The sequence below is a fragment of the Gymnoscopelus braueri genome, assembly GCF_963280865.1.
Source record: "Gymnoscopelus braueri genome assembly, chromosome: 24".
In the NCBI taxonomy this organism is placed as follows: Eukaryota; Metazoa; Chordata; class Actinopteri; order Myctophiformes; family Myctophidae; genus Gymnoscopelus; species Gymnoscopelus braueri.
The window spans coordinates 15526574-15597526 of NC_137626.1; the positions used below are offsets into that span (position 1 = coordinate 15526574).

At 43.9% G+C, this 70953-nt stretch overlaps 2 protein-coding genes across 2 annotated transcripts in view; both read right to left on the reverse strand.

The window, feature by feature from the left end:
• Positions 1 to 29936: 29936 nt before the first annotated feature.
• Positions 29937 to 60692, reverse strand: LOC308080488 (GTPase IMAP family member 8-like; the record flags this gene model as incomplete). Its single annotated transcript, XM_080422386.1, has 6 exons — positions 29937 to 30903; positions 34486 to 34561; positions 35826 to 35980; positions 37871 to 38491; positions 50928 to 51554; positions 60575 to 60692. 6 exons carry the CDS (start codon positions 60690 to 60692, stop codon positions 30332 to 30334), a joined length of 2169 nt encoding a protein of 722 aa, XP_080278512.1. The 3' UTR covers positions 29937 to 30331.
• Positions 60693 to 66558: 5866 nt separating this feature from the next.
• The window catches only part of LOC308080489 (protein NLRC3-like), a gene marked incomplete at its 5' end in the record, with an annotated part of 6916 nt that continues 2521 nt past the window's right edge, over positions 66559 to 70953 (reverse strand). Inside the window, 3 exons of the mRNA XM_080422387.1 lie at positions 66559 to 66823; positions 66918 to 68670; positions 70206 to 70241. Coding sequence (XP_080278513.1) covers positions 66622 to 66823; positions 66918 to 68670; positions 70206 to 70241 — 1991 coding nt within the window. The 3' untranslated portion in view covers positions 66559 to 66621. The remainder of the gene's footprint in view (positions 66824 to 66917; positions 68671 to 70205; positions 70242 to 70953) is intronic.

A 70953-nucleotide genomic window follows, 5' to 3' on the forward strand; every position in this document is an offset into this window, starting at 1 on the left:
TTATATAGGGCGTGAGTGTGTGTGTGTGTGTGTGACGTGTGTGTGTGTGTGTGTGTGTGTGTGTGTGTGTGTGTGTGTGTGCGTGTGTGTGTGTGTGTGTGTGTGTGTGTTGCTACTAACGTGGGGCTGGGCCAGCAGCACACATCATCCACCAGGGGGCAGTACATTGGTACCAGATGGGTTGGGTCCCAGAACACCGCAAGTGTCGTGGATTTGGACTCTTTGGTCTGACCTCTGTGACCCCTGACCTCCAGGGATCAAAGGTCACAGAGGCACGCAAGCCTCCACGCAAGCCCCCAGAACCCAGTGGTTGCATTGAAGCGAAATGGACATGCTGGCCATTCGTAGGTACTGCAGGTTAAACGGACGGGGCCACTGCACAATGTACGAGCGAAAACTGTTTCGACCAATGGGCTCGACTCACGAGCTTGCGCACAAGCTTGCGCACGGGGCCGCGCACCTCTGTGACGTAAAACGCGGAACGTGTCACAGTGGCCCCAAATAGGCTACGCCCATCACACTTTCCAACCCGGAAGAAGGGGTGAATTCGCTTCATGCGCTGGGTGAGCAACTCAATGCAAGTGGATGGGAGGGGATTTCGGGTGTCCTCTCTATTATTTTTAACTCTATGCCTCCACGCCACGACAAGGCAGAGTCCATGTGGAGGGAGGGTTTTTATTTAACCCGTTAAGGCCGGGTCAGTCATTTTAGATAATAATAATGAATTGCATTTATATGGCGCTTTTCTAAGTACTCAAACTTACTCAAAGCGCTTTACAATGGTTCATTCATTCATACAGGGGGGGGCATTGGGAGGTGGAGCGGCGAACAGTCGACGCCAGCGTCCCCACTTTTCCCACATTCACACACCAATGGTGGCAAGCTAGCGCCGACCGAATCATTGGAGGCAATGTAGGGTTCAGTGTCTTGCCCAAGGACACTTCGACATGTGGACAGGAGGAGTTGGGATTCGAACCGCCGACCCACGGATCAATGGACGACCTGCTCTACCTCCTGAGCCACAGCCGCCCCAAAAATAGCAGATCTACAAGGCACAGAGTGCCACGCTATGAGCTTGTAGATCTGCTATTTTTTGAAAAATCGTTTAAAAAAAAAAATGTTTTGCAAATCCTTGAATATATATATATTCTTTAAATGTTTTTAGCAATTACAAGTTAAATATCTCTAAAAGTATTAAGTATTTCAAAAATTCAAATGGTAGGCCAAACGTCAGTGGTGGAAAAAGTAACTAAGTCATGCACAAGGCCTAGCAGTTCCACCAAGCAGAGCTTGCTAGGGCTCGTCGTACTAAGGGCCGCGGGTTCAAATCCTGTCCCATGAAGCCAGGTACTGAAGATCATCTCATCCATGCGTGAGCGGGTGGGCACGGGGGTTTATTCCCCGTGGTTTCCAGACAATAAAGCGGAGGAAAAATGTAGTTGTGGCTAGAAAAAAGAAGAGGCGGAGCTGGAGAAAGAGTTGGGCTTAGATAAGGGGAGGGTATAAACTGTATCACATGCGCAATGTTTCGAGCTTGTAGATCTGCCACTTTTGATGCTTTGGTGTGACTGTAGTATGATCAAGTAGGGCGTTAATTTACAAAAAAAACACAACAAGTTAGAATATGGAGATAAGAGGTTTCTGCCCGACAGCAACGATATGTACAGTATCACTGCTGAATTGAGTACAATGGACCACAATGGAAACAAGCCCCCTGGGGCTTTTTGTGTTTTCCTTTTTACATAACCTTTGAATAAACATAACTTGTACTTTTACTGTTAGGCTACTGCTAATAAATTAATTCAATGAATCAATGAATCAATGAATCAATCAATCAATCAATCAATCAATCAATCAATCAATTGTGTGTGGTCCTTATTATTTCATTCACATATAAAGATAGAAACATTGTGTGTGGTTATTATTACATTAGAGAAGCATTTGCACTCAGTAAAACACGGTTACTTTCTAATGTTTTATTTGGAATCATGTCACAAATGGTGTACACGTTTTACTTTTTAACAGAGTAGATGTAATTTCCTGTGTTCTGGTGAATGTTGGGAGTTTGATACTTTTATCAGGCTTGCTTGATACACGACTACTGTGGCTCAGTTGCAGCCAGGAGCTTTTACCTTCAATGTTCCTGCATGGATCTCTACTGACATCTAGTGGCACTGGTGCTGATGTGAACGTTTCAGCATGAAATGCTTAAAACAATACCACTAATTACACATCTTTCTGTTCTAATTGCTATTTTGAGGTTAGCCTACCAATGTTTTTTAAAACAAAAAATAGAAATAAATAAAACACCACCAATTCTCACTATGTACATCTTCCTCCAACCATTAGGCTGCTGTTTTGAAAACCTACGCTCTCTTCTGTCATCTTGTCCCCTGTTTAGACCACTGTAGTCTACTGTTAACATCATATGATTATTGTATTGATTGTAATAATGTTTAGTCCACTGTTAGTCTCGCGTGGCCAGACTGTTGCCTCCCACAATTTTCAAATGTTTCCGGTCATACAGTCTGGGACTCAGAAGCTCTGATCATGATTAGAAAATAAACCGGATGTGAAGCTTCCTCCCCACTTCCGTTTCGTCTTTACAGTCGGGCAAATGTATCCGACTATAAATCAAAATCATTTAAGTAGCCTATATTTAGCTTGCTGCTTAGCAGAAATGGAAATTAAAAAAGAAAATGTAAAGATATTTTAAAATATATTTTCGTGAACGGAAGTGCCAGTTTCCTCAATCGGATTTCGGGAGTTGTAGTTCCAGACTCTATATAGCATTCGGAGATTGTGGAATAGTTGTCTGGCTACGCGAGACTAGTCCACTGTAGTCTGCTGTCATTATTAAACATGTCTTGGTTCTGTGTAGCCTATGTAGCTGACCGCCCAAGTTTCTCCCATTAAAGAGCTTTGTGACACCAAGAGGAAGTTTATGGGGTCATACCTATGTTCCCCGGGTTCTATGTTCCCCACTAAGGTTATGGTTAGGTTTAGGTTAGGTCCTATATTCCCATATATATATATTATATCCTATATTCCCATGGCAGACACCTGTCTGTCATTGGCAATGAGAGTGGAACTGTCCAGAGGCCTAGAGACAGCACAGGGGAAATAGGCTCTATGTGCAGCAGCCATATTGTAAAAACATTGGGCCTCTTCCTTACTTCCTTCACAGGTCTTACCAATGATACTAATGAAGGCTCCGTTCCATTCTGATCAAAACAGAGTTAGGGTGCTGATATTGTGCATGTTGGCTCACTGGAAACACTCTGCTACACCAATGGGTCTCAACGTGTGGTTCAGGGTGCCTTGAGTGGGTTCCAAATGGCCCTTTACGGGTGTGTAACTCTGAGAGTGTACAAATGGAACCCTTACGGTTCCATTTGGTTTCTTTTGTACACTCACAGAGTTATGGGGGTCCTTGAAATGTAAAAGCTTGAGAACCACACTATGCTACAGCTACACTAATATGTCTGCTGTGAATAGAGCCTATTCTCAACAGTCTCATCATAATATCCATCCATCCATCTTCAACCGCTTATCCGGAGTCGGGTCGCGGGGGCAACAGTTCCAGCAGAGAGCTCCAGACCTTCCTCTCCTGAGCAACATTAGCAACTTCCTCCTGGGGGATCCCGAGGCGTTCCCAGGCCAGTGTGGAGATGTAATCCGCCCATCTGGTCCTTGGTCTGCCCCGGGGTCTCCTCCCAGTGGGACGTGCAGCGAGGACCTCCCTAGGGAGACGCTCGGGAGGCATCCGTACTAGATGCCCGAACCACCTAAGCTGGCTCCTTTCCAAGCGAAGGAGCAGCGACTCTACTCCGAGTCTCTCCCGGGTGACCGAACTTCTCACCCTATCTCTAAGGGAGATGCCAGCCACCCGTCTGAGAAAACTCATTTCGGCCGCTTGTACCCGCGACCTTATTCTTTCGGTCATGACCCACACTTCATGACCATAGGTGAGAGTAGGAACGAAGATTGCTCGGAAGACCGAGAGCTTTGCCTTCTGGCTCAGCTCTCTTTTCGTCACCACAGTGCGGTACAGCGACTGCAATACCGCTCCTGCTGCTCCGATTCTCCGGCTGATCTCCTGCTCCGTCCTCCCCTCACTCGTGAACAAGACCCCGAGATACTTAAACTCCTTCACCTGGGGCAAAGCCTCATTCCCTACCCGGACTGCACAATCCACCGGTTTCCTGCTGAGAACCATGGCCTCAGATTTGGAGATGCTGATTTTCATCCCAGCCGACGCACACTCGACTGCGAACCGATCCAGTGAGAGCTGAAGGTCCCGGACCGATGGTGCCATCAGGACCACATCATCCGCAAAAAGCAGTGACGCAACCCTTAGCTCACCGAACCGTATACCCTCTCCGCCACGACTTCGCCTCGAGATCCTGTCCATGAAAATCACAAACAGGATAGGTGACAAGGCGCAGCCCTGTCTGAGACCAACCCCCACTGGAAAATAATCCGACTTACTGCCGAGCACACGGACACAGCTCTCGCTTTGGGCGTACAGAGATTGGATGGCCCTCAACAAGGTCCCCCTCACCCCATATTCCCGCAGCACCTCCCACAGAAACTCCCGGGGGACCCGGTCATATGCCTTCTCCAAATCCACAAAACACATGTAGACCGGATATGCATACTCCCAGGCCCTCTCCAGGATCCCTGCCAGAGTAAAGAGTTGGTCAGTTGTTCCACGACCAGGACGGAAACCACATTGCTCCTCTTGAATCTGAGGTTCGACTATCGGCCGGACCCTCCTTTCCAGTACCTTGGCATAAACTTTCCCAGGGAGGCTGAGTAATGTGATACCTCTGTAATTGGCACACAACCTCTGGTCCCCCTTTTTGAAAAGTGGGACCACCACCCCAGTCTGCCACTCCCTCGGTACTGTCCCAGACTTCCACGCGATGTTGCAAAGACGTATCAACCAAGACAGCCCCTCAACACCCAGAGCCTTCAGCATTTCTGGACGAATCTCATCAACCCCCGGAGCTTTGCCACTGTGGAGTTGTTTAACTACCTCAGTGACTTCCTTCCGGGAGATTGACGCCGATCCCCCATCATCCTCAGGCTCTGCTCCTGTCAGGGAGGGTGGGTCTGATGTCATTGGGTTTAGGAGTTCCTCAAAGTGTTCCTTCCACCTCCCTACGACTTCCTCACTTGAAGTCAGCAGAGCCCCATCCTTGCTGTATACAGCTTGGATGGTTCCCCGCTTTCCCCTCCTGAGGTGCCGTATGGTCGTCCAGAACAACTTTGGTGCCGCCCGAAAGTCCTTCTCCATGGATTCCCCGAACTCCTCCCACACCCGCTGCTTAGCCTCCGTCACAGCTGTGGCTGCCGCCCTTCGGGCCTGTCGGTACCTTGCAACTGCCTCTGGAGTCCCCTGGGATATCATACCCCGATAGGCCTCCTTCTTCAGTCGGACGGCTTCCCTGACCACCGCTGTCCACCAGGGTGTTCGAGGGTTACCGCCCCTTGAGGCACCTAAGACCTTCTGACCACAGCTCACAGCCGCAGCTTTAGCAATAGAGGCTTTGAACATTGCCCATTCCTGTTCAATGCCCCCAACCTCCACAGGGATGCCAGAGAAGTCCCGCCGGAGGTGGGAGTTAAATTCCTTCCGAACAGAGGTCTCCTCCAAACGTTCCCAGTTCACCCGCACTACACGCTTGGGTTTGCCAGGTCTGTCCAGAGGCTTCCCCCGCCATCTGAACCAACTCACCACCAGATGGTGATCAGTTGACAGTTCCGCCCCTCTCTTCACCCGAGTGTCCAGAACATGCGGCCTCAGATCAGCTGATACGATTACAAAATCGATCATTGATCTTTGGCCTAGGGTACTCTGGTACCAAGTACACTTATGAGCATCCTTATGTTTGAACATGGTGTTTGTTATTGTCAGTCCATGACTAGCACAGAAATCCAATAACAAGCCACCACTCAGGTTCAGATCAGGGAGACCGTTCCTCCCAATCACGCCAGTCCAAGTATCCCCGTCATTGCCCACGTGTGCGTTGAAGTCCCCCAGCAAGACTATGGAATCCCCCACCGGAGCCCCATGCAGGACCCCATGCAGGGTATCCAAAAAGGCCGAATACTCTGAACTCTTGTTTGGCGCGTACACACAGACAACAGTCAGAGTTTTCCCCCCATCAACCCTTAGGCGGAGGGAGGCGACTCTCTTGTCCACCGGGGTGAACCCCAACGTGATGGCACTCAACCGGGGGCTTGTGAGTATCCCCACACCCGCCTGAGACCTCACACCCTGAGCAACTCCAGAATAAAACAAGGTCCACCCCTTGTCCAGGAGTTTGGTTCCAGAGTCCTTGCTATGTGTGGAGGCAAGCCCCACCAGGTCTAACCGGTAGCGCTCTGCCTCCCGCACCAGCTCAGGCTCCTTCCCCACCAGCGTAGTTACGTTCCACGTCCCAAAAGTCAGCCTCTGCTGCCCCTGATTGGTCCGTCTGGAACCTCTGCTGTCACTGCCACCCATCTGACAGTGCACCCGACCCCACTGGTTCCGATCGCGGGTGGTGGGCCCACGTGGCGGCGAAGATCTGCCCACGTTCCTTCTTCGGGCTGTGCCCGGCCGGGCTCCGTGGTTAGCCCGGCCACCAGGCGCTCGCTGACGAGCCCTTCCTCCGGGCCTGGCTCCAGAGGAGGGCCCCGGGCTTCCTCCGGGCCGGGTCGCATCACTTCGTCTTGAATTGTCCATGAAGTGTTTGGTGAACCATTCTTAGTCTGGCCCCTCCCCCGAGACCACTTTGCCATGGGAGACCCTACCAGGAGCACTAGGCTCCCGACAACACAGCTCCCAGGTTCATTGGGGCACACAAACCTCTCCACCACGGTAAGGTGATGATTCATTGGAGAGGTCAATCATAATATGATCATTGTATTGATTGTAATAATGACATCTACACCTGTTGTGTGGTTGCAAATTGAACACCAGGGGGCGCCAGGACAACATCACTCAATGTAAAACTATTATGTGGTTTAGATTGGATGTTGGAAAAAAAAGATCCAAATACATTGCACTTAAGCTAAGTGCAGTACTTGAGTAAATGAACTACTACTACTACTAACTACTACTACTACTAAGTTACTTTTCCCCACTGTTATACCACACATGTACTTAGGTCAGGGGTCTTCAAGGTTTTCCAGACCATGGACCCCTTAGTTGAGAGAGATGAAGCAGGGACCCCCCAATACATATTGTATAAAATAGTGTTGCAGATTAAACTTTTTCATAGTTTTCATATATAGTTTCAGACTTGTTTGACAGCACTATCATCAGTGTTTGATTGTTTGTTTGTTACACATTATCTTTTCTGTTGAATATGTTAGATTCATGTTAATGTGTATTTTCAGACAGTTTACCACTTAAACTCTCAATACTTGGAAAACTTGTATTTAGTCTGCTGCTTTTTCCCCCTATACCCAGCTATTTGCCAAAAATAGCAGATCTACAACTCACAACGCCTAGCAGCGCAAGGCAGTGTGAGCTTGTAGATCTGCTATTTTCGGCTAATGTTCCCATCAGAATAGAGATGCTAGGGTTCAAGTGGTTAATGTTAAACAAAGTTTCAATCACACAAAGATTTGGATTATTATTATTATTATTATTATTATTATTATTATTATTATTATTATTATTATTATTATTATTATTATTATCAACAGCTACAACATTTCCAGCCTGTTGATGACTTTATAAACTGTATAAAAAAACAACTATTCTATTCTATATTCTATAGAGTACATTATTGAGACAAAGAATGAAAAGGTAGTGTATATATGTGTATATTAAGATATTGACTCTACGATAAGTATGTAATAACTATGTAGAGGATAGTTTTATAATCAGTGTTTATAGAATCATGATCAATTCAAACAAACAGCTGTGAGGACAGTTTGTTGACATGACAACAACAGTCCAATAAACTACTAACTGATGACAATAATAATAATAATAATAAATAGACTCTCATAGATTCATATAAGTATTCATTATGTCAATAATTTTATTTGTGTAATAATATAATAATTCTTACCAGGACAGATCATAATGTACATTTATTAATGTTGTATTCTACATGAACAACAACTTTGAAACAATCTGAAGATGAAAGAGAGGAAGCTGCTCCTTGTAGGCTGCAGTTGCTCCAAATAGCCAGCAGGTGTCATCAGAAAACCATTTCATAGACTGATAGACATTTTCAAATCAAGGATCCCAAAATTATTAGGGGTGTAACGATACGTTTTAACAACGATTCGATAGGTATCACGATACTTGGTTGTCGATACGATACATGAACGATACAGGACAGGTTCATTTAGAACGATACGATTCGATTCAATGATTGATATAGTAACTATTTATTTACCCAAAACTTCTGTGTAAAAAATAAATACCTGGATACTGGATATAAATCCCTCTCTCTTTTTTCTTATTAAAAGTACTTATTTCACGTTTTTGACAATATTATTTGATAAAATATCAGATCTACAAGGTCACAACGTGCTGTGAGCTTGTAGATCAGCTATTATTAGTCGCTTGTTTTGGGCTTGTTTTCATAGACCTGGCTGCTTATTTCTCTCGCAATCTGGCAATAGAGATAGACAAAAATAATAATGTTAAATGTATCAAAAATATGTTTGTCCATCTAAGTGTGGACCAGGGAACCAAATGGACCCGTAATGTGTACACTCTCAGAGTTACACATTGACATTAACCCCCCCCCACCCTCCTCTCCCACTGATAAGAGGCCATAAAACCCTCTATTGAAAACTGTTCAGTTACGTTGATGAAGGATACGACTCATGTTCCCCACTAAGGTTATGGTTAGGGTTAGGTTTAGGTTAGGTCCTATATTCCCCGCTCTCCCTAGGATACGGGGAACATAGGACCCGGGGAACATAGGTACGGTCCCCTCCCCCAGTATAGGGGGCAAGAAGGACATTCATCAGAGGCATTTGGGGACCACCTCCCTGAATTACCAGGAAGTAGCAACACCAACCCACGCCAAAGAAGGCCGATCCGCTCTGCCAGAACCAAATGGACCTGATACTGTACATCTGAATATTACCCCACACGACCGAAGATATGCTGGGGTTCCACCTAGAAGGATCCATGGTCCACAGAGAGGATCCAGGAGAAGATATGCTGGGGTTCCACCTAGAAGGGTTCATGGTCCACAGAGAGGCTCCAGGAGAAGATGAACAGTGCCAAACTTCCCATTTCATGCCACTATACAATATCTGATCAGTGATCGACTAAACTTTTCTTAAACTTGATTCGCCTGTTGATGAGACGGTAGAGGTTTTGGAAGCCTATATCCACGCGTTTTATCACAAAAACTTTATGGCGGCGGACACCAAACCTGACAACAAACGCACTCGACGTGAGCTGGGCTCGAGTGACACGGACGACTCAGCCATGGACATCCATGAGTCTTTAACAGATATTAAACATCAACTCCAGAAGCTTAATATACTCGAACAGCTGACAACAAATGTCAAAGAGTTGAAAGCTTCTGTTGAGTTCAACAACTCCCTAATCGAGGTGCTAAAGGCTGACAATGCCTCACTAAGGATTGACGTCAACAATTTTAGACGTTTGACAGGTGAACTCCAAAAATAAAAAGTCAACATGGCGAATGACATTCTGGACATAATAATACATGGTCTTCCCGATGTAAAAAATTAAATTTACCAAAAATCCGATGAACTCTTTAAGTCATTCCTGTCAGATAACCTAAAAATGAAGTCAGACGAAGCCGAAGCTATTTGTTTTTCCAGAGTCCATCGCTTGGGGAAAGCCAAAGTCGACCAGCAGAAGCCCCGTCCCATCGTGGCCAAAGTCATCCACTATAAGATGAAATTTGCTGTTATGTCCAAGGGTAGAGAGCTGAAAGGATCCAACTACTCCATCAGTGATCAGTTCCCAGCGGAGATAATGAGTAGACAGAGGCTGCTCTACCCGTTCATGGCGGAGGCGAGGAAAAACAAACGGAAAGCTCGTCTGTTCGTCGATAAACTTTATATCGATGTTCACTAGGCAAAGAAACACACCTTTATGGAAGTTTAAGGGTTTTTATTGAATAAATGGAATAGAATGGTATGGAATGAATGATAATGAAATGGAATGGAAATAATGTCATGTAATGGAAGGAGGGGTGGAGGGTTCCGGGGGAGGGTCGCCGACCCTGGAGTCTCTGGGGTGGAGGTAATTAGTGTGATCAGCACGGTGCTCGTGGTAGGTAAAAGGAGTCATCGGCACGGCACGTTTAGGCTGTTACCCCCCTGCAGGAACCTGTGAAGAGAAAGAGAAGGAGCGAAAGGGAGAGCGCGAGAGAGAAAGAAAAAAGAGAAGGTAGTAGGAGCTTTGGAGGAGAAGGGGTGGTGGAGGGATACAAAAAGCATAGAGGCTTCTGGGTAGAATGGGCACGGTATAAATAGTGCCAGTTAGATTGGTGAGTGGGTGGAGTAAAGTGTGTTTCTCCGCCTCCTGAACATCTGTTGTTCCAACGCCATTTCACTAGGCAAAGAAACACACCTTTATGGAAGTTTAAGGGTTTTTGGGCGGTGAAACCGCCCCTATAAGTGAGATTTGGAAAAATGTACAAATATCTTGGGCAGTGAAACCGCCCCTAAAAGTGAGGTTTGGAAATTTGTACAATTATCCTGCGCTGTGATTGGCCAATCACAATCTATTCAGGACTGTGATTGGCCAGTGTCACATGACACATGTGCATAGCCCTATATAAGCAACCATAACTTGAGAAAAAACATAAATTGGTTTTTCTCAAGTTATGGTTTTGTCCATCATAAAGAGTGTTTCAATAATTTTTTTTTATTTATCTTTTGTACATGATTGGTTGACTCCATTCAGTATTGTGATTAGCTAGCAAGACACCGCCCACTTCACACAGGGTGTGATTTTTATTGAATAAATGGAATAGAATGGTATGGAATGAATGAGATAATGAAATGGAATGGAAATAATGTCATGTAATGGAAGGAGGGGTGGAGGGTTCCGGGGGAGGGTCGCCGACCATGGAGTCTCTGGGGTGGAGGTCGTTAGCGTGATCAGCACGGTGCTCGTGGTAGGTAAAAGGAGTCATCGGCACGGCACGTTTAGGCTGTTACCCCCAAAAAGTTAGCAGAGATCGGTAACTAAATTAGTGAATTATGTGCGATTCTGAGGTCCTGGAGGTTAGTGCGGATGTACCTCTGGTAAGCCTGGGAGGACCATCTACCGAGCAATTGGACAGTGTGGTCCTGGAGGCCTCGGCTAGCGGCAGTTGAAGCGGCGCCGATGCGAAACGAATGGCCTGAGAAATTCCCTGCAGAGAATCCGGATCGGGTGAGGATTTGGCGGAGGTGGTGTAGGAACCAGCTGCGGGTGGCTACAGTTCCATATTCGTTAATGAAAAGTGGGTCTGAGGGTAGGGCGTTTTGGGAAAGTCTGGTGCGGACGTAGTTAGCCAGGGGTTCAAAAGGGCTGACTGGGGAATTGAGACGGAACAGATAGATGGGTGTTAGCCTGTACTGGGACGATTTGCTCTGTTTGATAGTGAAGACCAGCGTGTTGTTGTCGTGGACTGCTAGGTCGGAAAGGCAGGGGGAGATGGAAGAAACAAAATGGGTATTGGCTGTGGTGAATTCGGAGCATCTGAGGAAGCCAAAGAAGGCTATCAGAAACATGGATTCTAGAGTGGAGTTGGTGAAGGGGTTGGCGTAGCCGGATCTAATAGTGAGAATACAGGCGGTGAGTATATCTAAAGTGAGGGGTAAACGACTGGGAGGAAGGCGCGGTTCGTTGCGCTGCAGTCCTTTGAGTATGAGAGCAATTTGGGGGTGCTGAGTGAAAGGATGGGGTGAACCGGTGATGAGTTTAGTGAAAAAATTGATTCCACAGAGGTAAGCTCTGATTGTGGAAGAGCGTATGGAACGGGCGGAGTGACAGTGACTAATGTAAGCTGACAGTGTGATGAGGTCTAGTGAGGGAAAGTGGATGTCGTGAGTGTGGTGGAAATACTTGTGTGTTCTCCCACACAACTATCCTTCTCCGTTCTCTGCACTGGCTCCCTGTAGCGGCTCGCATTCAGTTTAAAACCCTCGTGCTAGCCTATAGGGCAGTGAAAGGAACAGCTCCTTCTTACCTCCGGGCTATGGTCGATGCCTACACCCCTGCCCGACCACTTCGGTCTGCCACCTCGGGGCGACTGATTGCCTCGTCACTCAAGGGTCCGTCTGGTCGATCGACACGGTCACGACTTTTTTCTGTTCTGGCCCCACAGTGGTGGAATGAACTTCCCACTGATGTCAGGACAGCAGAGTCACTGCCCATCTTTCGCCGCAGGCTGAAAACCCACCTCTTCAGGAAACACTACCCTTCCTCTTTGCCTGGCCTACTTGTTGTTAACTAGTTGTACGAACTCTTGTTTTATTTTTGTATTGTTTTATTGGATCTTGTTTAGTCGATACACTTATTTGTTTTAGCTCGTGCTCATTTGACTTTGCTATTTTGTCTCATCTGTTTAAGAAAGTAGGTAGCTGATATATTGCACTTTTACCTTAGCGCTAGGTATACTCTTGGTTGCTTGTTCTTGCAGGAAATGCACTTAAGACTTCTGGTGATTAGTAGTTTCATTCCCTACCTATGTTGAATGCACTTATTGTAAGTCGCTTTGGATAAAAGCGTCTGCTAAATGACTGTAATGTAATGTAATGTAATACTTATAACTTCTCCAGGCTGTCCAGTAGGAGGACAGGGTGGAGTCGGCTACGCCTTGGAGGGCAGACTGCTGGGACTGGAGGATGAGGTGGTGGAGAGGATGGGCTATGGAAAGATGATGTCCGAAAATGGAGGAACCGGGACAGGATGCGGGTTTGAGTGAGGAGCCAGTGTCTTGAACTTCTGAAACAGAAAGCGGGAAAGTGCATCAGCAATAGCATTGTGGTGACCTGGGATGTGGGCAGCTCTGATTATGAATTGGTGGGTAACGGAAAGCCATGTGAGGCGGCGCAGGAGTGACATGATGGGGAGTGATGAGGAACGGCCTTTATTAATGATGTGGACGACGGACAAGTTGTCGGAATGGATGAGGATGCTGTGGCTGGTCCATTCCGAACCCCACAGGGCTGCGGAGATAACAATGGGGTAGAGCTCGTACAGGGTGGAAGATTGTGTGTGGTCCGGGTCGAGCTGGTGGAAACCGTCTGGCCAGGGGGACGAAAACCATCGTCCTGCATAGTAGCCTCCGAATCCTGCGGAGGGGGCGGCATCGGTGTAGAGCTGTATGTCCTCTGGGGAGGAAATGAAATCGTTATAGAAAAAAGTGATACCGTTCCAGTGTGTGAGGAGGAGATGCCAAAGGCGGAGTTCCATCTGGCACTGAGGGTCAAAGGTGACCTGGTGGTGGAGGGAAGGGACAGAGGTAGAGAGGTGTAGGAGATTGGAGATAAATGAATGGCCTTGGGGAATGATACGCATGGCGTAGTTGAGGTGGCCGAGCAGGGAGAGGAGCTGCTGTTTGCTGCACTGAAGGATGTCCAGATAATTGGAGAGGAGCAGGGTGATCCGGTCGAGTTTTTCGGGGGGTAGGGAGGCTTGGAAAGCAATAGTGTCCAGGGTTATGCCGAGGAATTCTATAGCAGTGAATGGACCTTCCGTTTTTTCCAGGGCGAGGGGGACGCCTAGTGCATTGAAAACGGAGGTCAGTGTGGTGAGGCCGGAGGCAGGAGGGGCTGATGGAGGGGTGACTATACTAAGAAGTCATCCAGCAGGTGCGTGACGTAGGGGAGTTTGTAGTTGTTAACCAGTATCCAGCAGAGGGCTTCGGCAAGGGTGTCAAATAATTTGGGGCTACTCTTACACCCGAATGTTAGCCGGACAGCAAAGTAGAAGGCGTCCTGCCAGAAAACCCCAAAAAGAGGCCAGCTGTCTGGGTGGAGTGGGAGGACCTTAAAGGCTGCAGTGACGTCTGCTTTCGCGAACCACGCGCCTTTGCCGGCTAGCCGGATCAGATTAATGGCGCCGTCTACTGTGGAATATTGCATAGAATAATGTTGACTAGGGATGAGGCTGTTAATACTTGGTGTGGAAGTGCCGTGGGGGGAGGAAAGGTCGACTATGATCCTCTTTTTCCCTGAATATTTCCTTGTGGCGATTCCGATGGGACTGATGCGGAAGGTGGGAAAGGGTGGGGTGGGAAAAGGGCCGATCATGAAACCATTGGCCACTTCCTTGGCCAGCAGGGTGGTGACTGTGTCGGGGTCGGTGGTGGCGGACTGGAGGTTGCGGCAAAGGTGGGTGACAAGGCCAGGGGAAAAAACGAAATTGAGGCCTCCTAGGAGGAAGCAGGCGGTTGCTGGGTCTGGGTGGTTTGACAATTCGGAAGCCAAGGCAGGAATATTAATAGGAGTGGAGAGGTACTTGGAATGTCAGCTAGGGCCGGAGGGTTTGGTGGGGTGCTGGGGGCAGGAAGCCCTGGCGTGTGCGCCACCGCAGTGGTTGCAAACGTGCAATAATTTGCAGGAATTGGATGTGCAGCCTAAATCATTGAAATTATTGCACACCATAAATTTCCCGCAAAACAAAACTGGGCGCCCGCGCCGGTCAGTTGTTTTATTGTTTGCAGGGTAAATGGTGGAGGGTGTTGGAGGCGCAGTGGGTAGGCCAAGGAGGGAGGGGGGGAAGGGCCGGGGGCTGATCTGGCTGTGGTGGCATGGGAAGTTGATGGACGGGAAGCAGCTAGGGTGCACAGGCTGGCGGGGTGGGCGGGATTCCCGCAGAGGCTGCAGGAAACTGCCGCCCTGCCAGCGTAGAGGCGGCAGTACAACTCCAGGTCTAATTGGCCCCAGTAAGTGGCCAGGTTCCATTGCTGGATCCTGGCAGCAGCTGTAGCTGAGAATTGGCGGTGGTACTCCTGGTAGAGGGTTCCTCCGAAACTAACAGCTTGGTCTAGTACCACCGCCAGGTAGTCATCTAGCTCTTGGCGCCGGGCTGGAAAGACGGAGCAGATAACGTCACGGTAAATTCCGAATGCCAGGCAGAACTCCGCTATGGTGAGAACGGATGAGCGTGTTGGGGCGGCGCTGCGGAGCTGTATCGATATATCGCCGCAGTCCACGAAGCGGGGTTCGTTATTGCTGGAGGGGCGAAGGAGTGAGCTTAGGTCGATGGCGTTACCTAGGAGGATCTGATTGCGGAGAGATGCAGAGATGGTCTGGGGGTTCCTGGAAAGCGCGTTGGGTGGTGGGTCCACAGGTCGAGCTGTGGAGAGGGAAAAGGGAGGATGGGGGGAGGAGTTATTGAGAGGTGGACAGGAAAGCAAAGAGGGTGGTAGTGAGGCGATGCCACCGCAGTTAGTGGCAGCGATGTTTGGCTGGGTGGCATGCCCTGGAGTAGAGGAGAAATTGAAAACAGGCGGAGCTTGGGGTGTGCTGGTTCCAGGTGTGGCCACGGCAGCGCTTGGCTCTTGAGATAAAGAGACAAAGGAAAACTGAGGTGGATGTAGGGATGGGTGGGGGGGAGGGGGGGATGAAAGTGCAGCCTGCGGGACAAGGGATGATAAAACAGACAATAAAGACATTAGAGGGTGGGTGGCAGGCACAGGGTTAACATTACAAGGAATTGTATTCGAATTAGCAGTAGTAGTCATAGTAGTAGTGGTGGTAGAAATAGCAGTAGTAGTCATAGTAGTAGTGGTAGGTAGGGAGGATATAGCTGCAGGCTGGCTGGTGGAGACGGTGATCTGTGCAGGCGCTGCCTGGCCAGCCCTGAGTTTTCCGGAGTGGTGGGTGACGTCATCTGGGGGCGCCGCTCTGGCTGGAGCGGTGCGGCGCGTGACGTCATCGGGTGACGCCCGGCTTGAAGAAGGCCCCGTTGTTGTTTGTGCTGTAACGAGCAGCTGGAACAGCCCCGCTTTATTCATGGAACGGGGGAAAGCGATGCCACGGGTTCGGAGCTGCCGCTGTAGACCCACCGCGGTCCAATCCCCGATTTCCATCTGCGGGGTCCGGGTGCTTCGGTTGCTCCGGTCGGGGGAGCGAGGCGAGCGGTTTCGCGGACGCTGGCTCCTCGTTGTTGCGGGGATAGCCGGCGGGGATCTCCGAGCCGCTCTGTTTTGTTGGTCCGATCTCCTGGTGGTTCGGCCCCGTTCCTGTTCCTGAAGGTTCGGGTGGTGGTGTGTGGATGTGCGGGACCGACCTGAAGTTGCGGTGGAGGGCTGACCCGATGGTGGAATGACGGAGGAGCGGCTGGAGAAACTGGACTTTCTGGAGAAGGCGGAAGAGACGGAGTTGCTGGGTGAAATGGAGTGGCGGTCGCGGCGAGGCTGGGGCTGGCTGGCAGGTAAGCTGCTCCTGGTGTGGCGAGAAGTGGTGGTTTGCCCAGGCTGGTTGCTGGACTGGCTGGGTGGGATGACGGATGGCGAGCTACCCCTGTTGGTGGGCGTCGAGCTCCGTTGGACTATGGCGTCGTCTTCTGATGTGAATAGTTCGATAGAACTCATTTTAGCTTATGAGAGCAGTACTAGCTAGCGCAAGCGAGCTTGTACAATACGAAAAGCATAGAGGCTTCTGGGTAGAATGGGCATGGTATAAATAGTGCCAGTTAGATTGGTGAGTGGGTGGAGTAAAGTGTGTTTCTCCACCTCCTGAACATCTGTTGTTCCAACGCCATGAATTCTGTACAGGAATCCCCGTATTACCTACTGGCTGAGTGGAGGTGATGAAAAAAATGTCATGACGCTCAGGAGGAGCTACCGACTCCGAGTATCCAACGTGCTTCCTCAGCCGAGGTAAACAACAACGCGTGATGATGACGTCAGCACCAACACGTCCTCATTTCCATGACTACCAGGGGCCGTGACTGAACTAGCTGTAGTATACCACTGTCGTAGACGTATTATTTATGATTCTGACGTCTTCAATCTACGAGAGTTGTAGGGTTCACGCCCCATGGAGACAGGGACTTTCTGCACTATGCCCCGTAGACACTCCAAACATGTACAAATTGAAAATAAAGGTGCTTACCCCCAAGCCCCAAATGTTAACTGTCGCTACGGGGTAGTAGTTTAATGTAATAATCCATATTTTTCAATAAAGAAGTGTTTTAATGCCGTCTGTGGCCAATTCTGTCGGAAGTTCCCAATGGGCGGTAGTGACGCGCCCATCTGGTGAAACCCGGAATTACACTCAATGTAAACAGGAAGTAAACGAGGGTGAAAAAATGGCGTTCGGCCACAGACGGCATTAAAACACTTCTTTATTGAAGGATTATTACATTAAACTACTACCCCGTAGCGACAGTTAACATTTGGGGCTTGGGGGTAAGCACCTTTATTTTCAATTTGTACATGTTTGGAGAGTCTACGGGGCATAGTGCAGAAAGTCCCTGTCTCCATGGGGCGTGAACCCTACAACTCTCGTAGATTGAAGACGTCAGAATCATAAATACGTCTACGAGAGTTGTATACTATACAGCTATGACTGAACACTGTGATGTGGGACACTGCATGCATAACGCTGCAGATTCAAGTCTTACCTCGTACACTTCCTTTCCTTTCATTTATTTTTTTATGCTTTTCCTCTCAGTTTTGTATTAATTTCTCCTCATCATTTGTCTATCTATTCTATTTCTCTACGCCTCTCCACTCTCTTTATTAGGCAACATTTGATGAATCAATCCGATCTCTCTCTCTTTCTCTTGTCGGTGTGTATGCGTATGTATGTGTATGCGTGTGTATGTGTACATACATGTATGTATGTGTATGCAGCTATGCATGTGTGTGTATATATGTGTGTATATATTAATGCTGTCAAAATTATCGCGTTAACGGTGGTAATTAATTTTTGCAATTAACTGCGTTCAAATATTTGACACATTTAACGCATGTGTGACACCGCTAAAAACACCTTAAAGCTTAAAGCTTAAAATGACCGACTACGCCACCTTTTGAGAGGTCTGGTCCTCAGTTAAAACGTTAAAAAGGCAACACAGGTTTGTCTGACAACTTTGAGATTAAAAAGGCAAAAACTTAAAACTGCGGCAAAATTGCAAAGTGAAACAAATGACTTTTATTGTAAATTACCCTAGTTACAGTGGCATCTAAAACAGCCAAACACAACAATAAAATGCCTATCTAAAAACAAACTAAAAAGGGCCCACTAACTAAAATAGAATAAAATAAAAAGGATAAACCAGCCAGTTATAGAGGAGAAGTGGGGGGGGAACAGCAGCATCTACGGCACCACCTCACACGTCAACAGCTCCGGTTCCCTGTGAAGGACAAGGAGGGACGCCAGTCACAGATTCACGGTACTTTCACAGTTCTGTTAGCTTAGCTCTCTGGCGACCACGAGTATTGTTGTCTGATAGAAGACTTACCGGCGAGGCAGAGCTATGCTCTGCCACTGCGGTTGTTGCACGTCAATACTCGGGTCGCGTCCTCCTGCTCTCGGTCCTCCACAGGCACGATATGGTCCGTGTGTCATCTGAGGGTGGTCACCGTCTTATATTGCCTCGCTCTGGCTGACCGTGTCCTCGTCTGGCTGGTCTGTCTGGTCTCCGTGTGCGCGTCCGTACCCTGGCTCTCCTCTGCTCTCCTTCCCTGTGTCTCGCTACAAACATTTAAACTTGGTCCAGTCTCTCAGGGGAACCCTCCCCTCTGCCTACTCAGCGCTGGATTGGCTGAGAGAGCTCCACCTGATCCTATGTCGCACGGCTGCTGTCTATCAGTGTCTATTAGGGTGCCGTGGCAGAAACAAAATTTAACTTCAGGCAAAACAATTACAAACTCTATTCTCTACTCTAAATATAGAAAAACAAATGTAGAAAAACAAACCATGCACAAAAACAACAATGCAAAAAAATATCAAACACATTAAAACACCACAGCAAATAACATCACGGCAAATAATAGTCACAGCAAATGAGAACATAATGATTTTCTGCCAAAAGAAAATAATGTTTTTCTGCCTACTGAGTACTGACACATGCGCAGAACGGCCCGCCCCTAGCTCTGGTCCATCGAGTTAGAAGGAGTTCTCCTAACGCTATGTCACTTTCCAGCTGTTGCCCGCACACCCCCCGTAGCGCAGGCTGCGCAGCCTCTCGTCTTTAGTAAAAATAAAATATATACTTTCGCTATTCACCAAAACAAAGACGGTTTTCAGATGTTGAAAGCCTACTTTCCTTAGTGGGAATACTCTGAGCCCCCCACCTCACCTCTAAAATACACGTTTTGGCCAGAAAATAAAACATTTCACCGGAAGGAAAAGATTGTCATTGGAAAAGTTACATTGACCGGATCTGTAGGGGGCGCAGTGGAGTAGTGAATGTTTTCCTTCCGGTGAAATTGTTTATTTTCTGTCCAAAAAGTGTATTTTAGACGGGAGGTGGGGTTTTAGAGTGTTCCCACTATAAGTACAGCAGGCTTTCAAATCCGTAAAACCGTCTTTGTTTTGGTGAGTAGCGAAAGTGTTTTTTTTTTTACTACAGACGAGAGGCTGTGCAGCCTGCGCTACCGCGGGTGTCCGTGAAACAACCCGAAATGTTGTTTTTGTTTTATTTAGAGCAGTGGGTTTCAATGTACTTGAGTAAAAGTACAAATGTATTGGCATCAAGAGGCCTACTTAAAGTACCAAAAGTAAAAGTACTCATTGTGCAGAATGTCCCATTTCACAAAAGAAAATATTTTGAAAATAGCAGATCTACAAGCTCAAAGTGCTTTGGAAATTGGAAATACTCCAGTAAAGTAATAATTCCTCAAAAGTGTACTTAAGTACAGTACTAGCCTGATTATCAGACTGAAGCTGCGAGGAGCACACTCAGAGAGTGGGCGGGATCTATGGTCAGGAACCAGGCTAGTACAGTACTTGAGTAAATGTAGGCTACTTGGTTACTTTACACCACTTGGGCAGTGAAAGAATATTTTGTTATCTTTGGATAAGATTTTGTCCACAATTTCATGCTGTATTGATGTTGGTACCATAGGAGAGATAACAGGCAAACGTTGATCAAAATAACAATTCTTTAATTAAAGGGACACTTCGCCGATTTTGATTAAACATCCTATTTTTATGAAATCTAGGACCCATAAACATGATCCTGGTGTGTGTTTTGTGTTGTATCTGTGTTTTTAGATTTTTAAAAACACAGATCCGTGAGACACTACCCAAAGCACAATGACGTTTTCGGTAGGTTTCTCACCTTATTAGCCAGGGCTGTTAGTGACACGATCGTTCACTTTGTGATACAAGCGCCAAATTTTCCATAAAGTTTCTTCTGGACCTACTTTTTCACAAAAGCCTGTTAGCCGCCCAAAAAAAACCAATATGGCTGCCATTTTCCAAAATGGCTGCCGGCGAAAGACATGCTATGTGGTTTTTGACCTGGATTGTGATTGGATAATCCGATTTTGATTATTTTGGCATCAGAATATAGTTTTAACTCCCCCCCACCCCCTCCCCCGTTAGCCACCCAAAAAAAAACAATATGGCTGCCATTTTCCAAAATGGCTGCCAGTGAAAGACATTTTATGTGTTTTTTTGACCTGGTTTGAAATTATTTTGGCATCAGAATATAGTTTTGACTCCCCCCCGCCCCCTCCCCCCGTTAGCCACGTAAAAAAATATATATGACTGCCATTTTCCAAAATATGCTGTGCTCTACTGTGCTGTATTGCTATTGTACAGCACTGTACTGTACTGTACTGTATTTTTATTGAACAGCACTGTACTGTATTGTTATTGAACAGCACTGTACTGTACTGTACTGTATTGTTATTGAACAGCACTGTACTGTACTGTACTGTACTGTACTGTACTGTTGTTGGTTACCAGTTCACGATTTAGTGAAGAATCTAGGCCCTGAAAAATCCTTTGGCATCCTTTTCTTTCACGCTTTCACTGGATGTGATGTCGTGTCAGCCTTTCGTGGGAAAAGGCAAAAAGACAGCATGGCAAACCCGGCAAGTGTGGCCTGAAGTGTCTCATGTCTTCCAGAAGCTCAGTCAATACCCACCAGTAACAGTGCATGACAAGAACAGCACTGCTGATGGGGTTGATGATGCAAGATTTTACCTGTTTGCATGGAAGCAGAGGTCCTATGATGCCATTCCACGTACAAGGGCATCTCTTGCACATCATGTGAAGCATGCCACTTATCAAGTTGCCCGTGTCTGAAGCCAGGCAACTGTATGTCAAATGCATACAGAGAGCCCTGCCAGCTGGGGATGGCGAGCAGAAGATGATATTTGGCAAGTAGCGTGGATGACACTCTACCAATTGCCCAGATTTGTGAACAACTGAAAAAATGCCGGTGCAAGACTGAATGTCGTGGTAGATGCAGTGCTACCGCTTTGGCCTTCAGTGCACACAGCTGAGTGCCAGCAAATGTGACGATTAGAACCATTTGTGATCCAGGGGGGGGGGTAAAAACCTCATATGTTGATACCAAAATAATCAAAATCCAATCACAATCCAGGTCAAAATACACATAAAATGTCTTTCCCCAGCAGCCATTTTGGAAAGTTGCAGCCATATTGTTTTTTTTGCGTGGCTAACGGGGGAGGGGGCGGGGGGGAGTCAAAACTATATTCTGATGCCAAAATAATCAAAATTGGATAATCCAATCACAATCCAGGTCAAAATCCACATAAAATGCCTTTGCCTGAAGCCTTTTTGGAAAACGGCAGCCATATTGGTTTTTTTTTCCACGTGGCTAACGGGGGGAGGGGGCGGGGGAGTCAAAACTATATGTTGATACCAAAATAATCAAAATCCAATCACAATCCAGGTCAAAATACACATAAAATGTCTTTCGCCAGCAGCCATTTTGGAAAATGGCAGCCATATTGGATTTTTTGGCGTGGCTAACGGGCTTTTCTGCAAAAGTAGGTCCTAGGCATTGTTCATGCCAAATTTGGCGCTTGTATCACAAAGTGAACGATTGTAACATAAAAATGGACTTAACAGCCCTGACTATATGTCCGCACTACATGACTGCAGGTGACTACAGGTGTAGTTCAAATCCAAACCAACCCCCACAGCTCAAAGGACCGTCCCCGAAGGTGTCGCCCTAACATATTGTTCAACCTTCTTTCCCCACTCGGCCACTCCCATTAGCTACCTCACATGCACAATCATGCCGTCTGCAAACATTATGAAAGTCCGACCAATCCATGGAGGAAGATGACTATTTTTACGTTATCTCGGAGTCAGAAATACAGCAGGGTTACTTATTTGAACCCGAGTACACCGAAGAACAACCGCAGCGCAGCGACGAGGGCAGCAGCTGAGGCGGACGAGGAGCAGCAACAACGCGTCTGGGATGATTCTTGGTGGAACATACACAGTAGCCTGTCCTATCCTATACATGAGGGACACAACGTGAGTGCTGGCATCAATCTTTTATTATTGGATTTGTGGAGCCGTGGCGTGCATACGCAAGGGAAAGTATTTCCTTGCTTACGGCAATGAAAGTATTCCATAAGTATTGGGCTGGGCGGACAAGTTTGCCTCGGAAAACAAATGACAAAATAAATAAAAACTCGCCCCAAAACACACTCGCCGCCCGTTCTATATACTGCCGATTTGCCTGTAATACCGCCGGATTTGCCCCGGGGCGACTGTGTTTTGGGGCGAGCGTTTTGGTATTTCCCCCGCAGCCACGATAAACAAGGAAGTGCAGTGGATCAAATAGAATCACTTTTCGGTTATTGCATCTTCTATTTCTCAGAGCAACGTTTAGTTGTAAATGACATTGGTTGTTTGTTTACATGGCTGTCATGTTGGATAAAGCATAAAACCAAGCAGCGCAGGTTGATATGAGCAGGTGTTCTGAGTCTCTGATTACACAGTTTCCTCGTCGGTCTCACCGGTCATTATCATCGGTCATTATCCAGAAATAATGACCGATGACTGACCAATCAGAATCGAGCATTCAACCAAGCCGTGTAATAAGGAAAGTTAGTTATTGTTTACTTTGACTGTAGCCCTGAAACATGACGGTCATGGCGGAACTTCAACCTGGTTTTGGCACTTTTTCCATTTACAGCCCGTTCATCTACATATTAAACAGTCAGATTTCAAATATAAAGTTCTTACCCCGTTGCCACGGATGTTACAATTGCAATCGGGTGGGTCTAAATACCCGTATATCTTCCGTATTGTTCAATAAAAAAACATTTAAATCCGAACGGTGGCCATTTTCTCATAGATGTATAATGTATCAGAGTGCAATACACATCCCAACCGATAGGGTCGCGTAATCGAAAGCATGAGGAGAAAATGGCCACCGATTGGATTGAAATGCTTTTTATTAAACAATACGGAAGATACTGGTACTTAGACCCACCCGATTCAAATTGTAACATCCGTGGCATGGGGTATGCATTTTATATTTGAAATCCAAACGTTTATGTAGATGTACGGTCTGTACATGTAGAAAGTGCAAACACCAGGTTGAAGCTCCACCATGACTGACATGTTTCAGAGCTACTGAGTACATGACGTCGTCAGTTCCCGAAAATAGCAGATCTACAAGCTCACAACGCATCGCGGACTCGACACTTTGTGAGCTTGTAGGTCTGCTATTTTCGGTGCGCATGCAACTAAGAATAAATTAGGTAACACGTCGGATGATATCCATGTAAACTCTAGTCTAATCTAATGTTTTCTTTCCAATGACAGGACAGAAAGTGGTGTCATCAGCCTGCAAAAATGAAGGAACTGCTGATGAAGACCTTTGACTACAGCCATATATATTATTTTTCTAAATAAAACGGTTACATTTACACACTGCTTGCTCTACTCATTGGTATATTCTACATTGTGTAAGCATTTATAATAATAACATGTATGAACACCCAATTCTATAGAGCGTGCCAAAATTCCTGAAAGGGGTGTCAACAAGTGTCTTTTGGTAGCGGTGGACATCTTTGAGGGGTAAAAACCAGGTTGACTTAACATTGCCCAATGCCACGCCCAATGCCAACGCCCCCCGTGGTGACAACACGTTGGCACGCTCTATAAGGATTCTTTTGAACTGTTTCATGATATAGGAGATGGTCTTTCTTTTGGCAGAATGGTACATAATTACATGACTGTAAGCATTACAGATATAATAGTGAAAAACTCTTCTGTTCATTCTGTTAGTATTTACTTCTACATGTAATCATTATTTTTCTGGGGACCCCAGCACATTGGATTCAACTTTACTGGTCTTAGATACAATAGGCTATAGTAAAACGTAATATTATCCATATACACCAATTGAAAGCATGAAACGGTCTCAGTTGAAAAAAAACAAAAACGATTAGGCTGTGTATGACAAGAGTATTTGAACATTAGCATGCCATCTATTCTAAAGTAATGGCCAAGTTTAGTCCAAAGAATATAACTGTAAATGACAGTGAAACAGTATGTTCTCAGAAATAAGGAATCACACATGACATTTTATTATTATATTGTTGACTATGCCTCATCGCCATGGATGTCCCGACTATAGATGGACGTCACCAGCACCGGACTGTCTTCATGGTGGGAACTGGGAAGGAATGTTGAACACACACACACACACACACACACACACACACACACACACACACACACACACACACACACACACACACACACACACACACACACACACGTGTGTGCTACTCTGCTAATTTACACATGATATTTAGTTTGCTATAAGATGCAATCAATACAGAATACAATACAACAGCAGCAAAGATTGAATAGTTTCACGGAACGGAACATTCAAGTCTATTTAGTGTTGCCAGATCTTGTGAGAGAAAGCTCACAACGCGTAGCGATGTGACGCATTGTGACGCATTGTGAGGTTGTAGATTTTCTAAGAAATCTTGAGGAAAAAAAGCGCTAAATGTATGGAATATTTTTGAAACATTTTAACAACACAAATCTGGTACAGGGGTCCTTGGCAGAAATTATAATTTCAGATGAGGGTCCGTGGACAAGTACACAATTATTTTATTTATGTATTTAAAAACAAGCCCAAAAAAAGTAACCCGCAACTACCAATATTTACAAAGTCCCACAGTCGCTTATAATAAGCAGACATGGCAACACTGGTTGATGACAACATCAACATGTGTTGATGTTGTTGTAGTGAGAACTGGGAGGGGAAAGTTACAATGTAGACCACACCCCCACGCATCCTCCCCTCCCCACAAGGAAGAGCAGTGCCCCAAAGCATTATGGTCATTGTAGTAATGCAGCAGTCCAGTCAAACCCCAGTCAAAAACACATACTTCTATATTGTTCTGGCCATAGGGTGCAAATTTCTAAATTTGCTACTGTTATCTACTACAAATATTATTAACATTGAGTGACTGTAAGTTCTTCCACGGGTGAAATGCCCCTTTAAGTAATGCAGATGTTTAACAATAATTTACCTCTTGAGAGAGTAAAATGAAACGGGTCCATTTGGTTTCATTTTACACTCTCAAGAGTTAAAGATCTATAAAGGTCCATTGGTTACCAACTCTACATCATTTATAGCTGGGGACCACCTGTAACCCCCTCAAGGACCACTGGTGGTCCCCGGACCACTGGTTTAGAACCACTTGTTTAGAGGAATAGCAATGAGATTATGAAATGATGTCAGTGTATTATGGTGTATATTATTGATTTTGCAATATTAATAACACTGTGGATTTTAGGCTACTCTCCCAAATCCTTGGGCCTATGGGTTTAAGGTTAAATGGGGTGGCCTGTTTTTTTTTTGTTCTTTGTTTGTCTTACCTTGTCTTACCTTTTCTTTCTGTCTATGTGTTTGTTTATGTTCTTTGTCTGTTCGTCTTGTCTATCTCTGTTGTTGTCTCCTTGTGTGTGTGTGTATGTATATTTCGTTCTGTCTGTCTGTCTGTCTGTCTGTCCTGTTTGTCTTGTCTGGGTATGCTTTACAACCTTCCTCTTGGATCTGTTCTGCTTTATTATTGTTATTATGTTTGTCAGCACAATATCTACATAAACATTGTTAAGCAAAATGGATGGTGCTAAAGGTCTGAAGATAATTCATATGAATATCAGAAGCCTTCGACATAAAATCATCTTACTTCGAGCATGGGTTGAACAGCACAAGCCTAATATTATTACAGTGTCAGAGACTCTGCTCACCAGCAGAATCTCTGACAACAAGATTAAACTCACAAACTATATATTATTTAGAGCCAACATATCTAAGGGTGGTGGCTTAGCTACATATGTTTCAAATAATTTGGCTTCAGAACTGGTTACACCTGCTGTTGCAGCTTCCCACTTTGAGAGCATCTTTGTAAAGGTAACTCTACGTGAGAATAAATCTATTATAGTAGGAAATATTTACAGACCTCCTTCTGCACCTGTCGAATCGTTCAACTGTTTGCCTCTACTATAAATTCTCTCAATAACAAAAATGAATTAATTGTTTTAGGTGACTTTAATAAAAACTGGATGGACAGATCCTCCAATAGAGTCAAAAACATTATTGGTAACCTAAACCTTACCCAGTTAATCAATGAGCCTACTCGTATTACACCTACATGTCAATCTCTACTCGATTGGATACTGGTTTCACACCCAAATAGAGTTTTAAAATCAGGGGTTGTGTCTGACTGTCTCAGTGATCACTCAATTGTTTACTATATTTGGAAAATCAAATTACCCAAATTAACACCGAAATCAATTAAAATCAGGCAATACAAAAAAATGAATATTGATCAATTTATTAATGACCTGATCCTGATTAACTGGGATCCATAATGTCCATAATGCTTGGGACTTCCTATACTCGGAATTCACTAATATCATAGATAACCATGCTCCTTATAAAATGACAAGAGTCAAGGGAAGGCATCTTCCTTGGATTACATCCGAACTCATAAGTTTGTTTAGACAGAGAGATAATTTCTGGGCCTCTTTTCTCAGGTCCAAGGATCCGGCTGACGAGATGATATCGAAACCAAATTTCTCAAATTAGCACCCCACATTCTGCTGTACCCCTTTGTGATCTCTTTAATATGTCACTATCCACTTGTCAGGTACCTGCTGTTTGGAAATGTTCAAGTATCACTCCCTTGCACAAAGGGGGAGATGCACTTGAACCTAACAACTACAGAACAATCATTTGTTCAACTGTAAAAAAAAAATCAAAAAGATAATCTATAATCAATTGTCACATTATCTCAATAACTTTAATATCGTATCACCCTTTAAATCCGGTTTTTGATCAAATCATTCCACAACCACCGCTTTATTAAAAGTCACAAATGATATTTTCTCAGCATCTGCTGATAAAAAATTAACTGGAGCAATCTTCATTGACCTATCCAAGGCTTTTGATTTGGTTGACCACTACCTTCTTTTAGATAAATTGTATTATGTTGGTCTATCACACAATGCTTTGTTATGGTTTAACTCCTATTTGCATAATAGAAAGCAATGTGTCGTCATACAAGGATGTAAATCTGATCTGTTGAACGTGGTGTGCCTCAAGGCTCATCCCTTGGTCCACTTCTATTTTCCATCTTTATTAATGACCTCCCTTCAATCTGTTCGGAATGTAGTGTCCAACTCTATCCTGATGATACAGTACTATACATCTCCAAAACCACTATACCAGAAATTGAATCAGCTTTGCAATCCGACTTCACTACTCTACAATACTGGTTAGCAGCCAACAAATTTCAACTTAATAAAACTAAATCCTTCACTATGATCTTTGGCACACGTCAAAATATGAAATCTAAATCCATAAATCATTTCTGTTCTATTTCCAGCTTTGATGGTACTCCACTGCAAAGAGTTGAACATACCAAATACTTGGGCCTGTGGCTAGATACCGAACTGTTCAAATGTCATATTGATCATATTATAAGAAAAGTTAACCTCTGTATCGTTGTTCTCTATCGCTCTAGAAACTGTTTTACATTCTCTGTTAGGAAAATACTAATATTACAACTTATTCTACGGATATATGCCGATGTTGTGTATCAAGCCGCATCCAAAACCAACCTGACTATGCTTAATACTGTATATAACAAACTGTGCAGATTCGTCCTAGGTTGTCCTTTTACAATTCACCACTGTACTATGAAAATCTTCAATTGCCCTCTCCCACAATAAGAAGACAGTGTCACTGGTTACAGTTTATTTTTAAATGTATACATTTCAACTATCCTCAATATCTCAAACAGCTTCTAAGACCATCCCCTAACAACTACCAGTTGAGGCACTCCACGCAGCCTTACTTTTATGTACCTTCAGTTTCCACATCATTAGGTAAGAGAGCCTTCATGTTTAAAGCCCCCTCTGATTGGAACAATCTACCGGTACATTTTCGAACCATATCATCTTTCAATATGTTCAAAAGTGCACTGGCTTCTTATAACACGATCTCTTGTACATGCATGACCATTACATCACTACACTTTATTTCTGTATACTATCGCTGACGTTGAAAATGACAATGATATCTGACTCTGAACAAATGATCCATCTTTTTGTGCTTGTTAGAGTATAATAGCCTGATAGTGTTGTCCTATGTGTTTTTTCTTGTCCGGTTGATATTTTGTTTTCAGTTATATTATAGTTTTATTATATGTTACTGTATACTGTACTGCTGTCTCTAGGACCCCCTCGAAAACGAGATCCTGAATCTCAAGGGGTTACTCCTAATAAAGAATTTCAATATAACAGCGACAGCGGCAAGCAGTACCGGTCTGGGACCCAGTCTGACCTCGACCAGATCCAGACTTTGCCTTTTAGTTGAAAAAAAGTTTAGAAATGTTAAAAAAAAGTTCAAAATGTTCGAAATTTGTAAAAAATGTATTCAATTTTATTAAAACGGCAAGGTCACACAAATGTCTCCATAAAAAACACGTACAAATAATTTACAACATTGAGGCAATAATAAAATCAATATAAAACAATGCATTATAAAAATCACAAGGCACAAAGTCCACCAAAATTATTTGCTCATAATATATACACATAAAAACATCCCAATCGAGCTCATATTTGTATGTTAATTGTCTTTTCAAATTGTGCCCTTTCCACGTCACAATTATAAAAATATGTCTGAGTATGATATGTATGTGTATGATAGCACAGCTAATGGTAAAAATATTTTACAACATAGTATCAACTGGGGCAACTCCTGGCTAAATTGACTTTTAACTTTAAGAATAGAGAATTGGGTGAAAGGGCCTTTCTGTGTGGAGTTTGGATGTTCTCCCCATGTCCCCTAGGGTATGTACCCTCCCAAAAAACATGCAGTAATCCTGGTATCTACGTATACTGCCTCCCCCTGGTCAGCCAGGGCACCTGATGGAGGGGAAAGGAACTGGTTGGATTAATGTGTTCCTTCCACGCTATACGTGGAAGGAACACATTGGGGGGAAACTCCCCCCTGTCAGGTGATAAGAAGCGGTCTGCTCACTCCTCATGCATTGAAGGAAGCATGAGCTCAGTTCGGGGCTCTCCCCAGGCTGGCAGAGGGAGAGTAGCGCCCAGGATTACAAGATTAGGCAATTGGCACTGGGTGAAAAAAAAAGAAAAAAAGAATAGATAATTGTAAATCCATGCAACTTCAACCAACAAAAAAAAATTATTAAATTAAATATGTAAAGATGTAAATTACATCTTTACAACGTTGCTGCTTATAGTAGCTAAGATTTTAATTTAACTCTGCGTCTGAGAGTACACATGTAACCAAATGGACCCGCTGCCTTTGAGGGCCATGAGATGTGAAGTGAGCCTTTTGCCTTTCCATAGACCATATTCACACGGCGGCCATATTGGAATTTAACATTGAAAGTGCCGCCACCCGGGGTGGCTACTTTCATTGACTTCATAGAAACATGGCCGCGGTGTGAATATGGTCTATAGCAGACCTTCTCACAACACATTGCAACGTGCTGTTGTGAGAGTTCAGAAAGGCATTGTAAATCACAGATGAATACAATGTCGGCTTTGAAAAAACTGGCCGACTTTTTATGACTTCATGACTCTGAAGCCTCAGGCCCTCTCCCTCTGAGGGAGCGGAACATTGTTAGCGTTAGCATGTAGCTAACAAAGTATCACAAGCAGTTGAATGTGATGTTGCCTTCCAAAAGTAATAAAACAAATCACCAATAAACGTTAACAGACTATAATCGATTATATCACATCACTGCATCGATTCAGAACTGTGCACGGCCGCATCGCGATGCGTCTTAGAATCGATTATTTTCCATTCCTCTGATTTCTAGTCATCAGACAACATTAGGATGTTTTTATGAATGATAAATCAAGGTTTGTCTAAACCCAGTTGGTGATGAAGGGTGAGATCTAGTTGATGAAGTGCAGTGATCATCTTCAGAGATGCTTCATTCCCTTTCTTTCTCACCATGTCGATTAGTTGTCGGGCTTCGTTTTCTTTGATTCTCTCTGTTCTGACCATGGCCATCTCTTCATCGTTGAGAATCTTCTCTTGAAACAGTATGTCCAGCACACCTCTGAGCACGGCCTCTGACACTCGTTTGACGAACTCTGTGCGAACAGAAAACAGCTGCTCTGCTCCCTGTGTAGTCTTCACTGTCGACACAGAAGGCAGTGGCTCTGCTTCCAGTAGCGGAGTCTTCACTGTCGACACAGAAGGCAGTGGCTCTGCTTCCTGTGGCGGAGTCTTCACTGTCGACACAGAAGGCAGTGGCTCTGCTTCCAGTAGGTGAGTCTTCACTGTCGACACAGAAAGCAGCTGGTTTGCTTCCTGTAGCGGAGTCTTCATTGTCGACACAACAGAGCAAGGTGTTGTGTAGGTCCTGCCTCCGCAAAGTCGCGACAAAGAAAGGCAACACAACCATGTTGATGTTTCATCACCTAGAAAAAAAACACAAAGCACTGTATGAGGAGAGCCAAGCAATAAAAGAGACTGAGGGGCCAGGGACATCCTCCCGTGTCAAGCCCAAGCAAGGTCTGATTGACAATGCATTCAGTAGTATAATGCCATACGAGAAGACGTCCTACATGCACAAAGAGATTACATATGCCATAACGTACCATATTGCAAAATATATGCTTCCTGTGTATATAGTCACCAAAGAGGGCTTCCTCAAAATGGTTCGGACGCTTGACAAACGCTACAAAATACCGTCTCAAAACCATTTTGGTGATTCCATTCCCATTCCCCAACTTTACAATCAGAGCTCTGTGACATTGATTATTTTGCCACAACGACCGACTTGTGGTCCAGTCAAACGACTGAACCCTACATGAGTTTAACTGCCCGTTTCATCACAAAGAACTTCGAGCTGAAAACCCGATGCATGCAGACTTCCTTCTTCCCCGTGGAGCATACTGGAGTCAACATAGCGCTTGAGATGAAAACTGCATTAGCAGACTGGGGCTTGCTGGAGGAGCAGCAGGCGTGTGTGACCACTGACAACGCATAAAACATGAACAAAGCACTGGAAGAGAATGAGTGGATGCGACTACAGTGCTTCGGGCACAGGCTACACCTGGCAATAGGTACGTTTTGCTGTTTATTTTTAATGGCTTTGTTTAGAACACATTTGGAAATAGAAAAAAAATGTTTTTGTTATCTTACAGTTTGTTATACCCTGGCAAAGTTGATAGATTGTATTGTTGCAATGTGTTGTGTGAACTTGCAGAGTTAGTGTTTTAATAGACCACTTGCATGATTATGTGGGTGTTTATTGGATAATTTATGGAACAGAATAGCTGGGCTCACCTGAGGGAAGGAGAGAGACAGGGGATTGTGTGTGTGTGTGTGTGTGTGTGTGTGTGTGTGTGTGTGTGTGTGTGTGTGTGTGTGTGTGTGTGTGTGTGTGCGCGTGTGCGCGTGTGTGTGTGAGAGAGAGAGGGAGAGAGAAAGAGAGAGAGAGGGGGAGAGAGAGAAAGAGGGGGGGAGATCGAGAGAGAGGGGAGAGAGAGGGAGAGGAGAGAGAGGTAGAGGAGAGAGAGAGAGAGGGGAGAGAGAGGGAGAGGAGAGAGAGGGAGGAGAGAGAGGGAGGAGAGGGGGAGAGGGGGAGAGAGAGAGAGAGAGAGAGAGAGAGAGAGAGAGAGAGAGGGGGAGTGAGCGAGAGAGAGTGAGTGAGGGGGGAGAGAGATGGAACAATGTGTGTTAATGTGTGGTTAATTTATATATTTTGTTTGTACATATCTTCTCTAGAAAATGCAGTGAAAAGTCACAAGCGGATCAGCCATACAACAGCCGTCTGCAAAAAGTTGGTGTGCCACTTTTCACACAGCTGGAAAAAGAGGGTGGCACTTGAGCAGGCCCAGAAGCGCTTCGAACTTCCAGACCATGGACTCATCACTGAGTGCCAAACTGGATGGGGCTCCAGGACTCAAATACACCACACCTAGTTCTAGGGCATCAGGAGCTAGATGTACTGGAGTCGGTCAGCAAGGCACTTGAAACCACTGCTTGAGTTCACTGATGCTCTGTCAGGGGAAGATTATGTAAGTGTCTCACACCTCAAGCCAGTACTGAGCCTTTTCAACGCAACTCTCTTGACACCAAAGGGGGGGGACTCCTTAAAATATACAATATTAGAGTACTTGAATGGTAAGTATGAAGATAAAGTCACACAAGAGCTACTGGATGTGGCATATCCTTCTTAGACCCAAGATACAAGACCCAGTACATCACTGAAGACGACATTCCCATCATCAAAGCCAGGCTGGAACTCAAGGTAAATATAATGATTAGAATGGAATGTATGAAATAGAAAACTGTTAATTCTATTATATTATCTTACATTTAAGTACATGTTTAAGTGTACACTGAGCTGAACATTGTGGTCTTCATACAGTAATGATTATCATTATATTATGATGTTGTATTATCATATTTCAGCATGAAATAATGAAAATTGCTTTCTTCTTTTTTTGTCTATTTTATTTTAGAGTCCTGGGGGCATCAGAGTCAGAGTAGAAGAAGTTCCACTCCCACCCACCAAAAAGAAGAAGACGTTGGGAAGCTTCTTCAAAAGCTCCACTGCAAGTGCCGCTGCCACAGCACCAGTTGATCCCACTGCTGCCATAGAAGCTGAGCTGAACAGCTATCTACTGGTCACGCCACTTGACAACAATGAAGAGGACCCGCTTCTGTGGTGGAATAAATACAAGGTGAACTTTCCCCGGCTCAGCAACATGGCAAGAAAATGTTTGTGTGTGCCAGCCATCAGCTCTCCCTCAGAGAGAGTCTTCAGCACAGGGGGCAATATTGTTAGTAGAGATCCTGTCTGGCGCCAGAAATGGTTAATAAGCTGGTGTTCCTTGCAAAGAATCTCTAGAAGTCGTGCACAAAAATATTAATGCACAGGGTGGCCAGAGATGGTGAAACAGGGGGATGGGAATTGTACGAGGTGGTGGGAGCGTGTGCACTGACTGTGCACATGGGGTGATCACTGCCTGTGTACAGGCAAAAACGTTTTCGACCAATGGGCTCGACCAATGGGCTCGAGCTTGCGCACAAGCTTGCGCACAGGGCCGCGCACCTCTGTGACGTAAAACGCGTCACTTCTGTGACGCAGAACGTATCACAGTGGCCCCAAATAGGCTACGCCCATCACACTTTCCAACCTGGAAGAAGGGGTGAATTCGCTTCATGCGCTGGGTGAGCAACTCAATGCAAGTGGATGGGAGGGGATTTCGGGTGCCCTCTCTATTATTTTTAACTCTATGAAGCACACACATACACACACGCAAGTGTGCACTATGCCTACCCTGTCAACTGAGCGGCACCCCCAGGGTCCTAGCGCCCTTTCGCATACAGCACATGCGAAGAAGAGATTACCTATATGAGTTGTATTTTAGAATAAAAAACATATTTCCAGTGATAATCCAGAAAGTCAACCAAAGAATAATAGTTTTGGGCAACGGTTCCTCGCTGGTCAGTAGGAACACACTGAGGACATTAGCTGGAGCAATAATACAATATCATTTTGACTATGCATGCACCTCATGGTACTCTAGCACCTCAGAGGCATTACAACCAAAACTACAGACCTCTCAAAACATACTAATCAAACTACTACTAGACCTCACACTTAGGACTCACCTAACCCATGCTCATTATGCTAGGGAGATAATAGACCTCACACCTAGGACTCACACAACTGCTCATTATCCAAGGGTGGGATGGCTCAGGGTAGAGGACAGAGTCCAGCAACTTGCAATGGACCTGGCTTTCAAGATAGGCTACTCAAGGGACCAGTGCCCATGTACCTGTCAGACTACTTCACTAGAGTGAGAAACTCTAGAAACTCCCTCTGGCACAACACCAGAGGGAGCTCCACTGATGACGTTCCTGCCCGGGTTTTTATCACAAACATGGAAATTAATTCATTTTACTGTTATGCCACCAAAATGTGGAATGCCTTAACAACAGCCTTAACTTCTAGCTTGCCACCAGAAATTGACCCCGGTTCTTACTTTGTCTCTCGGCCTTGGCTGCAGCGTTACAGGAGCTGACCACTCCCTGGATCTCCTCTTTGTCCAACATCACCGTCTAGTAGGACACACACACACACACACACACACACACACACACACACACACACACACACACACACACACACACACACACACACACACACACACACACACAATGCAAAGTGTATCCATTAAACACACACCACTGTCTACAACAAACACACATGACGGCATACACATTAAACCACATTATTACACGGCTTGGTTGAATGCTTGATTCTGATTGGTCAATCAGTGAATTCATTGGTGTGTTACTTTTCAATAATGACCTCTGAACTCAATAACAGCGCTGTCTAATGAAAGACTCAGCAGGTGGTGAGGTTTGTGTGTGTGTGTGTGTGTGTGTGTGTGTGTGTGTGTGTGTGTACTAGGGTTTAACATTTTCCGGGAAATAGCTCATTTTAATTCCCTGGAACTTTCAGACCTTTTCCCGGGAATTCCCGTTAAAGGGTAAAAAAGAACAAGATGTTCCATACCATATATATCGGGAGATGATTGGGGTAGCCACCTGTGTGACACCGGCACTGCTGCTGTGGTGTTCTGTGTTTCTGACGTGCCGTTACGTTACGGGACTGTTTGCTCTTGTTTTGGGGATTCTGTTTGATCAGACAGTTCACCATGTGTTGTGCCGTTAACCATAACGCATTAACTTTAGCGTTCGTTTTCTCTTCAGTTCTGGAGATGTGGTGGAGTTAGTAGGCTTAGGCCTACTAACCTATCATCGGTCTAAATACCCAGGCGCTGCGCTCGTATTCGTGGCAACACGCTCGCCCCAAAACACAGTCGCCCCGGGGCAAATCCGGGGGTATTCATCTGGTATTCGTACACGTAACCTCAGTAAACTATGTCTGAACTAAACCTAACCTTATTCCTAAACGTTACCTCAGTAAAACGGTGCCAACACCTAACTTTATTCCTACACTTAACCTCAGTAAAACTATATTCCTAACCTTAAAACAAATACAAGAATACAAGAACCGCTTGTCTGTGAAAGAAATGGGGGTGACGTGTTTTGGGGCAAGTCTTCCGTTTACCGTTCACCCGACACTGCGTAGCAGCACAGAGCGGCGCAGACTGAACATATGGGAGGTCCAACCTGGGTCCTACGACTCCTACAACAAACTGGCTTTCTCCTTGTGTTTTATTTTGTTCATTACTGTTAAATTCAGTGCGTCCCATATTGGATCAAAAAAGACGATGGGACCCTGCCCTGGTCGGCAACGCGGCAAGTAACTTGGCTAATTATAATAGTAATCCCGGTGTTAAACCCTATTGTGTACCTTGCTAGTGAGCTGGTCCAGGTACATGTGTGCGTTGTCATCGTTGACCCCCTGCAGACCCAGACACTTTTGCCTGAGGCTGACCAACAGAGAGGCCTTGTTCTTGTCAGTCACCGCCTCCCGCACCTCCTTCACCGCAGCCTGCACCAGCCTCACTGGATGGATGGATGGACCAGCACACACACACACACACACACACACACACACACACACACACACACACACACACACACACACACACACACACACACACACACACACACACACACAATTGTTATGTGAATATACTTTTATTGCTCCTAGTATTGATGATTTCTTGTATATTATTGTGTATTTATATGTCTTGATGAATTGAATACACAGGACCACAATGGAAACAAACTCCCAGGGCTTTTTGTGCTATCCTTTTAGCATTATTATAGAACTGTTCTAGGGTTGCCAACAGCAATACCGGACGGGTCGCACCCCCCCCCCCCCCCCCCCACACACACACACGGAGTGTTCACCTGCTGCAGTGGCGGGGGGAGGAGGAGACAGCTCATTCTTTCAGATTATCCAGCACAGTTTTGAGGCAAACTTAAAGGAGAATTTCGGTCATTTTAGCTTGTATGTTTGATGTGTCGCTAATCACTCACCAACATACAAAGGAACGTTGAATAATTCCAGATCTGCCCCTGTAGTACATTCTGCAGACCCCTTGCAGCGGCATAATGGGAGAATGTGTATGACTGAAAATTGCCTATTTTAACAAATGCAAAGTCTGTTTTTTTTCTCCTAGTACTCATTGTGGAGTCTCATGATACTCAGACAGGCGCTGAATGTCCCCGACGAGCTAACGCTAATGCAGAACGAGATGACGCTGGTTGTTTCTCTCCCAGAACCTGGCGTGTCGGAGAGAAACAAGCAACCAGCGTCATCTCGTTCTGCATTAGCGTTAGCTCGTCGTGAGTAAATTCACTCACAATGTTCCACAGTAGTCTGAAGAGTCACCTCTTCAGTCTGAAGAGTCACCTCTTCAGTCTGAAGAGTCACCTCTTCAGACTCCACCTCACCCCCTAGCACTCAGTCACCTCTTCAGACTCACCTTACAGTAGTGCACAAAATAGCAGATCTACAAGCTCACAATGCACCGCAATGTGATACGTTATGAGCTTGTAGGTCAACTGTTTTTTGGGTCCATTTGGTTAAACTGAGGTTAGTGTCTTAGAGCTGTAGTTACAGTAGTACATTATTGCAAAGGCAGCTCACTTGTAAAGTTGTATATGAACCACACAAGGATTTATGTTTTGTTTTTGAGAAGATGAACATTTCCACACTTGTTAGGCAAAGCCTACTGTATACCATTAATTTATTTTGGTTGACAATGTAATTTAATGTTAAGATATTAATGTTTGAAGGAGAGTGTTTATACACACACATCACAATAAATCATCAAAATACCATCCAGAGAATGGTCACGGAATTGCCGTTTGGGACTCTACTATATTTGACTGTGTGTATTAACTGTTGAAAAAGTAGTCGTGTGCATATGGAAAATTTAGATGCATGTTATTAACAAATTATTATTAATCAAATTATTAACAGACTAATATTAATCAAATCAAATCAAATCATATCCTGTATGACAAGACTCTCCCACCCCTCCCAAGGGGGGGCTGTGAATGATCCAAGCACTACCGAAGAAGAGTACACCCAGAAATCACGTGATCACAACAAAATAAAGCTAGTTTCCTTTCATGTTAAAGGATTTATAAAAGTAAAATTTTCTCTGCTTTCTGTTGTTTTGGGCAAAAACAAGCCACATTCAACTGGCCATAACTCTGGAATGGAGGATCGCGACCGGACAATTATTATTTTTTCCCTATACTACAACACCCGTGTGTGTAATGAGCCGATCTCCGTGCGGACGGAGGTCACGGAGAATATTCCATGATTTTCAAAGGTACAGTAAAATCGCTCGTTTTCGCTGGCAGCAGTGGCACACTATTACACTATTATTCTGGCAGTCAAAGAGTTAATGAGTAATAATGACTGGTTTCTCTCACCTTGTTTCCTTGCTGCTTCTTGGAACATCTGGTTGGTGTAGTGGCTTCCACCGTTCTTCTCCACCATCTGGTTGATTTTCTCCAGCAGCTCAGTGACCTGAGAGGAGGGATCCTTGCTTTCGTTGTTAAAGACATGATAAAAACCACTATATTTTCTGATTAATTCTTGTAGTTCTGGAGATTCATTCACAAAATCTTCAATTGTTTGACCTTTAAGCTTGTCACCATGAGTGAAGAGAATCATGGTGTATTTGTCTGAACTTTCTCCAAATTCTTTCTGAATCTTTGCCACAACGTTCTTCTCCTCTTCTGTGTATCTTCCTAGTCCGATTAAAGCCAGGATCACATGAGGACCAGGAGCAGCACAAGTAATACAGTTTGTGACCTCTTGAATGGTTTCATTATTACTGAACTTAGTGTCAAAAAAGCCTGGAGTGTCAATAACAGAAACCTTTCTACCAGCCACTACACCACTGCCCTGACTACAGATCTTTGTCACTGAGTTGAATCCAAACGTGGATTCAAATGCTTCAGGACCCAGGATGGTGTTTCCTGTGGCACTCTTTCCAGCACCAGTCTTCCCCACCAGCACAATCCGGATTTCTTCATCATTTATGAGATCTGAAAGAAAGAAAGAAAGAAAGAAATACAATACGATACGATAATACTTTGTCAGTTCACACTGAAATTTGTCTTGCGACCCAGCAGCCATGTATGCAACAATAAACAGTACAGACATTTGACATGACACAAGAAAACAAAACACATACATAAAGACATACAAAGACAAGAGCAATGTCCACCACTCAGCCTACCCCTGGCCTAAACTCCTGATTAAGCCTCAATGTCGTCTGATGGACAAAGGACCTCTTCAGTTTGACCTTATTGTATGTAGGAACACTGGCCCTCATTTATCAACGGAGCGTAAAAAACGGCTTAAAATTATTTTCCATATATTCGGCCGTACACCAACGTCGAAGTCACATTTATCAAAGGATCCTATACAGCCGATCCTAGCGTACATCAGGTCGGAGCGTTGATAAATCTCACGTCTGAAAACAAGCGTCATTTAAATAACACGCCCTTAAAAATTCACAAAACGCCTGACTTCACGACATGAAGAACCAGAATACGACCCAAAAAATGCATGAAAAGTCAATAAGAAAGAGTTTCCCCCGCTCGCCTCGCCACACACGTCCCCCCCCCCCTCTCTCTCTCTCTCTCTCTCTCTCTCTCTCTCTCTCTCTCTCTCTCTCTCTCTCTCTCTCTCTCTCTCCCCCCCCCCCCCCCCCCCTCCTTTGTCTTTCATGTAATCCGTAGCGGTACAATCTTTGTTGTCACATAGGCAGGCTTGTAGCCTACATGAATGACATATTATGATACCAATCACATCGCCATGCATGGAAGACGTTTGTATACCCATTTATTTAACCCATACCGAGCAGTGCGTGTTCGAGTTACACTAAATAAAGCAGTCATGAGACTCGGGCGGAATGCAGTGATCCCGTGCCGCCACGTTAATATTGGAGCGTCGGGTTTATATCATTAACCCAGCCAGGTTGTGTAGCCTACATTACTCTCTATGACATAACTCCATAACATAGGACAAGCTACTGTAAGTTTGTAGACCTCACTGTCCATGAAAGGATGGTCGGGACTCCCGAAAATTCTCTCGCAGAAGCGCTTGTATATTTTGAAAATAGCAGATCTACAAGCTCACAACGCCTCGCGATGCGACCTGTTGTGAGCTTGTAGATCTAGATATGCAAGCTTAACAGAATGACTGTTAAAGCAGATTGTTTAAATTAGTTTATAAAATGATATATTTTCACATTATTTATTAATGTAGATATACACATTTTGGAGTGGATTATGTGTCCAGATGCCAGTCAGACAATCAGATAATGCTGCTCCGCAGGTCTACAATGGAATAAACGGCGCAGCCAAAGTCAACAACTGCTATCGACCAGACGTGAGATTTCAGCGTACGGTAGGATGAATCCAACGTCAGGATATATTGATAAATGCCGAAAGTTGCGGTGATCTCGCCGTACGCCCATTATTTGGTCTGCACCGCGTTGATAAATGAGGGCCGTATCTCCTTCCTGAAGGCAGCAACCTATATTCTCCTTACAAAGCATGGCTAGTGTTTGAAGTGATATTCCTTGCCAACCTTATCATACTGTCATTATACGTAGATGTATAGAGCCTCTGAAGTGGTTGTCCAACAATCTTTGAACAAATGTTCAGTTGCTGCAGCAGTTGTGACTTTAAGGCTACAGCCAGACATCCATACCAGGTGGTACTACAGTATTGAAGAACACTCATAATAACAGAAGTGAAAAACTATCAGGCCGAACTAGTATTTATAATTAGCGTGGTCATGTAAGTGGCTATGGTAGTGGTGGCTAAGTGAACAGTGCAGTATAACACTGAATACTGTGGATGCATGTGTTGTGTAGGAGTCAGAAAAGGCTGTTCGATTTTACAATAGGTAAAAGGTCCGAAGGTCCCAGAGATAGAAATGCCATTAAATGGGGGTCCATAGCCTCTAATGTATGTCAAACTGGGGGTCCTTGACGATATTTATCACGATTCTTCTTTTATGTTAGTTTTTTTTTGATGATTATTAATAACTTATATGATGATTAATTATATCATAAAATTATGATTATTATATTTGTATAAGATATATGATCTTATAATAAGCATGGGGCACGTATAATGATTATATAATAATCATATAATAATATAATTAATCATCATACATCTTATTAATTAATGTGTTGACAGACAGACAGACAGGCTAGATATAGATAGATAGATATTTGTTTGTACTCAAGTACTGTACAAATTTGAGGAGTTTTCACTTTACTGATTATCTTCAATTTTCAGTATTTTTACTTCTACTCCACTACATCTCAGAGGCAAATATTGTCCTTTAGTAAACTGTAGATGTGTGTAATTATTACAAAACCTGCATTAACCACTTAATCCCTATATACTTTGGCTGTTTGAAAATAGCCGGTCTACACGCTCACAACGCGTGGCTTTGCGACTTGTTGTGAGCTTGTAGATTGGCTAATTTTCTAAAGATTTTTATACATGTTGAACACTTAGGAAATGGGACATTCTGCATAATGAGTACTTTTTTTATACTTTCAGTACATTTTGATGCCAAATTGCCAATACTTTTGTATTTTTGCTCAAGTAAATTTTAAATACCAGACTTTTACTGCATTGCGGTATTGATACTTTTACTTAAGTAAAATATTTGAGTACTTTTTCCACTACTGCTGACAGTAACCTATCCACCTACAGTAGACCATTGGTTCTCAAAGTGGGGTCCGGGGACCCCCAGGGGTCCTTGAGGGAGTTCCAGGGGGTCCCCAGCTAAATGATGGATAGTTAGGAATTAAATGGACCCTTGGATATTCCAAACCCAACACGGTGCAAACTAAAGTTATTTGTAAAGTGTACAATGTTCGAACGTCACTCGATAACTTTTAACCAAGCGCGGGTGAAACAGTGAACGTGTCGCCGCATAAAGAGTGCACGCCTGCACAAGGACGAACCTCGCGTACAAAAGCATATCAACAGCGTGAATTAACATAGGAATGACCAACCTGGCTGGATGCATATCAATGACCCATTGTGTGACCTGTTAAGTAGTCTACTGCAGTGGTTCTCAAACTTTTTCATGTCATGGACCCCCATATTGACACTTATTAGCCCGCGGACCCCTATTTGGGGAAAATGGAACCAAATGGACCGTTAGGGTCCATTTGGTTCCATTTGTACACTCTCAGAGTTACATTAACATTGATTTTACAATATAAATCGGGTCCCAGAGATAAATGGCACTGGGGGTCCTTGAAATTAAAATGGTTGAGAATCACTGCTAGAGCCATGAGAACTATTCCCTTGTGGGAGTCCCTGGCATAATTATCTTTTCAAATAGGGGTCCGCGGGCTAATAAGTGTCAATTTGGGGGTCCTTGACATGAAAAAGTTTGAGAACTACTGCAGTAGACTACTTAGCAGGTCACACAATGGATCATTGATATGAATACAGCCAGGTCGGTCATTCCTATGTTAATTCACGCTGTTGATATGCTTTTGCAGTGTTGTGCTAATTACTGAAAACCAGTAACTAGTTACCATTACTAGTTACTTCATTTAAAAGTAACTCAGTTACTTTACTAGTTACTTACACCAAAAGGTAATGCGTTACTGTGAAAAGTAACTTTTTAGTTACTTTAAAAAAAAAAAGGGCTCCCGTTATTGCCCTTATAGCCTTCATTTCAGTACTGTTATTAATTGGAGAATAATACAATCTGTTGATCAACTTGACATGCATTTGCATCACTGAACTCTGCTAAGCAATGTAGTCTATACCAGGGGTCGCGCTATAGGATTGTAATCTGCTGGTCCCAATGTCCGGAATGATTCAAATTTATCAGACATCTGATAAAAAATACCGGTCATAATTATGTTTAAGCATTAATTACAAGCAGGTGCGTAAATACAGCCTAACACTTAGGCCTAAAGCATTATATTTTGGATTGAGCTATTTGAACATGAACCATGATGAACGAGTAATATACACATTTTCTATACAGTAGCAGGGTCATCTTGCACGAGTAATATACACATTTTATATACAGTAGCAGGGTCATCTTGCACAAATACATTAATTACCTACTACACTACCATTTGCACCTGGCAATCTCTGCTTCTCACCCATTCACTTGCATGTTAAATGATGGCTTTTCCCCTTAAAAATAATCGATAATTTCAGGAGCAAGAGCTTCAAAATCTCTTCTAAATCTAGTCAACAAGGCCTGCAGTAGGCTATGCACTGGACAAATATGCATGACATTATTTCAATAAACTAAAAACATGGGAAATGTTAGAGGGAGTAATAGCCATGGATACACGACGGTCGACTGTCACGACCATCATGGATGAACTTCAACCTGGTGTTTGCACTTCCTCCATTTATGGCCAGTACATCTACATAAACGTTCATATTTCAAATATAAAGTGCTTAGCCCATGGCCACGGATGTTACATGTATATACGGGCTCTCAGAAGTACCTGTATCATCCGTATTGTTCAATAAAAAGCATTTTAATCTGATCGGTGGCCATTTTCTCCATGTGCTTTCAACTGAGTGACCCTATCGGTTGGTAGGTGTATTGCACTCCAATACATTATGAGAAAATGGCCACTGATCGGATTAAAATGCTTTTCATTGAACAATACAGAATATACGGGTACTTTTGAGAGTCCCGTGCATAATTGTAACATCCGTGGCCATGGGGTAAGCACTTTATATTTGAAATCTGAACGTTTATATAGATGTACGGACCGTAAATGGAGAAAGTGCAAACACCAGGTTGAAGGTGATCCTTGACTGTAACAGGAGTTTTCATGTACCGCAGGGACTGCAGTTAGTAGCAGTTAATAAATAGACAAACAAATGAATTAATATACTTTAACGTGCGGAATCCGAAACAGGCAGCGCTGTGATTCTGAATTTTGTTACGATTACGGTGATTAGTAGCCTATTATTGACACCACCTGGGCGAGTGAGTCGTGTAACTTTCCCGACCGACCCGACGTTAAGCTGTGTGTGTTCAACAACACATGAAGCCTTGCAGTTTAAGTGCAGATTTCAGTTTGGGAAAAGCAGCCTCCAACGGGTTTGGGTACGTGGTTCATAGTCACCATTGCGTTATCGTGGTATTCCTAGTCCCATAAACACACACACGCTGTTAAGAGAGAGAGAAAGAGAGAGAGAGCGAGCGAGCGAGAGAGAGAGAGAGCGAGAGAGAGAGAGAGCTTGCCAAGCCGCTCACAGCTCGTCTCCGCATGTGACACAGAGACTGGTGTAAAGTAAATAAGTACGTTTACTCAAGTACTGTACTTAAGTACAATTCTCAGTCACTGTTCGCCTCGCTGTATATATAAATACTATATAAAAAATAATGGAGTAACGCACCATGTAGTAACGGTAACTGAGTTACTGAATTAAAAAAAGAATGCGTTAGAGTACTAGTTACTGAAAACAAATACGGCGTTACAGTAACGCGTTACTTGTAACGCGTTAGTCCCAACACTGTGCTTTTGTAAGCGAGGTGTGAATGATTGTTTGTTTCTGATCGATACTCGAGGTCCGTCCATGTGCGTGCACACTTTATGCGGTGACACGTTCACTGTTTCACCCGCGTTTGGTAAAAAGTTATATCGAGTGACGTGCGAACATTGTAAACTTTACAAATAACTTTAGTTTGCACCGTGTTGGGTTTGGAATATCCAGAGTCTGACTTTCGCTGTCCGCGTACAGCCTTTTCCCATGTTGTTGAAGCGCAAGGGGGCGGGTAGTTGTGTTAATTCACAACTACTGTGCCAGATAATCCCCACACCAAGAGAGTAAAAAAAGAAAAAACGTTTCAGTCATTATTCAGTCCGACTTCACTGTAGCCTATAGTAGCCTTTTCATAAATTATATTTGTACTTAGGCTGTCCTGAAAGTTTATAATATTTAGAGAAATTTAAAGTTTCAAATACAAAAGTAGTAGTAGTAGTTGTGAATTACCAAACTGGATATTTAGACTGAATGTTTCCTTTATCCTCATCTTGCGCTAATGCACGCAACTGTTTTGCCAGGTTTTATTTGTGTTGTTTCTCATAAGCGTGCATCCGTTGTCCGTCAACAACACCACAGCCGTCTGTGCCTTGACTTCAGTGCGCTGACTCTCCCCACCCGCCCCCTGGCGCTTCAACAACATGGGCAAAGGCTGTTCGCCTGTGATAGAGAGAAACGTTTTTCGTCGCGTCTATCTCTCTCTGTTTCCCTCCCTCTCCATCTCCCGCACACATATGTACATTGCTCCTTCGTGTCATGTCTCTGTGTCTCCGTTTCTCTCCGTCTCTCTCTCTCTAGGCTTGTTTCTGTCTCTCTCTCTCGCTCGCTTTCCTCCTCCTCTGTCTCTGTCCAGAGCCTTGGGTCTGTCTATCGCGGCTCTGTCAGCGCTGTTGAGTAAAAGGGGGAGGGGCTACCGGCAGCAGATCTACAAGGCAACAGCGCGTAAGGATTGTGCAATCGTGGAATGAGCAACACAGCTAAACATGTGGGTAGCACCTCCAAAGAAGTTGCCAAAATGCCCCAAAATACTTCTGTTGGTAATCGCTGTCGTTTTGAGCGACCTGCCACACCTGTGACTGGCACACACCTGCTGGCCGGTGAGTGCCATGCAGTCACAAGTGTGTGACTGGCACCTGAGCATGGGTCTTGCAACTTTGACAGAGATCTCTGGAAGATAAAAAGCCTATGGTCCCTCAGTGAATCAACCAGTCTTCTTGGGGTGTTGTCTTCCTGGTACGGCCACTTCGTGGTCTGTCTTTGACTTTACCAGTCTCACGGAATGGTACCAGGGCTGACACCAAATAATGCTGCCACTCTGCGTAACGGAACACCAGCTTCCACTTGCCCCAAAAAAGATAGGCACAGGTCTTATCCATAACACTGAGACGAGGAACACGTGCATTGTTGTGCTAACGGAGACGTGGCTAACTGAGCTAGCATCTGATTCTTCCATCACTCCTCCTGGCTTCAGCGCGTATAGGAAAGACAGAGACCCTGTACTGAGCGGTAAGCAACGTGGGGGGGGAGTTTGTGCCCTGATCAACAACAGCTGGTGCAAAGATGTTAAAATCCTAGATAGCCACTGCTCACCAGACCTTGAACTTTTAATCATAGCCTGCCGTCCTTTCTACCTACCACGTGACTTCAGCATTGTGATTGTAGCCGTTGTTTACATTCATCCTGGAGCTAATAAGGACACAGCTATGAGGGAATTACACCAGGCTATCAGTGCACAAGAAAATCGTCACCCGGACTGCGCAGCCATCTGCCTATAGCTAGGCGGAAAATTGATACCATAGTGCACTTGGTGATACAAACGCGAAATTTGGCACAGATGACCTTCATATGACCCTAATTGATAATCAACCTCTGGCCACACAGAATTCCTAAGATTTCAAGATGGCCACCACCAGTTTTCAAAATGTCTGCAACTGGGCCAATGTGTTGGACTATATCGCTTTGCTGGGGCTTATTTTAACATAAGAGAATATGTTCTGGAGGTATTCCTACCAAGTAAGATAAAAAATAACATTAGGTTCCAATATGGCGGCATGTATTCCAATATGGCTGCCGATAAATTGCAGAAATGTGCATCTGCTTATGGTTTATCCACATGAGCTTGTAGTACATGTATTTGTATTAATTACCATACACATAATCCATTTATGGAACATTTGAAAGTGATTTATTAGCTTGGTAAAGCTTAGTGCTTACTTTTTGTTGTGTTATCAAGTCATTATAAACACATTTTCATTTACAATGGTGGCTGGGCAACTGCAACTGCAACCACAGAGGGGTGTGCAGATAAGTCCAAACTTAAAGCATTTGCAGTGTTTTTGCATCCACATCGTGTCAGCTTCTGGCATAATTTGGCAAACAGGACTGCACAAGAGTGACTGGCCCCATATATGTCCTGTTTGGAATGCACTTCACTTGCATTCACTTCCTTGTAGGAACTACTTCTATGAAGTTCTATCGTACATGAGTACTATGAACTCCTCAATGACTTGCATATGTTTATCATTTATTGCAACAGGTGTTAAACCTAATTTGGAGAAGTTGTTTGCCATGCTGACCTTTTTCCCTTTCCATGGAAGGACGAAACTGTGTGGCATCCCCTGAATGCATGAAAGACCTGATGACTTTGATTCAATAGCTGATGCAATTTCATGAACGGGATCCATCTGAGATCCTTCCCTCCTTCCAAAGGCAATCCACAGCTAATTCAAGCCAAGTCTTTGAACAAGTGAAACTGTTATGTCAACAATGTCAGTATCTGAGGCAGAGCTGCAGAGGATAGCATCTGACACATCATGATTCGCAGCTCAGATACTGACGTTGTTGTCATAGCAGTTGCACTTGTTCATATTAAGTAAGTCTGAGACTTATTGTCAGTATCAGCTGAGAACGCAGGGGTCTTATAGACCCCCTGGTATTGCTGAGGTGGAGCGCCACACTCACCGTACTCATACACTGATCCTGATTGAACCCATGACCATGTGATCCGAAGGTGAAAGCTCTACCGACTGAGATACCCAGACACAAAGACTTGGCTTGAAAAAGCTGTCGAAGGACCTCAGATGGATCCCCCTTCATGAAAATGCATCAGCTATTGGATCAAAGTCATCAGGTCTTTGCTTCTTTCATGCGTTCAGCAGATGCCATCCAGTTTTGTCCTTCCACGGAAAGAGAAAAAGGTCAGCACCTGTTTGAGAAAATATCCCTATATACATACAGTATATAAGTTTTTGTATTTATTGGTGAAAAGTCTGTTACCCTAGGTCATTAAAAAGCTACCAAATCACTTTAAAATGTGCTATAAATTGATTCTGTGTATGGTAATTAATACAAATACATGTGCTACAAGCTCATGTGAATGTACATTTATGCAATTTATCGGCAGCCATATTGGAAAATATGCCGCCATATTGGAACCTAATATTTTTTTTTTCCTTACTTGGTAGAAATACCTTCAGAACATATTCTCCTATATTAAAATAAGGGGGAAATCAAAGATTTACAGCCCCAGCAAAGTGATATAGTCCAAAATGTTGGCCCAGTTGCAGCCATTTTGAAAACTGGTGGTGGCCATCTTGAAATCTTAGGATTTTTGCGTGGCCAGAGGTTGATTATCAATTAGGGTCATATGAAGGACATCTGTGCCAAATTTCGCGCTTGTATCACCAAGTGCACTATCGTGTATTGAAAACGGCATAATTCCGCCTAGCTACTAGGCGACTTCAACCAGACAGACCTAAAAAAGGTCTTTCCCAAATTCCACCAGCATGTCACCTGCAGTACCCGCGGTGACAATATTCTTGACCACTGCTACACGCCCTTCAAGGATGGATACAAAGCTCTCCGCCGCCCACCGCTAGGAAGCTCTGACCACTACGCCATCCAGCTGCTACCTGCCTACAAACAGAGGCTAAAAAGGGAGCCGGTCGTTGAGAAGGAGATCCGAATCTGGTCCGAGGACACAGACGGTATGCTACAATCCTGCTTCTACCAGACTGACTGGGGGATGTTTAAGAACGCCGCTGGGAATAACATCAACGAACTCTCAGACTCAGTCACTGGCTTTATCAGTAAGTGCATAGACGACATAGTCCCAAAAAAGACAGTTCGGATCTATCCCAATCAGAAACCATGGATGGACAGCGGAGTACGTGTACATCTGCATGCACGGGATGCTGGTTTCAAATCTGGCGACGTGGAAACGCATAACACGACGCGTGCGGCCCTAAACAGCGCCATCCGGAAGGCGAAAAAGGCCTACACTGAAAAGATGCAAGACCAACTCAGCAATGGCGACATCAGGAGCACGTGGCAGGCGGTGCACACCTTGACAGACTGCAAAACAAGAACCAGAAGCGAGGTGAACCCGCCTGCCTCCCTCCCCAACGAACTGAACACTTTCTACGGACGGTTTGAGATCAGCTCCAACCGCGGCAGCCAAGCGGGGCCATCAGCAGCACCAGCAGAGGAGAACCCTCTAACCATCTCGGAGAGAGAAGTGCGTACAGCCTTCGCACGGGTCAACATCCACAAGGCAGCCGGACCCAGGCCGGGTCCTTAAGGCATGTGCAGACCAGCTGGCGGGTGTCTTCGCTGACATCTTTAACCTCTCCCTCTCCCAGGCTGTGGTCCCTGCAGGGTTCAAAATGTCAACCATTGTGCCCATTCCCAAAAAGGCCAGAGTTACATGCCTGAATGACTGGAGACCTGTCGCTCTCACCCCGATCGTCAGCAAGTGCTTCGAGAAACTGGTGAGGGAATACATCAGCTCCACGCTACCTGCCTCGCTGGACCCGTGGCAGTATGCATACCGCAAAAACAGATCCACCGACGACGCTATTGCCATGGCTCTCCACACCGTCCTCTCGCACATGGACAACAAGCTGCTGAAGGACAAATATGTACGTATGCTGTTCGTGGACTACAGCTCAGCATTCAACACCATTGTCCCAGCAATACTTGACAAAAAGCTCAGAGACCTAGGGCTACACCCAAGCATGTGCGACTGGATACAGGACTTCTTGTCCAACCGACATCAGGTGGTGAGAATGGGCAGCATCACATCTGACCCCCTGACCCTCAACACCGGAGCACCCCAGGGACGCGTGCTGAGCCCTCTCCTCTACTCCCTGTACACGTATGACTGCACAGCCACACATGTCTCCAACACCATCATAAAGTACGCGGACGACACGACAGTGATAGGCCGAATCGTCAACAACGACGAGTCTGACTACAGAGAGGAGATCAACTCACTGGCGCTCTGGTGCCGGGAGAACAACCTCGCTCTCAACGTCAACAAGACCAAAGAACTGATCGTGGACTTCAGGAGGCCGCGGAGAGACCATGCGCCCATCCTCATCGACGGTGCTGCAGTGGAAAGGGTCAGCGAGTTCAAGTTCCTCGGAGTACACATCGAGGAGGACCTAAAATGGGAGACCACACACAGTGAAGAAAAAGGCTCAGCAGCGACTACTGGCTCCGCCGCCTGAAGAAGCTCGGAGTAGGACAGCGCATCCTCAAGCTGTATTACAACAGTTCGGTTGAAGGCGTCCTAACAGGCTGTGTCACGGCCTGGTATGGGAACTGCACTGCCCGAGAGAAGATCAACCTACAGCGAGTAGTGCGATCGGCAGAGCGAATAATGGGAAGCGAGCTCCCAGCGCTCCAGGATCTGTACAAGAAGCGGTGCGTGGTCAAAGCCAAGCGCATCATCAAGGACAAGTACCACCCAAGTCACAAACTGTTCAGAACCCTACAACGACCGCGGCCGGGCAAGGGGACCTACCGCAGTATCAAGAGTTCCACCACCAGGTTCTGGAGTAGTTTTAACCCGGCTGCTGTCAGAATGCTGAATGAGGCATGAGCCCTCTTCAGCAGCCTGACAATAGGCGTCGCAGACTGCCCAGCTGGTCGCAGACTTTTCTGGCTCTTACTGAACACACCTGTGGATTATACCAGGGACAAATGACTTGGACTTAGCTCCCCCTCGGACATACCTGTGGACTACACCAGGTACAAATTACTTTTGTAAGTAGCTCCCTCATGGAGCTACTTGCGGATTATACCAGGGTCAGTCCACCCTCAGGTGGACACGCACTGACCTTTTGCACCTTAATCCCATGTATAACGCACAAACTTTTTTGTCTTTTTTTTTTATTGCGCTCTTTTCTCTCTAAGCACCTTAACGTCTATAAGTATATCATGCACAGTATACATACATTGCTGCTATGCTCAGGCACCTTAGTTTGTTTCTTTATCTCAGGTACTTTGTAAATATGTAGATAACTTGTTTGGCCTTCTATTGTTCTCTTGTTCGATCTCCTTCCCACTTGCCCCCCACCCCTCTCCTTCTTCTCTCTCCCCCCTCTTCTTTCTATGGAAATTAACGTTGCGATGGGAATGATGTACAAAAACGAATTTCACCAACTTTTTTACCTTGTAAACCTGTGATGTGACAATAAATCTGATTCTGATTCTGATTCTGATTCTGATAGGGGACAAACGTGGCATCTTTCCATGGAGGCAATGTTGCTGCTTGGAGCATACACACAAACTCAACAAAGTTGCAGAACCCATGCTCAGGTGCCAGTCACACACCAGTGACTGCCACACTGTCACATTGTAAAGGTGATTAAATCAATGATAAAAAATACAATACCAATTGGTATTACTGAAGGGGAGAAATAATCGACCGAAGTTACGTTTCCAAACTTTTTGTGAAGTGTTTACATATGTACATTACACTACTAATCATCAAAGGGGGTCCGAGGACCCCCAGGGGTCCTTGAGGGGGTTCCAGGGGGTTCGCTGGCAGCAGTGGCACACTATTATACTATTACTCTGGCAGTCAGAGAGTTAGTGAGTAATGACTGGTTTCTCTCACCTTGTTTGCTTGCTTCTTCTTGGAACATCTGGTTGGTGTAGTGGCTTCCACCGTTCTTTTCCACCATCTTCTTGATTTTCTCCAGCAGCTCAGTGACCTGAGAGGGATCTTTGCTTTCGTTGTTAAAGACATGATAAAAACCACTATATTTGCTGATTAATTCTTGTAGTTCTGGAGAATCTTTCACACTTTCTTCAATTGAACCTTTAAGATCGTCACCATGAGTGAAGAGAATCATGGTGTATTTGTCTGAACTTTGTCCAAATTCTTTCTGAATCTTTGCCACAACTTTCTTCTCCTCTTCTGTGTATCTCCCTAGTTTGATCACATACAGGAACACATGAGGACCAGGAGCAGCGCAGGTAATACAGTTTTTGACCTCTTGAATGTTTCCATTATTACTGAACCCAGTGTCAGACAAGCCTGGAGTGTCAATAACAGAAACCTTTCTACGATCCACTACACCACTGGCCTGACTACAGGTCTCTGTCACAGAATTGGGTGAAAACTTGGCTTTAAATGATTCAGAACCCAGGATGGTGTTTCCAGTGGCACTCTTTCCAGCTCCAGTCTTCCCCACCAGCACAATCCGGATTTCTACATCATTTGTTATGAAATGTGATAGATCTGAAAGAAAGAAAGAAAGAAAGAAAGAAAGAAAGAAAGAAAGAAAGAAAGAAAGAAAGAAAATGGCAGCATGTATTTATAAATTCATCATTTGAAGTGTGTTGATCATGTTACAGCAACATGACTTTAATTGGTGCATAAGTTTAGGCTCTCTAAGTTATAGAAGGCTATGAATTAGAGGGGATAGAATTACTATATTTCATACTCAATTTTATTTAGCTAACTAAAACTCCTCACAAAGTTCAGAAACTTAACTTTTGCCGATTATTTCTCTGTTTCAATAATTGAGGGTTCGAGGCCTACTGTATAAGGCTCGAAACCTCTTTGAAACTCTTGGGTTTTACTATTCTTCCGCCGTTGTTTCTGTCACGGCCTAACCGTGAGGTCACTTTTTACAAAACTCGGCAATATAGTAGAGGGCTATGCATCTCGGCCAAGGCCCAAAACTCAAAACCATTGGCCAAAGGGTGGCGCTGTAGCAATCAATTGAAAAATGCCAACACATACATGCAGACTCAAATTTGTTTGAAACTTTACAGTAATGTAGAGGGTCATTCCAAATATCACTGAAACCAATCTTACTCCAATTGGCCAAAGGAGGGCGCTATAGCAAATTTTTGAAAATGCAAACTTTAAACAGGTAAAAGTCATGCCTCGTTTGGCCGACAGCCATGCAACTTGCTTACACATGTGCCTTGACTCATGAGGAACACATCTATCACTTTGACCAGTAAGCTCCGCCCTTAGATTTTCCGCCATATTGAGCAGTTTGAAAAACATTTAAACCCAGGATTTCTGAGCAATTTGCGTGAAACTGTGTCATCTGTGTGAGCTCCTTTTTCACCAGTTCAGGTCTGATGGTCAAATGGCTTCTCTCTACAGTACCTGCCTCACAACCACAAGTTCGCCAGTTCAAACCTCCCTTCGAGCAGGCTACTTTTCAATTTCATCGCACATAACACGATTGCATCAATTAATGCATATGCAATTGTTAAATACTTATTTGAGAGTATGTTTTTTCAATGTATGACATACTTCATTCTGAAAATAGCCGATCTACAATCTCACAACTTTTCAGATAACAACATGTTTCTGAGCTTGTAGATCGGCTACTTTCACTAGTTTCGGTTCCGAGGAGACCTACAATTTCTCCATTGGTAAATGGTTTGTGAACGAGTGATCTTAGTGTTAGTGAAACAGGTGCTTGGTTCATGACAGAAGGCAAACGTTTATGATCTTCAACAGACAACTTCAGCCTGGACGAAGCTATAGCACTACAGGTAGTGTCTCAGCCTGTGAGTCCGAAGGGCGAGAGTTTGATTCCTGTTAAAAGCAATAGGTTGAGGTGTCTATGAGTGAGTTTCTTAACCCCGGATTGATCCCCTGCGTGCCATATATGACCACCTCAGCTGGGTCGAGCTGAAAAGTAGTTTTCCCTGTTGGAATCATTTACTTTTACGGTCTTTAATGTGGGCTCGCTGCAGGAGCAGTGACAACACTATTATATCTTCACTATTTATAGACTATATTCTCCTCAAAACATTAGCACCCTACTCCTCTTACATACTTTCACTTAGAAACTCCATTCAAATGGAGACCACCTATGCTTTTTCTTTGAAATAATGTGTAGTTTTTCAAATATTTAACTTTAAGCGCCCAATGCCACGTTATTGGCCATGGCCATTTAAAGGGTAGCAACATTAACAAAAACATGAATCTATACCTGTAACAATGCTCTATACAACAGGGAACCAGATTATTCATATGCTATGTTGCTTCCGCCAGGATTTGATCCCGTGACCTTGCGGTTCAGAGTCAAGCGCTCTTCCAACTGAGCTACCCAGACACAAGAAACAATATACATTGTCAGTCATGTACATTTACTCAAGTTCCAATACAAGTGCTTACAATGCACAGTACAATTTTGAGGTACTTTTACTTTACTTTCCATTTGTGTTACAGTCATTGCCTATTGACTTTGTCGTTTTTTTTCTGGCATCTCATGCGTGTCACGCAGGACATGTGTTATTTCCACTTATTTCCACTCTGTGCCACTAGGGGCAGCAGCGGTCTACTGCCTAGAGCTGCCTACAGTTACTGTATCCTCTCCCTTTACTTTACACTTTTGTATTATGTTTTGACACTTGCTTTGGAAAATGTAAACGTATTTTTTCTCATGCCATAGCTCATTTGAATTGACAAATTATTTGTTTGTTTATTTCTGTGGTGGTGTTTCAGTGGCACTGATGAATAAAATAATTAAGCATTTTGAAATAGCCTAATGTTGCTATATTAAATAATTAAAATATATTTTTAACTCTTAACTTCCTAGAAAGACAGAGAGATATCATGTCTGTTGCATACAGTACACATGTGACATTTATTACCTCGCGCTCCTGCATTAATAAATAAATACAATAAAGTAACAGGCGTCAACGCTCCTATCTGCCCCTTTTAACCGTTATTTCGTTATTTCTATTAACCGGTTATTCTATGAAATATATTTATAAGATTTTCCATATTGCTGTCAAGTTTAGTTTAGTTTTATGAGCACATTGTTATTGTTATAATATAGAAACAATACATGACGAGGCACAAAGCTCTGTGCGGCTTTTATCATAAAGTTTAAAAATAAAAACTTCGACATTAAACAAATATATTTAGCTCATCATCAGCTATATATTCTCAGTTATCTTGGCATATGCTTAATTTTTTTATAAGATGATTGGATCATCTGTGACAGCACATTCATGTTTACTGCATTCAATTTGTAACAACAGCATAATATTGGGTTGTGCAGGTGAGATTTAGAAAACCCTTAGAAAAATCTTCAGTGAATGCTTTTAGGGACTATAGGCCTACATAGAATGTGGAGGGAGAAAGGTACCAGCTGCACTTGTTCCCCTTATTAACTGTAATATGCTCATTCCATGCAGCTCGGCAGAATGCGAGTGCGGCTTTAGTTTGATGAACATTGAACCTCATAACATCACTCCGTTCGCGACTGCATACAGAACGTGTGTCGGCTCTGATGTTTATTAGACAGTATGGACCTCCGCTCAGGTCCTGGAATCCAGAGCCTTATGTCAAGACTTGGCTGCGAGCACATCGCGCGGCAGAAAGCACAAAAACCAGAGTGGCACAGCCTGTCATGTCAGATAACCCAGACCCACTTTGGCAATTTTTATAAGACAGGGGTTATTGGCGTCTTTTTGGTTTGTTTTATTTTATTTCTATTCTTATTTCTTCCTCAATATTCATTTATGATGAATTAATGTGCTATCCATGACATGCTGTCACCAGTTTACCAGTTCACTGTCTGTTATTTAATGATGATCGAATATTGGCTAAATGTTTATAATGTCTTCTGTCCAAACAATGAAAAGCACTAAGAAAAGGCAAGTGAGTCTCTCTTTAATTAAGCATGATGAGCCATGCGTTTTCCACAAAACAATTAAATATCATTGAATATAATTGCACCCTTGTCATTACTACTATGTTATTATAGCTTTCAGTAGGCCACCACAGGCACAGACAGTGCGTTTTAGCGCAGCGCGGCCTGGCTCAAGAACCGTGCTCCCCCACTTCCAAAATTAGCACTAGCCTACAACACTGGCCCAGTCTCTTGTCAAACCGGTTATGTTAATGATATGCAGCCTATTCCAAATATAAGCCAAGTAAGGAACTCTGCTATCAGGTTCCCCCTCCCCCCTACAGTAGGCCTACCTCTGTATCTCTTCTATCAAAGTATTTGTTCAGATACAAATTCAGAGCGGCCAATTTTTATATTTTTAATGCACCAATTGGCCTACATGAAGTTAGAGGGATGGGCAGAAATGGTGTAGGCTATTTTCAACTGTTAATGGGATTTTCTTTCTTCACAAATGAATTCTACTTTGTTGTAAAACAGTGTCCCATAAAAGTAGTGAAAATAGCCGATCTACAAGCTCACAAAGTGTTGCATCATGATTTGAATTCCGGACTGAAAACGCCACCCTTGCGTCTGCGTGTGTACAACCAAATACGCATCTTTCCTGAACCGATGACGCTATAGCTCCACCTCTCGCTTAACCCGCATGCGCCGAGCACCCCCCCCCCCCGCATGCGCCCCCCCCCCCAACATCAAACACCCCGACACTCTCTCTCTCTCTCTCTCTCTCTCTCTCTCTCTCTCTCTCTCTCTCTCTCTCTCTCTCTCCCCCCCCGCTCAAAGAAAGAGACACACGGCGTGCACACACACACACACGCAGAGTACTTGATTGAATACTTTATAACAGTTGTCGACGAAGAACGAGAGAGAGAGAGAGAGAGAGAGAGAGAGAGAGAGAGAGAGAGAGAGAGATAGCGAGCTTCTAGTAGACCATTGGTTCTCAAAGTGGGGTCCCGGGGACCCCCAGGGGTGTAACTCTGAGAGCAGAGATGCGCGGATGGCCTCTCATGGTCATCCGAATCCGCGGTACAAATTACAGCTTTTACAGTGCTGCTCCTACACTACCACCGTCAGCAACAAGTGGACATGGAGTAAATGTACTTAGTTACTTTCCGCTTAGTTACTTTCACGTGCATATAAATGAGCCATGCGGTCTTATAAGAATGAAAACAAACGCCTCGCTGTTGGCCATTGATCACATGACGGTCGTCTGTTACGACGGTCATGGATGAACTTCACCCTGGTGTTGTACATCTACATAAACGTTCATATTTCTAATATAAAGTAATGACCCCATGGCCACGGATGTTACAATTATGTATGGGCCCGCATAAGTACACCTATCTTCTTCCTATTGTTCAATAAAAATCATTTTAATCGGATTGGTGGCTATTGTCTTCGAATTGGCTCCATTGGCTTCATTTACGCGACCCTATCGGTTGGGAGGAGTATTGCACTCTGATACATTATAACTCTATGAGAAAATGGCCGCCAATCGGATTAAAATGCTTTTTATTGAACAATACGGAAGATACAGGTACTTATACGCACTCGAAGTGAATTGTAACATCCATGGCCATGAGTTAAGCACTTTATATTTGAAATCTGAACGTTTATGTAGATGTACCCGTACATCATGTACGGGTTGTAAATAGAGAAAGCACAAACACCCGGTTGAATTCAGCCAGAACGGTAGTGACGAGGCTCGCAACCTAGCGCAGCATCTCGACTAGCTAACTTTTGGTGACGCAACGTTGTTACACCTAATAGTCGACCAGTGGGTCAAATTCATTTGGGTGGAAGAAGTACTCGGATATTTTACTTAAGTAAAAGTAGCAATACAATAGCAAAACAAACACAATATAAAAATACTCTGTTACAAGTAAAAGGCCTGTGCTCAAAATGTTACTTGAGTTCAATCAAAGTAAAAGTACAAAAGTATTGGCATCAAAATATACTTAAAGTACTGAAATGTTTGAAAATAGCTGATCTACAAGCTCACAATGCGCCGCGATGCGTTGTGAGCTTGTAGATCGGCTATTTTCAAATAGACTATGTAAAATAGGGCAAATAATGTATGTTTTATAATGTAATGATTTATATCTGCAAAGTAACTAGTAACTAAAGCGTTCAAATAATGGTAGTGGAGTAAAAGTACAATATTTTCCTCTGAGATGTAGTGGAGTAGAAGTAAAAGTAAAAATAGCTGATCATGGCGTGGGTTTCGAACTCGGGTCGTAAAATGACCGGGCATCAGTTTTAGCCGCTACACTAATGAAGCTGTTTCATTAACAGAGGAAAGAGGTAGTCTAAACTACTACTACACAGAAATTGATGCAAGAAAAAAAAATATATATATAAGACGTCTGTCTGTCTGTCTGTCTCTCTCTCTACGGACTTTTGAGACAGACAGACAGACAGACAGACAAGACAGACAGACAGACAGAAAACAATGTGTGTCTGAACATTTCTAAAATGACAGAGATGCGTTCCTGACTGCCCGATGCTGAACACATCTCATCTGTCTGTCTGTCTGTCTGTCTGTCTGTCTGTCTGTCTTGAAACAAAAAAAAAGTGACTCCAAAGCGCCACCTCGTGGTAGTATTTGGAACTAGATTTACTGCACGAGTGAGTGAGGCAAATGAGGAGTGTGATGTCAACATGAGAAACGACAAAGTCAATAGGCACCGACTGTACTTCTACTCTACTACAATTACAGCATATGACAGCTTTAGTTACTTGTTACTTTGCAGATTTAATTATTAATACAACACCTACAGTAACCACATACAGCCGATCTACAATGTGACGCGTTATGAGCTTGTATATAATAAGCAATTCATGCTCTATGATAACTTACCACACATGAAATCCAATTCTGTCTATCCAATGGCTCAGTCAGTACACTGTCTACCTGCCAGTCTGTAGGTCCCTGGTTCAAACCGCAATTTAACCAGTCCAAATATAATTTACTGAACAAATATCACGACTTTGTTAATTAATGCATGTTCACTTTTTAAAGACAAGATCAAATGGCATTTTGACAGTATTTGTTTGTAAGTTTTCTGACATATGTTCTTGTAGAAAAGAGTCATCCTAGTATGTAACACTCCCCCTGGCCTATTCCCATGAATTGGATCCACCCACCTCACCTGCTGTCAGTCCCTCTCAATCCATAATCACCCCTGCCCTCACTCACTCCTCATTAGTCTCTCTCTCTCTTGTGTAGTATTGTAGAGGGTCACTCCAAATATCACTGAAACCAATCTTACTCCAATCGGCCAAAGGAGGGCGCTATAGCAATCGTTTGAAAATCCAAACGTGGGTTCCGGTGATGTCATGGCCAAGACAGATGCGTGAATCGCTAGCTCCGCCGAGCCCTATTAAAAATAGCCCTAAAGACAATGCAAAATCTAACAAATGATGAAGGAAATGTACTGACATGGTCGCTAAAGAATGTTGAGAGACAAGAAATCGATGAAGAAGAGTTCTAGCAACGGAAACACGGAAGAGTCAGGACCGCGTCCAAACACAAGGCAGCTAAAGCTAACCCAGCTAAAGCTAACAGGGCCAACGCAAGCCATGGCTGCCGGCAGTACCGGTGGGGAGTCTGAGTTGCTAACAGAGCTTCTAAATGTGATTCTTTGGAAAATAATCTGCGTCGCAAATACATACAGCTGTATGGGATAAAGGAGGGCGCAGAGAAGGATAATATGCCTGGCTTTATTGCGGAATTCCTGATCGCTAACTTGGATTTGGAAGAAGAGCTAAATGTACGGGTGGTTAGGGCCCATTGCTCGGCTGGTCCCAAACCAAGAGAGCCGTCTGCGCCACGAGGTCCATAATTGTGTGATTCCTAGACCACGGTGTGAAACAGACAATCTAGCGTGGTCACAAGGGAACATCAAGTTTGAGGGGAAGAGAGTTGTTTTTGACAATGACTACTCACAAATCCTACAAAAAAAGAGGAAAAGTGTGTGAGAAGTGATTAAAAAACTAAAAGACAAGAATATCAAAGCCAAAACAATCTACCCTCTCCAAATAAAGATCTTTTTGGACACCGGAGAGAAAGTCTTTCCCTCTTTACTGGATGCACAAGCCACGCTGGAGAAGATTGGAATCGACATCGACGTGGAGGAACGAGATCTACTCGACAGGGTTCTGCTGACTCAGGATGGATGGAAGACGCACGGAGAGAAAAAGAAATGCAGAGGGCTGAATCTTGTAGACGTCGAATCCCTCATCCATGAAGACAGCCAAATAAAGTAACAGACAACATTGTATCTCATCCGCAGACTTCAAAAAGGACCGTGAGTTATCTGGCGAGACTGAATCGTCTAGGAGGACAGTAAGTTATCTAATCGGACACTGATAAAGTTGGATCATTTGTTAGTATTATGAGGACCTAAGTGAAACATTATATAAAGGGCACAGTTTATCATTTGACATTGGGGTGGGGGGAATACTCTGCTCCTTTGGGGGAGCAGAGTATACAGTTTTTATGTATGTATGTATGTGTATGCATATATAGGTATGTGTATATGTACTATGTACTATTTTATTTTAATTACATCTGTACCTGCCGGGGGGAGGGGGCCTACTATAAGTATGCTTAATCGAATGTTTGTTTATATTTTGGTTGGGTCTTTCAGAGGGAGAGGGGGGGGTGATAGGGGAGATAAGGGGACAGCAACTGAAGAGCATACAAAAACTGAGGTTAAGTTTTAGGTTGTCTCCTTTAGGGTGTGGGTGGAGAGGGGGGGTGGCAGATGAAAGTGTGTTTATATCAAAGCTTGACTTAGTGGTTATTTTATCTTTTTATTTTTTTATTCGCTTGGACCCCGTTATGGGTTACTAGAGCCTCTCGAGGCTCGATGCTGGTGGTTTTTCTTGTGTTGATGTTTTTTTTGGGGGGGGGGCTTTGGCCGGGGGTGGCTGGCTGGCGGGCTCATGGCGTGTCGCATCGGGGTGCGTTTTGGGCCTGGCGGACTGCTGTTCTCGGCTGGGGCCTCCCCCGTACTGCCGGTGATGGGGTTTGAGTGGTTGATTTAAATTTTGTTCATACAATGGTTGGGCCTTCCGGGGTTGGGGGGGACGTGGAGGGATGGGTGATGGGAGAGGGACATCTATGTTTGACCGTGTGGACCCCATATGGGTAATTGGGGCCCCTTTGGTATCAGTGATGGTGTCTTTTTTTGTGTGTGTTTTTGTTTTATATTGTTGTGGTGGGGGGGCTGTGGCCGGGGTGGTTGGTCGGCATGCTTGTGGTGCTTCGGGCTGCGGGCTTGTCGATCTGCTGTTTTTGGCTGGGGCTTTCCCCGCTGTGCTAATGCCGGGGTCCTGATGGTTTATAGTTATTTATATCTGTGTTGTGTCTCCCAAAGAGGGGGGGAGGGCAGATGAAGGGGTGATTATATTTCAGCTTGGCTTCAAGGCTATTTTATTTTCTTTATTTTTACATTTGATCATCTCTGTATCATCTCTGTGGGGAAAAGGGTTGAAAGGAGAGGGACCTGTACATTGGAGGTTGACCATTCGGACCCCATATGGGTTACTGGAGTCCCTTGGGGCCCAGTGCTAATATCTTTACTGCTTTGTACTATGGTGTGGGGGGCTTTGGCGGGGGGTGCTTGATCGGTGGGCCCGTGGCGTGTCGTGGCCTGGCGTGTTTTGGGCCCGCTGGTCCTGGCTGGAGCCTTACCAGTCATACTGATGCTGGGGTCTGAGTGGTTAGTTTATAGTTTGTTCATAAGGAGGGACAGATGAAGGAGTGTACATATTGAAGCCTGGCTTTGAAGCTATTTTATTATTTTTATTTCTATATCTCATCATCTCTATACCTGCCGGGCAAAGGGGGGGGGGGGGGACCTATACATTTAAGTTGAATTTAGAGCCTGCTATGGCTGTCCCTTCCAGAGGGTGGGGGGAGGGGGCGGGGGGAGTGGAGTGTTCCTCTTTTTCCCTACTTTTCACTTGATCTCAAGGGGCTATGGTGGGAGGGGAGGGTGGAAGCATGCTCTAAGAGTAATGCAAACTAAGCAACGCGACGAGGGGGGCATCTGGTGGAGGTCCGTTGTATCTGCACTTTGTGCAACTTTTTTAGAAGTTCGATCCCGGGCTCCCCCAGAGTTAGTGTCGAAGTGTCCTTGAGCAAGACGCTGAACCCCTAATTGCTCCCGATGAGCAGGTGCCTTGCATGGTTTCCTCCGCCATCGGTGTATGAATGTGTGTGTAAATGGGTGAAATCTTAATGGCAATAATTTTGTAATTTCAAGCTCCAATTTAACACTAATGGTGTGTATTGGTCAACATAACCTCACACAACCCCCCCCCCCCCCCCCCCCCCCCCCCACACACACACACACACTGTAAACCATCGGAAATAGCTCATCTACAAGCTCACTGGAGCCAGGGGGAAGCACCCCACACCCATCACTCCTGCCCCCTACACCCCTCCATCCCCCCTTACTACCATCAGCTACTGTATGCAAGCAGGTGTGTAACTGATGACAATTAGGAGAATGATAACAGGTGCTCCCGATCTGATCAACCGGAGGCAAGTCTACACCCACACACAACGCAAAGACAGGGATACAGAGTCAAACTGAATTTGTACTTTTTATAACAATTTTTTTTTTGGCTTTAAAGCGAGCCCCCATTGTTTCTTTATAGGAACAATATGTTCTAGTTATTATTATTATTATCATCATCATCATCATCATCATCATCATCATCATCATCATCATTGTCATCATTGTCATTATCATTATTATTACGGGGCCAGGCTTCAAGCATGGCTCCGTTTTGATATTCGCATTATTCACTTCTTCTGCCACTTTTTTCTGGCTAGTATCAATACTGCAATATAGAAATACTCTGTTACAAGTAAAAGCCCTGAATTAAAAATGTACTTGGGTAAAAGTATAAAAGTATTGGCATCAAAATGTAATTAAAGTACCAAAAGTAAAAGTACTCTTTATACAGAATGTCCCATTTCAAAGTTTTCAAATGTATGCAAATATTTTGAAAATAGCAGATCTATAAGATCACAATGTGTCGCATCACAACGCATTGTGAACTTATTTTCAAATGGCCGAAATGTATATAGGGCTGAAGAGGTTAATATATGTTTTGTAATAATAATCAAAATCTACAAAGTAACTCAGAGCGCAACCTGTCCCACAACCCAGGCCAGTAGGCTATTAAGGGTGATTTTTGAATTATAAAATGCAGATTTGAATGCACCCCATCACCTGTTGGGGTGTTGGGTTAAAAAGAGGATTGTGAAAAGGTCCTTGTAGGAAATTTACTGGAGCGATGAGTCTACATGTTTGATTTGATTGTTAATTATGATTGACAGAGTCACATATTAATTTCGCAAAATGTTTCCTCGGCGCAAACAGAATACAGAATACAACTACAGAATATAATTTGTTCCTATAGTACATAGCGTACTATACAAGTGTATGCAGTCAACAATGACAGTGAGGATTATAAAATAAATGATGTAAGCTATAGGCTAATTATTATATTATATTATATTATATTATATTACAGTATTCCCACTGTGCATGCTTATGTAGTGAAGTGCAGTGAGCTGGGATTGAACCCGAGGCTCCCACTCGCCAGTCCGACGTGTTACCAGTCATGCCAATAGGGCTGAGCCCGATTGGCAGGTCTTTTGCACGCAGGTTCTGGCTACTATGACTGTGGGGGCTACAATCACCCCCCTGATCTTTGGAGCGCGTCCTCGCGCTTCACACTTCATGCCGCGGACCACCGTACACGACATCCCTCATGTCCCTCACGCAAGGATATTACGCTCCTCGTCCTGCCGACTACGCCAGATTGTAGTGAAGTGCAGTGAGCTGGGATTGAACCCGAGGCTCCCACTCGCCAGTCCGACGTGTTACCAGTCATGCCAATAGGGCTGAGCCCGATTGGCAGGTCTTTTGCACGCAGGTTCTGGCTACTATGACTGTGGGGGCTACACTTATAATCAGAATCAGAATCAGAATCAGTTTTATTGTCACATCACAGGTTTACAAGGTAAAGAAGTGGGTGAAATTCTTTTTTGTACATCGTTCCCATCGCAACGTTAATTTCCATAGAAAGAAGAGGGGGGGGGGAGAAGAAGAGGGTGGGGGGCAAGTGGGAAGGAGATCAAAACAAGAGAGCAACAGAAGGCCAGACAAGTTATCTACATATTTACAAATTACCTGAGATAATAAAAAACTAAAACTAAAGGTGCCTGAGCATAGCAGCAATGTATTGTATACTGTGCATGTTATACTTATACTGTGCATGATAGACAAAGACGTTAAGGTGCTTAGAGGAAAAGGAGCACAATAAAAAAAGACCAAAAAAAAGTCAGTGCGTTATACAAGGGATTAAGGTGCAAAAGGTCAGTGCGTGTCCACCTAGAGTGGACTGACCCTAGTATAATGTGAAAACCTCCGTTTATGCCGGCCACCCGACCATAAACAGAGTTTTGAAAAATCTACACTGTGGCCGGAGTTCTCAAAAAGATGCGTTTACACGTGCCAAAAATGTGTTTGCGTGTGTGGCCATAAATGGACAAAAGTGCGAGGGGGTGAGTACTTAGCCCACACCCACCAGTTCGGGGCCCACCTAGGGGTGAAGAAAACATATGATCGTATATTGGCTCGCTTCTATTGGCCCGGGGTAAAACGGGCCGTGGAGGATTTTTGCAAGAGCTGCCCTGAGTGTCAAAAAACTTCTCCCCGTCCCTCACAACGCAACCCCCTCGTACCACTACCCATTATTGCTGTACCGTTCTCACGGCTTGCGATGGACATTGTGGGCCCACTCCCCAAATCCGCCCGGGGCCACCGTTATATTCTTGTCATTGTCGACTATGCCACACGCTATCCAGAAGCCATACCGTTATGCACCGCTTCAGCCAAGGCTGTTGCGCACAAGCTATTAATGCTATTTAGCCGGGTGGGAATCGCCGACGAGGTCCTCACGGACCAGGGCACGTGCTTTATGTCCCAAGTCATGACATTGTTGTATCGTTGGCTGAAAGTAAAACGTATCCGCACCTCGGTATATCACCCCCAAGAAAATGTTGAAAAAGTTGATTGATGTTGGTGCCCTGGTTTGTAACTGTACCACATGCTCAATCACGCTCCGGTGGGGGGACGGCTGGCTTTCCCAGGCCTCCTTTTCGAGTTCCAGCAGGCCACGGGTATAAACGTATAAACAAACGGCACCAGGGGTTTCCCCCCTGTGGACGTGCCATACTTCCTGAATAAAACGCCCTGTGAGGCCTTCGCAAATACTGAGTGTTCGAAAAACAACAGAAAAAGAAAACACATCTCACGGTAACTAAAGCTCCACTGGCTAAGAGAAACGATCCACAGATCGTATAAAACAATTAAAAGAACGCTTTTTGAAACGCTTCCATCTTCCGGTGAAAACAAATGGAATTCTGGGTAACAGAGGAATAAACGAACGGCCTGCAGTGACGGTAATGACCAGCAGAGGCTAAAAAAATCGTTATTTGTGGACCTGCACTGTATAACTTTAAATAGACTATCATCTTATATAAATACAATTGACACAAGAAATTGACACCCTTCCTTCTGCTGATTATAGTAAAATTAGAATCATAGATATTTGTTGACAACAATAGCCTAGTAGAGAGAGGTGCGTGCTTTGCGTCCTGTCTGAATAGCGCCCTTAGTGTATAATTCTAGAATCCTGGACACCATTGCTAGGCAGGGTTCACCCAAAACTAGACTGTGTTATGTGATAAACCCCATGAAATGTAATGCATCTTTTTGTTAATATAAACACATTACAGTTATGTTAAGTGAAAGTCACATGCTGCTGTTTGTATGAGCTGTTCAACATAGCAGGATGTGTGCTGCTTTGATTTCATGATTGAAACAGAATAAACACTTACCCACATCTGGTTTCAGCATGCACTCTCCACCATGGTGAACACTGGGGGTGAAGGAGAGACAAAGTCATGCCTGTATATTCTATTTGATAATAGAAACAATGATAGCTAATGCAGATTTATGCCATTAAACATTAAATACTACTATAGTGCGTGGCAACGTGTTGTCAGCAAGGGGGCGTGGCACATAGCGTAGTAGCTGCAGCCATGTTGGGGGTCAGAGAGTATATAAAGATGCACTTTAGACTAGAGAGTGACAGTGGTTTGTGTTTGTAAACATTTACTTATTTGCCGACTCCATAGTGAACGGAATGGATAAAAATTACCCCGCGCTCAACAATTTATGGCAACTAAATGTACAGCAAGCTACCTAGTAATTTTTGCGAATGTGCTGGGAGAATAACATTTTCCCTGAAGTGAATATGCGTAGATTAATGTGGTGCTTAATATCGAGACAAGAGAGAGCGTGTGACAGTCAGCCCGTAGCCTAAAACTGTTCAGTGACAAAATACTTCAGAGCAATGTTAACAATGCTCTGAGAAAGGTGAAACTTATATGTGTTGCATGAAGAATATGGCTTATCCTAAGATGTAAGTTAAAGCTCTGTTTATAGGGAGAGGGAGTGACAGAGAAAATGGAAAAGCAGGCACACTGAATGAAATGAAGGGATTGCGATTGCTTTTTATTTGTTGTGAGCTTGTATGCATATAGGTGCATATAGGTTTAAAGTGCTAATGTGACCTCTAATAGTCACTTCTTTTTGGGCTTGTTTTCATAGACCTGGTTGCTTATTTCTCTCGCAAAATCCGGCAATACTGGTCACGACACAGCTGTCTTGTATGATGAATTAATGTGGCCGTTTAAAAACAAACAAACAATGTTGACATTTCAAGATGACGTCTGTTATGGAATTTATAAACTGAGCAAGTATGCACCATTGTAATTCAAAAGTAATAGCACAAGTATGTAATAGCTTTAGTTCAAGTATGTAATAGCACGGAAGAGTCACTGTTTAAACCTCTGTCAAAAACCAGGTGATCCACGTCAATCTGTAAGAATAGCGTCATTATTATGTAGTCTCTGACCCCAACATGGCCCCCGCTACCAAGTGACACATGTTGACGCCCCCCCCCCCCCCCCTTTTTTTTTTTGCCAGGCCCTATACAGCATCATAGTATGATTTCACTACTCTTAAACAACTAAGAACGTTTGCACTGACTGTTGTCCAGCAGAGCGCAGCGTGACTTTTAGATGGGGGTTGGATCTCAGAGCTGTGACCAGATAAGAACAGCCTTTCTCTGAGACCATACAGCCTGACAACCTACACACACAGAGAGAGAGAGAGAGAGAGAGAGAGAGAGAGAGAGAGAGAGAGAGAGAGAGAGAGATTGATCAGACACGGCCCCTTTCTATACAAACCGAAACGAAACATGTTCATGTCTGTCACTACATCACTTATTTCTAGCCTAAATGTTTTCAGATACATATTTTAGACTATTTAAGTTTAAAACTAGTAATAAGCTGTACAGAACGTCATCTTGAATGATATTCAAAAAACGAGTAGCCCTGTTATTAAAATCAGATGTGTTTGGAGGAACATGCAGCTATGGGAATCACACAGGTGAATGACAGCAAGATTTATTCATAAGTTATTGCGCGTTTGACAGGAAGTAATTAAAATTGGACTGATATGGAATTATGGATATATCTCATTTATATAAAAGGTTAAGGAATACTGACCTGAGGGTCTCCAATCTACTGTCTGGACTCCCCAGTCCAACGCAAAGCTTCTTTATTCCTCGATCCCGTAAATCATTATTAGACAAGTCCAATTCTCTAACATTAGAGTCGGAGGTGAGAACTGATGATAACCCCTCACAGCATCTCTCGGAGAGGTTGCAGCCACTCAGCCTAAAGAAACAATAGCGCTAAAATTAGATGTTTCCATTTTCTTTCCTATAAAAGGAAGATGATATAATATATATCCATGTGTTAGTTCACCTACAGAACTCTTTTGGAGGCTTTGACCACTGGCAGCAGTCTTAGAAGAGCCTCTTCTGAAGCAGAGTATTTCTTCAAGTCAAACACATCCAGCTCCTTTCCTGATGACAGCAACATGAAGACCACAGCTGACCACTGAGCAGGAGAAAGTTTGTCTGTGGAGATACTTCCCGAGGTCAAGTACTGCTGGATCTCTTCCTCTAGAGAATGATCATTTAGCTCATTCAGACAGTGGAGCAGACCGATTGCTTTCTCTTGAGAGAGATTTTCCCTGATCTTCTTCTTGATGTACTTGACTGTTTCTTGGTCGGTCTGTGAACTATTTGTTGTCTGTTTGAACAACCTTTTTAAGAGGGTTTGATTGGTTTCCACTGAGAGGCCCAGCAGGAAACGTAGGAACAAGTCCAGGTGTCCATTTGGACTCTTTAAGGCCTCATCTACAGCACTCTGGTAAAGGTTCTTCTTAGATTTCTTGGGTTGTTTTTGTGACATTAGGTTGAGACCATGATTCTTGAATGAGAGAAAGACATAAAGAGCAGCCAGAAACTCCTGAACGCTCAGATGAACAAAGCTGAACACTTTGACGTTGTGCAACCCACACTCCCTTTTGAACATCTGTGTGAACACTCCTGAGTACTCTGAGGCATCTCTGATATCAATGCCACACTCTTTCAGGTCTGCCTCATAGAAGATGAGGTTGCCTTTCTTCAGCTGTTCAAAAGCCAGTTTTCCCAGAGCCAGAATAGCCTTAATATTATCTTCATTCAAGTCCAAATGTCTCTGATCTCCGTCCATCCTGGCATTCTGATGATTGAACTGAACCACTATGAAGTGGATGTACATCGCAGTCAGGGTCTCCGGCAGTGCACCATTCTTCTCTATTCTCAAGATATTCTCTAGAACTGTAGCAGCGATCCAACAGAAGACTGGAAGGTAACACATGATGTGGAGGCTTTGTGATTTTTTGATGTGTGTGGATATTGTTGTGGCCTTGTACTCATCATCAATAAATCTCTTTTTGAAGTACTCTTCCTTCTGAGGGTCAGTGAACCCTCGCAGCTCTGTAAACCTGTCAACATACTCTTTAGGGATCAGAGTGGCTGCTGCAGGTCGCGTGGTTATCCAGATGCGGGCAAAGGGAAGCAGGTTTCCCTTAATGAGGTTTGTCAGTAGCACGTCCACTGAGGTTGGCTTCATGACATCAGTCCAGATGGCATTCTTCTGGAAGAGTAGAGGAAGCCTACACTCATCTAAGCCATCAAAGATTAACACAGTTTGGGTCTCTTTGTTCAAGATTCTTGCTGTGTTGATTTCACCGAAAAAGTAGTGAAGAAGTTCCATCAAACTGTACTTCTCATCCTTCACCAAATTCAACCTTCGGAAAGTGAAAGGAAACACGAAGTGGATATTCTGGTTGGTTTTATATTCTGCCCAGTCCAGAGTGTACTTCTGAGATGAGACTGTTTTACCAGTGCCAGCCACTCCCTTTGTCATCACTATTCTGATTTTATCTTCTCCAGGTAAAGGCTTAAAGATGTCTTCAAGTTTGATTGGTGCTTCTGGTCTGAATGGTTTCCTAAACGCTGTTTCAATCTGACTGACCTCATGTTCATTACTGACCTCGCCACTCTCTTCCTTTGTGATGTAGACCTCTGTGAAGATCTGATTAAGAGGTATGTTTTGAGTTTGACTGATTTCATTCCACTCTTGCAAACACTTCAACTCCTGCTGAAGATTAGACTTGAGTTGTTGAGTTTCTAAATGACAAAAAAAATAAAAGAAAGAAAGAAAAAAAAGAAAACAGACAGCATCAGTAAATGCATCTTATGATAAATGTGGTCCTAAAAAGAGAGGACGATAATTCTGAAGTTAAAAGAGCTATTGTTTGTCTGCTGTTGTTGCCATTTAACTGTGGTAAGATTATGTAGCAATCTTCCATTTGAGATCAGATGAATTATTCACATATTTAAACAACAGTTCTAAAACCGACAGTCCCAATACTTGATTCTCATTGGCTGATTCCTGTGATAAAATACTTATTCTGCATGTGCACCGTGCAAGGTGTGTCTCTCTAAACTTGGTGTGTCTCTCTAAACATTAGAGAGACACACCATGCACGGTGCACATCGTGCACGTGACCCGCTTTAATTACTTCAGTCTATATTAGTAGCCTAATGACTTAAATAAATTTCTATTGTCTTTTTTATGTCCAACATATTTGTATTTAAGTTCACAAAGTTAACATAAGTATAACTAAATGCATTTGAATTTAATAAAAAAAGGACTTTTCAGGATTCCTATTCAAAAAGGGCAAAAATAGCTGATCTACAAGCTCAAAATGTGTTGCACTGTGACTGATTTTTGCTACTTTCGTGTGACAGAGAATGGTGAAGTACGGCATTAATTTACGAAAAAAGTACGGAGATAAGAGGTGTCTGCCCGACAGTATATGCAATGTGGCCCTCTGGAGTGAGTGTTGAAATATAGTTTATACAAATATACCCTCTCCATCATCAAAGTTGCAAAAACTTGTGTAAACTCAATATAACTTATAGCCCACGATTACATTGCGTGTATGTGATGAATTTAACCACATTGTTCAAAGGCTACAAATGGCCGACAACCTCACAATAAAATAAATACGTAAATGAATTAATGAAATAATGAAATAATGAAATAATGAAATAATGAAATAATGAATAAATGAATGAATGAATGAATGAATGAATGAATGAATGAATAAATAAATGAATAAAATTTAAGTGAGATTGACGGAATTAGATTGGATAAATAAATAAAATGTTTCCTTTGAGGGTATTTTTAAAGGTCTGTACTGCCAGACTTGGCTCAATAAATTCTATCACATCGGATCAAGTCTGCATCCATCGCTTCTTTTTATCAGAATGGTTTGAAACTGAAGAGGTTTCGTCTTAGGCCTTTTAAGACAAAGTGTTGGTTTAAATTCCAGACTATTTTCAGTTAGTCAGGAATGCTTCCATTTAGACCTTAGATGAACAGAGTCCCTCAGGGGGTCTACACTTGTTCCCCTCCCCCTTTCCTTCTAAATCATCTTTGCTGTATAGCCAATGAATAAGCTTACAAGGCGCAACATATAAACAACTGAATGTTTGCCTATGATATGCCCAGAACAGGGTTCATGTGGTTATTCCTCTCCATCATGTTAAAGCTGTTAATAAAGACTTTCTTACTGCTCTCTCCATCATGTTAAAGCTGTGGCTTTCATACTGCTCTCTAGAAGGTTGGCAGTGAAATCAAATGTTTCATAACTCACCACTGTTAGCTGAGTCTTCTGATGGAAGTACAGCTCCTGCATAAGAAGAGGAGTAATGAAGTGAGTTGACATAACATTCATTTAATGGGATTCTTGTCATTGTCTAGGGAGGAAGACATTCATATCTTGCCAGTAGAACCATCACATGTTCCTGGTAACCAATACAAAATTGGGAAAATAAGTATTGAATGTATCAACCTTTTCCCCCTGTAAATATATTTCCAATTATGCTAATTATATGAAGAAATCATAATATTGAAGTCCATAATAATGATGTTGAATGGCACAGGGATAAAAAGTATTGAAAATGCTAATTTAATTTTGCATTTTTTTTAATGGCGCTTCTTGAATGAAAAATCTAATAATCGACACAGAATTTTGGCCTATTCCTCTACACAGATTGGGCCTCATTCACAAAGCTGATCTTAATGTCCTACTATATTTGAGTGTACGTATAGTTTGGTGTATATTTTCTAATTTAAGTCGGATGTGTGATTCAGGAAAGGGAGTGTAGAACCTTGATTTGGGCGGATCACAGGTCTATCTCATGATGAATCCCAGGCAACAAGCATGTTCAGGAAACAAATTATTTCCGTCAGCCAGTTGCATGTCAGGCTTTATATTTGCCTTTATATTAATCTCACTCATAAGGACACATGCTGACATCAATTAACATGTTTATCGACACTTCAACGGTAACACAGCGACAGATATACTATGTCCCTTTTTATCTTAGTATCTTTTGTAT